Genomic DNA, 72,089 nt, shown 5'->3' on the forward strand with positions numbered 1-72,089 from the left:
TGTATCACAAGAGTGGGATGCCTCTGCAAAAGACCTAATAGCATCAAAGAACTTAAGAAGTTGTATGCCCAAAACCCTAGCTCATAATTAAATCACAAACCCAAAAATCCCTTCAAATAAACTAATCTTCTCTTAAAAACTTCAAACTCCACAGAGTCACGAATAGAAGATGAATATGTCTTAAAACGAAAATGGATAGAATCGAGCTCCTTTAAATATTAATGGAAGGAGCTTATAGAGGATTGACTTTCCAAATAGGTCATGGAGAAGACCTAAAAAAAATAAAAATGAATTTTCGAATTAAGTATTAGGACCCAAAACTTTACACGAGGTTGAATTTCCATTTTTAGGGAGGCAATAAAACAATTTTAAATTTGAATATTAGCCCCATACATGAGGCCAATTTGCATTGGAGAGAAAGGCACACTTTTGAAATTTTAAACTTCTAACTCAAATAATTAATTTAAATTTTCAACCTTTAATGCCATTCCACATCATCTTCTTTTGGGATAATTGACCACAAAAAGTGGCATTTGACTTTATAAAGGGCATATCTTGCAAACTATGAGGGATCTCGTGACGTGCCATATACCTTTGGAATCAACATGATGAGTATCATCCAATGGTGATGATCTCATGATTAAAATGACCATCCTCTATATCCAATTTCCTCAAACAATGCAGGACATCAAGGGAATTCATGAGCTTCTTGACATTCAAAGCTTCCATCTAATGCAATTTAGACAAATATGAATAGCGCTCATGAAACAACGTTGGTGTAAATGACAACAACATTCAACATCTAGAAGTTCAACATAACTATAAAGGCATATAAGTAAAGTAAATCACCATGAACATATAGAATTCTTAGCAACCTTCCATAGGTAGTGCTAATCCATACATTTACATTTCACATACCATATATTTGTCATCATCCATGGTGCAAATGAATATAATTAGATATATTTATCATTTTAACGTGGATGGTTGGAAAATTAAGGAGGGACTTCAACTCTCCACCCAACCATAGGCTAGCTACACAAGCTTTCTTTTAGATGACCACCCCAAACCTAGATTCAAAGTCTGAGTTATTTTCTCAAGGGTATTTCACACCAAGGTTCAATTAAAAAAACAAGACGATGAATCCATTGTCCAAGTGGTTAATCACCAACTCTTTGGAAGTAAGAACCATAATGACTCTCTGCCTCTATAATCAATCACAAGGATTCACCCAAGGCTCAACTAAAGCATTGTTCAATTCCATAAGATTGAATACACTATATAGGTGGCTTATGAGTTGTATTTTCAAGGAAAACACTACAAGAGTCTATATCCCACTGTCCAAGTGGTTTATCAACATACTTAGAAAGTACTAAGTGGTTTATTAACTTCCTTATCAAGCACTTAGTGGTTTATCATCCCTTTTAAGCAAGCACCCTAGTGGCTCATCTCACCTACCTAGTCATTTATCAGCCTTCCAACAAGCACCCACGTGGATTATTAGCCCATTCAGTAAGCAGTAAGTGATTTGTCAGCTTATCCAATAAGCACTTAGTGGTTTATCTCCTTACTCAGCAAGCACTAAGTGATTCAAATATCCAATATCCTTCATTGGAAACGAATAAAATGCACACGATAAAAGCCTCAATAAAATCATAGGGAATGTCTTCCCAACCACATAGCACTAGCTCAACAATATTTTTCTTGTTTTGTTGTTGTTTCCTAAGTGTCTTTTCCTTTGTGTTTTCTCCCACCTGCATCTTTCTTCTCTTGCACATTTTTCCTTTTTGTGTTTTCCCCCTTGCATTCTACTCTCTTATGTTCTACATGTTCTTCCTCTCCCTTCTCTTATCATCCCACCCTTTTTTTGTTGACATCTCTTCTCTGGTGAATGACCATCCTCTTTTCCTCACGTCTAATGAAGAAGGGGACAATATGGGCATCATCCTCCACTCTAGCGGCCCATACCAAAACTTCATTTCCTATTATTGAGGCCATGGAAATAAATGAGGTAGGTGTGGCTAGGTTTAAACACATCACAAGTGACTTCCCTTCCTCATATATTTGAATTTGTGTCCTCTCCTTTAGCTCAGTCATCAATTGTATTTTTACATGAATTACATAAAAAGATGTACATAGTGACATTTACATGAGGTGTAGCAAAAAGGGTTGTTACAAGAGGTGAGGATGGATATGGAGAATCCCCACATAAAAAGGATCTTAAAAGAAAAATATATATTGAATAGGGTGTTTCCCCTCCCAACAGAACTAAAATAAGAGATTCTATAGAGAGTAAGGGGAAGAGACTAGTATTTTGATAAATAAAGAAGATGATTAAGAGTAATATATTGTTAAAATTTCTCTCAAATGTAATAAGTCTTGAAATTCTCTACGAAGTATTATTGCTAAATTGAATGATGAACTAGTACATGAGTTTGTTAGCCTCTAATGAATAGTTATTCAAACAATTGATATTACTGAGTTTGATTCCACTATCTTTCTCTTGATGTAAATAAAAAAACTATACTTATACGAGAAAAATCAAGAGAGATAATATTAAAGCAATGTTCCAATACCTAACAAATTGTAAATTTCTTTGAATTGTTTCTTCTAGATTCAATTTGGTCACGAGGGCTTCACTTGGGGGGAAATACCATACCACGTGCATTCATATTGTGGGATATATATTGAGGAAAAAATGACATCATATATTGGGGGATATATAGGGGGTAATAAAGAGAATTAATAAAAATAAAACTTAAATTCAAGAGAGATAGAAACATGGTGGAAAAGGAATTAAGCCTCGATTGTATTGTGTATTACAAATAATGATACATAATTCACAAGATGAGACCTCATATTATAGAATTCATGTTCTCATAAAAAACAAACAATTTGGCTAATTGGTTAAACCTCCTCCACAAGTTTCTCCACAATATCTCCATAAATGTCTCTACAAATATCTAAGCTGATTTTGTCTAATTTCATCCTAACTTCTCTCATTATTATCATATTTATTCATACATAGACTTCTAGAGTAAGTCTACTTTCGTTATGAATAATTTCACATTTTCCTATGAATTATTCCTTCACGCACCCTTTAATAAATTCTTAATCAACATTTAATTTGGACTTAATGATTGTTAACATATGTATGAGGCTAACATTCTCCCACTCAATCATAATTCCAATGTAAGAATTCAATACTATCTCCAAGTCTTCATGTTGAAACTCCTGAGCTAATCCTCAATGAAGAACTGCCCGAAAAACTACCAAAAACTAGATGTCGAAAAACTCCAAATTGAAGAGAGAAAACCAAGAGAAGTGAATCCGCTGCAAGTGATCCGAATAGAAAAAGGCATCAACCCATGGTATTCATCCACTCATGTTATTCATCCACCCATAGAATTTACCCATGATATTGTAAGTGACATCCACCCATGGTATTCATTCACCCATGGAATTGGCCCGTGGTATTGTAACTAAAAAAGACTATAAGTAACAAGTCGCATTTTATAAAATGACAGTTTGTTTGCCACAATGTAGCTTTTACAGTTATTCTCCGTTTTAATAAAAAAAATCTTTGTGGTTTTCGTTATTGATCATTCTTCTCTTTTTCTTCTGCCATTTCAAATTTTCAAATCTTGGAGGCCTCCCCCCCAAGATCCATTTCAATTTTTTAGACCTTGGGGGTCTCCCCCCAAAATATAGATCAGTGGTATCAGAGCGAGTTATGATTCCATGGGAATGAGGGTTTGATGCATATTTCAGTTTCAAATTTTTTAGCAATATTCAAAAAGCTTCAGGCATGTGCTACGTCCTCCACAGAGAATTTTCTTGGGCCAAGAGGGAAGAATTTTTATTTTTTCATTTTTTTGCAGGAATGTTTTTTGGGCGGCAAGTTTGCAGATCAAATCTGAAATTTTTGGTGCAAAATTTACAAAAAAAATAACAGATCTAGATTCCTTGCGAAAAATACCCAAATTCAAAAAAACAATCGGCCGAATCGGAGTCTGAATGAGGGAGATATCGCTGATTTAAAATCAGCTATATTGCATAAATGTTTCTGACGGAAATTCGTGGACGACGGCTCTCCTATCCTTTTTTTTGCAATTTTGGTGCAGAATTTCAAAAGAGTGATTAAAGATATGGGCTCCTCTCGAAAAAATTTCCATTTAAAAAAAATGGGTCGAATCAGAGTTCGGATGTGGGAAATATCGCTGATTTAAAATCAGATATTTTTTTAGAACTTTTGAATATTGCTGCAAAATTCAAAACTAAAATATGCTTCAAACACTCATTCCCATGGATTCATAACCTGCTTTGATACCACTAATCCAAATCTTGGGGGAAGGCCCCAAGAAGAAAAAGAGAAGAATTCCCAATAAACAAAACCACAAAGAATTTTTTTATTAAAATGGAGAATAACTATAAAAGCTACATTGTGGCGGACAAACTGTCCTTTTACAAAATGTGTTTTGTTACTTATAGTTTTTTCAGTTACAATACCATGGGTAAATTCCATGGATGAATGAATACCATGGGCAGATGTCACAATATCACGGGTCAATTCCATGGGTGAATGAATACCATGGGTGGATGTCACAATATCACGGGTCAATTCCATGGGTGAATGAATACCATGGGTGGATGTCACAATACCATGGGAAAATACCATGGGTGAATGAATACCATGGGTGGATGTCACTTACAATACCATGGGTAAATTCCATGGGTGGATGAATAACATGAGTGTATGAATACTACGAGTTGATGCCATTTTCTATTCAAATCATTCCTCCCTCCTTAAGAAGCAATGGTCCCCATTGTGTAAAGTTCCCTCCTGCGAAGCCTTTGTTGAATATGAAGAGCCACTGAAGAGAAGGGTTTTATGTTGTTAACCCATAACCATGATGAACGCAGATCTGAGGATAGAGATACCCTGCAATGCTTGTGACCAACTGTGATACTGACAGTGTGCGACCTAGCAAATGGACTTTGATGAAGTGTGGGTTTGTGAATGACCTGTAACCATGATGAACGAAGATCCGAGGATAGAAATACCATGTAATGTTTGTGACCAACTGTGATACTGATAGTGTGCAGCCTAGAAAATGGACTTCGATGAAGTGTGGGTTTGTCGATGACCCATAACCATGACAAACGAAGATCTGAGGATAGAGATACCCTGTAATGCTTGTGACCAACAATGATGCTAACAGTGTGCAGCCTAGCAAATGGACTACGATGACAAGGATTTTGTGCAGTTGACCTATAATCGTGATGTTGGTTGTTGATGAAGTAGCAGGTGCCTACATATCCTAGGGTGGGAGAGCACGTCTCCAAAGAACCCAAGCCAAATGTTGTTGTGCTAAAACTGATGAATGTGAAGCAGGTGCCTACTAAAGCGGGGTGGAAGGTCACATCTCCAAATGGAACCCGCTCTGAATGTTGCTCCAGAATTAAAATGGACATAAATCGGTCAATATAACTCATAATATTTATTACAACCTTTTTTTGGAAACAGAAGAACCATTTTGCATCTTCCCACGTGTTGGAAATCCTTATCTGGACACTCTAGAATCTCATATTTGTGTTGTAACTTTTCTGTCGTCACAAAAGTTCTGAAAAATTAGTTGATTTTAAATCAGTGATATCTCCAACATCCGAACTCTGATTCGACCCATTTTTTATGAAATGGAGCAATTTTTCGAGAGGAGCTCAGATATTTAATCACTTTTCTGAAATTCTGCACCAAAATTTCAAAAAAAAACATAGGAGAGTTGTTGTCCACAAATTACCGTCAGAAACATTTCTGCAATATAGTTGATTTTAAATCAGCAATATCTCCCTCATCCGAACTCCAATTCGATTGATTGTTTTTTGAATTTGGGTATTTTTTCACAAGGAATCCAGACCTGTTATTTTTTTTGTAAATTTTGCACCAAAAAATTCAGATCTGATCTGCAAACTCGCCGCCCAAAAAACATTCCTGCAAAAAAATGAAAAAATTAAAATTCTTCCCGCTTGGCCCAAGAAAATGCTTTGGGGAGGACGTAGCACATGCCTGAAGTTTGTTGAATATTTCTGGATTTAAGACCTCTATGGTTTATTTCTTCTAACTTAGTTACCGGAGAATCCACAGTAAGAACCATTTTCTGCCAACGTTTCAAATCCCAACCGGGATCCATCATCAGGACCATTTGAATGCTTGATAGAAAAAGAGCTAATTTGAGAGATTAAATATTAATGAGGAGAGTAAATTAAGATGAATGTCGGTGTTGTTTTTTTTTTTGTATGTCGGCTATTTTTTTTATTTGAAAATAAATAAAATAGCCGACATATAAAAAGAAAAAAGAAAAAAAGAAACCGACATTCATCTTAATTTACTCTCCTCATTAATATTTAGTCTCTCAAATTAGCTCTTCTTCTATCAAGCATTCAAATGGTCCTGATGATGGATCCCGGTTGGGATTTGAAACGTTGGCAGAAAATGGTTCTTACTGTGGATTCTTGTTGAATATTACTGCAAAATTTGAAACTGAAATATGCATCAAACCTTCATTCCCATGGAATCATAACCTGCTTTGATACCATTGATCCAGATCTTGGGGGGAGGCCCCCAAGATCTAAAAGATTGAAATGGATCTTATGGGGAGGCCCCCAAGATCTGAAGAATTGTAATGCTAGAAAGAAAATGATAGAACACACAGTAAATAAAACCACACAGAAACTTTTTATTAAAACCGATAATAACTATAAAGTCTAATATGTCCTTTTACAAAATGCGACTTGTTACTTATAGTTTTCTTTAGTTACAATACCACAGGTCAATTCCATGGGTGTATGAATACCATGGGTGGATGTCACAATACCATGGGAAAATACCATGGGTGGATATCACTTACAATACCATGGGTAAATTCCATGGGTGGATGAATACCATGGGTTGATGCCATTTTCTATTCAAATGAGCAAGTCTGATACAACTCTGAAAATGCTTGAAAACTCAATCAAATGCCAAACTAAAATGCAAAGGATAGATAGATCATTTTACATTTTAGCTTGGCATTTGATTGAGTTGTCAAGCATTTTCAGAGTTGTATTAGACATGCAGTTGATTCACTTCTCTTGGTTCGCTCTCTTCATATTGGAATTTTTCGACATCTAGTTTTTGACAGTTTTTCAGGCAATTCTTCATTGAGGATCATCTCAGCAGTTTGAGGGGGGAATTTTAACCTCATACATATGTTAACAATCATTAAGTCCAAATTAAATGTTGATTAAGAATTTATTAAAGGGCGTGTGAAGGAATAATTCATAAGAAAATATGAAATTATTCATAATGAAAGTAGACTTACTCTAGAAGTCTATGTACCACTAAAGATGAGGATAATGAGAGAAGTTAGGGATGAAATCACACAAAATCAACTTAGATAATTGTGGAGATAGTTATGGAGGTATTGTGGAGAAACTTGTGGAGGAGATTCAACCAATTAGCCAAATTGGTTGTTTGTTATGAGAACTTCAATTCTTCACCCACTTCCACCTAAAGCTCTGATACCAATTAAAGAGAATTAATAAAAATAAAACTTAAATTCAAGAGAGACAAAAACATGGCGGGAAAGGCATTAAGCCTCAATTGTATTGTGTATTACAAATAATGATACATAATTCACAAGATGAGGCCTCGTATTATAGAATTAAGGTTCTCATAAAAAAATAACCAATTTGGCTAATTTGTTGAACCTCCTCCACAAGTTTCTCCACAATATCTCCATAAATGTGTCCACAAATATCTAAGCTGATTTTGTGTGATTTCATCCCTAACTTCTCTCATTATCCTCGTCTTTCGTCATAAGTAGAATTTTAGAGTAAGTCTACTTTCATTATGAATAATTTCATATTTTCATATGAATTTATCCTTCACAAACCCTTTAATAAATGCATAATCAACATTTAATTTGGACTTGATGATTGTTAACATATGTATGAGGCTAATAGGTAAAAGGGTTTTTATATTGGGAGGTATACAAAATGGAGCTCAAAGTTAACAAAAAAAGATAAAGTGGTATAAAAAATATTAATGAAAAAATGGATACCTACAATATCTACTGAAAGTAGGAGTTTTTTTAATTGGGGTGGTATATTGGGTTCATATTGGTAGGGGGTTAAATAATGTGATTTTTAGAGGTATTTTCCGTTATGTAGTCGAAGTAAGGGTATTGTTTAGTATGCCACGAACTCATGTGATATGTCAGAGGTTCATTGATAAAAGCCCTATGAATTTGGCTCATATAATATACTATACATTTATTATTGAATTGAAAGTTTAAAATAATAAATTAAAACGATTTTTTTGGGAAAGTATGAATCAATATATGAAAGACACATATAAATCTTATGATTCTACATGAATCTTCATTTAATGAATCCCCTTGTACTATTAAATACATGTCGTCTTTGTCTCTTAAAACCATTATTATTATCCCTACTGCAGGGCAGGTATTACGCGTTCAAAATCTCTTTGACTACCAATTAGTTTCATTTTGACTAAAAATTAAAACATATTTGTCAAAGTTAACATTTGAAAACTAATTTAATTTATTTTTTTTAAATAAATTATTTTAATTTCCCTGCATCTAATTGGCTATTGGACTCTCCCTCTTATTGAGTAATCATCATAAAATTGTATGGCTGACAGGAGGTTGTCCGGCTCACAGTCTGTATATTTATCTTTTGCAGTAATTTCATACCAGTGATAGGTTGCTCGAGACGAGGGATTATATTTTTTTTATTTTTTATTTGGTGCACAACAACTTGTTACATCAAGGTTAGGGTTACAGGGAAAACATTTGACTATGAGATTGACTCTTCCATAACGTTACATCGACCGACATAAACCATGTGATTTGCATCGAGACTAATTGATATTTGAGACGACCAGTAAATTTAATATGCGGAAGCCACCTACATGTTTCATTTGAAAAACAAAAAAATGAGAAGAGCATTGAATTCATTCCAAAAGTGTAAATACACATTAAAAAATAGATACGAGTAGTGAATTCCAAACGTGTTAATACACCTTATTTACTTCAATTAAATTTGTGACGAGAAGTGAATTTATGCGAAGGGACGTGCTTATATCTCGATGCTCAACTGTCAATTCCCGATATCGTGCATATTATTGTTCAAAAGGTGTAAGTATTCATTATTTATTTAAAAAGATTGAGGCAAGAAGTGAATTTATTGTTGAAGTGAACTCAGATTACCATTACTACTGAAGTGAACTCAGATCTAGATTTAGATTTTGTGAATAGACACAAATCATGGATGGATTATATTCATTTTGTGTCTATTTTAATCTATCATTCAAATTAGCTTTCCCAGATAACATTGGAATTTGAAATATTTAATGGAATTGAAGTACAACGAAACATGGATTAGAGAATAAAAAAAATTGAAAATTTTAATGAGGTTGAAGTACAATATAAGATAGCATTTGTCTGTCAAATTTTTCTTTACTCGTAATCTTCTGGCCAAGTCCGGTAGGATGCGATCTATTCGATTTGAGATTTCTTTTCTCATAAAACATTTATTGTTTCATTAAATGGACTTACAACGCTCCAACAAACTCTTCTTGGATGACTAATGTACGCATGTACAAATCATGAACAATCTCCAATATGCCCTGCCTGCACAATAAACTCAACGAACATTAGCAACAATAGTTAGACAAAATTAAATTTTATCCCAAAAATCTAAAATCAATTTAACTGAGAAATATGAAATCAATTTAACAGTGAAATCTTATTCGCAGAAATTTGGGGTCCTACTAGCAAGTGGTTGTCCTGCTTACTCCAGCTAGCAGAAGTACAAAGAGTTGAACAAAATTATTAAATAAATATTTAGATTTATTTATTTTATTTTTTATGAATTTAATTGGCTCCTCTCCGCATTATTAAATAAATATTTAGATTTATTTATTTTAATTTTTATAAATTTAATTGGCTCCTTTGTGCTTTAATAGTTCAACTTTTTTTTCATCAAAATTTTTTCTTTTTAATAATCCTCACACAATGAGTGAAATAAATTATATAGAATACAACCATTATTTTTTTATATAAATAAACTTTTACCCTAATTCAAAATTTAAGTAAATCAAAATTTAAAACTGATAAAACAAATCACCGAATTTTAAATTTTTTATGTATATATAAAAAATTATATATATATATATATATATATCTTAATTTATTACCCTAACCGCTTATCCTCTCCTGCATCACATATAACACTCTTAATTTATTACCCTAACAACTTATCCTCTCCCGCATCGCATAGGAGAGCTTTTCATTCCCATGTGGAGTGAAGCAATTGTAAATTCTACGTTCATCCCATTGAGACATACTTACGCTAAAGTCAATTTTCCTTATTAAAAAAACTTAACATCCTTGTTATATTTTATGTTAAATGCATGTGAACGGGTAGATAGGTTTACGTGGTGACAAAATGTGTATTTTCCTTAATTGTACATAGTATATAAATATACTTACGGTTTTGCCTTAATTGAACATAGTATTTAAGCGTATATATGGTTTTGTCCATCATTCTTAACATATTTTGGTGTGCAACGTGTGTTAAGTGGGCTCCACTTGCTACTGAGGTCAGAAAATCACATCTTGGCCTTGGCCAACCATATTGCCATTTGTATCCAATATACATGATTTTTCATGTGTTTTATGATGCAGATTTAAAGAAAGTAAATATTTTTTTGGAAATATTTTGTTAACCATGATTAATAAAATCAGTTTTATTTATTTTATGTATTAAAAGACATCTAATTTGCGAACTTTAAAATCCAATAATCAAAATAATCGACAAGACAAGAAACGCTAGCTATACAACCTTGTTATTTTTAATACTTTTGTTGTATCTTATTCTTTCTCATTGAAATGTTTCGTATAAACATCTTATCTCATATTCATCAAAAAGTATCATTCCACAGGGAAAAGGCTATGATAACAATTTGGTGTATTGTTCAAAGTTTTGAGAGATTGAGAAATTAACTTACCTAAGGGCATTTCATGTTGAATGAAGTTTAATAACATGTTAACTTTTTTACAACAACCAGGAACGTGGGTGGATATTACAATTCGTTATTCAATATTATTTTGTTTGAAGCTCACCATTCTCACGAAAGAGCATGTGAGGCCTAAATAATATGGGACGATTCAAGCCCTAAGTTTACTATTAATTCAGTTTCTAAAGAGACTCTGAATTTCTTATCATTTTCTCAGCGTAAATGTAAAATTTAATAGTTTAGTTTTATTCTTAATTGTTTTTAGTTTAGTTTGATCCTTCCTTTGATAAATGATGTCTTGGGGTTTAAGGCAAAATAAGAGTATTTTTTTTTAATATTTTGGGGCTTCTCTATTTTGAAATATTTTATTTTGAAATATTATATATCTTTAGTAAATTGATTTGGTATCTTTAAAAGTTTTATTTAAGAATCTTGTTACACTAATATTTGTATTTTATAAGAAAGGTGAGTGTTATAGTTATTTTATTTCATGTTTTTAGAAGTTACTTTTTGTATAACCTAACTTAATATAGTAAAATTAGTTCTAAATAATTGTTGTATGTAAGGATAAAAATGTGAGAGAAAATAATTAATAACAATAACATATTAATGATAAATGATGTGCATCAATCATGCACACATCTATCTATCTAAGACGTTCAACTGATCCTTCATCACTCACCTCCAGGCCCATTGCAATATAGTATCCCCAAGCTTTTTGAAGAATCATTACATGTAATCCATGAGTTCAATGTCACAGTCACCAATACCATGTGTCTGAAAGCACCATTGTTGACCTAACTCTTCGGCTCTTTTACCAATACCATGTGTCGAAAATAACCATTATTGGCCTAACTCTTATCCAAACATAATGAGTTGTTTTCTTTTTTTGGTAAGCTAATATTGTATTGCCTCACAAAATCATGATACCCAGTACATTAGTCATCCAACCATTTTAAGCATGTTTGTCAGAAGGTGGTCTCAATCTATGCAACGGGAAATCGCAGATATTTTACCACCTACTTATAGAATAATTTGTCCAAAACACCAAAAGTATTAACAACTTAAACATAATTAAAGCATGCACTGCATAATCAAAGAAAAAAAAATGTCAATAAACATTTTAGAAGCTAAGAATCAAAAGAGGTAACACGAATCAAATCCTTGGTACTAGATCCTGGAGTAGCTGACTTAGCAATAATACACGAAATATGGCACTCAATATGAGCAAGCCGAGCATCCATTCTCTTAAGACATATCTATTGGTTTCACTAGACACATTTAACATCCTTAAGGCTTGCAAATACATTATATGTTTTAGCTTGCTTCTTAGTAGGGACCTTGCCCAACAGGGTTTTCATTTGCCAAAATAGAGAAAAGGAATTGAAATATTGATTTTCCTTGTCAAGAACACATTGCCCAATTTCATCCATTATCTTCAAATCTGAGAAGTTTTGCCTACCTCTAGTTGTCAAGGTTTTTGAATTGCCAGATTTCATTATGGGTTTCTGGGGGGGGCTAAATGAGAGGTGTCAATGACCTCCTAGGCTTGGTTTTGGCCCTGTGGGCTATAGCCTCCCCCCGTAATACATTCTTCTCATACATTAGTGTTTCCTATAGTCAAATAGACGTATCCTTCTACTATCAACACAAAACTAGCCAAGAAAAAAAATTAGACTAAGAGGTAAGGAAGTGTCACAATCATCAACAAGACTAGGATGATGAAACCCAAAAGGAGCTAGACCCAACTCTAGAGAAGGAAGAGCTAGCAATAGATTTTAAAACAATACTGATACATGCAGGGCCTGGAAAAATTAAAAGGAAACCTACCACATTTCAAGGTTATAGTCTTGCTACCACAACTATGTAAATGAGACATCGACCAAGCCCATACGAGAAACCAACACCAGAAGCCAACACTAGAAGCAAACACCCAAAAGCAAGAAAACTGCTAGAAACTAAATTATAAACACAAAAAGGCTTAAGAATTACCCAAGATGCATTGACCTCTATGTGTTGAGGGAAGATGACTAGCGAGAAGATGACTAGTGAGGGTCCTTGCGTACCAATTACAATGAGAGCAACCGAAACACAATGGACTTTAGCCAAAAATATGGTTTAAACTCCCAATGGATTTCCTTTAAAGCCCCCCAACCACACAAAACGAGCACTCAAGTTTCCTTTACATAGCTTCATGTAAGAATTAGGGCGCCTGCTCGGGCAAGGGACGTTCACCAAGGTCTACCATGCCAGAAATTTCAAGGTCGGCGAGAGCGTGGCCATTAAAGCCATGGATAAGGAAAAGATCCTCAACGTCAAAATGATGGAGCAGATTAAACGGGAAATCTGGGTTATGAGATTGGTCTGGCACCCCAACATCGTTCGGTTCTATGAAGTCATGGCGACCAAATCGAAGATTTATATCGTGATGGATTACGTTAAGGGCGACGAGCTCTTCGATAGGGTTGTTTACAAGGGGAGACTGAAGGAAGAGGAAGCGCGGAAGTATTTTCAACAGCTGATAGGAGCAGTGAATTTCTGCCATTGTCGGGGTGTGTACCACTGGGACTTGAAGCTAGATAACATTTTATTAGATGTCAATTGGGACGTGAAGGTCTCTGACTTCGGGCTCAGTGCACTGCCTGAACAATTCATGCAAACCATTGCAGTCCATGTCCATCCTTACCACCAATTAAATTCAAGTGCAAAAAACTATAAAAGAAGTTCAACCACTGCTGAAGTTGCATGTTATGCTTTCAAACTATTCACCAACCTTGGAGACAAAACATCACAGAACATTTGACAGTATCTCTAGGTTAGTTATTTCAATTACATCATATTTTTCTTACAGTGCTATTTTCATTTCTCACAGTTTTTTATTTCAATTATTTTACTTTCATTTTCATGAAAATATATATTTTTTCTATTTTTCTATATTTTGAAAAAGAACAAAACCTATGTAGGAAATTGTGTTGAATATTTGAATGAAATGTTATGTCTTCCTCAAAAAAATTTGAAGTATTACAATTAGATTGAATTTGGTCAATTAATGTTCTCATCATTCCCTTCAATATGTTCTTAGGTTGGTTATGGTAACTCAGACCATTATTGTTGGCAGAGGCTAGAATATATGAAAACACCAAGACAAGCCTACAATACTGACACTAGCAATCCTGGATCAAATCTTGCAAGAGAAACTTCTACGCTAAGGCAGTTAGTCATCCCTCACACAAAATATTTTATATAGACTCTAGGAAACTAAGGTATCTAACGAAAGTCTTTTCCTTGTGTATATCCGCACTCCTTCAATCTCTGTCTTCGAACAACTCATCTTTGCAAGCCATTTCTCAGTCAATTGAAAATCATATATCCCCATCACATATTTGCAATAATCCACAATACCCATAGGATCTCTATCATCCACTTATGCACTAAAATCATCCTCATTAGAAGAAGCACTCAGGCCTCTCACTCTGACATCACACTGTTGGTGAAGACACTTGGTTGCCATAACTGAATCCTATGGATAGAAGCTCCCTTGGGAACTACAGGCTCTATTGAAAGTGAGATCGAGAGCTAGTCACTGTTACACCCATTGATGAGGATCCAATATAAAATCCAGATGCTGAAGCATTAGAAACATGTTGTTAATCAAAGCACTCTTATAACTGGCAATTAGAACTTCCTTGTAAACAAACCTAGTACAACTAGAGACCTGAGAAAATTGATTCAATTACATGGCAGGCATGATACAACGTTCTTACCTTTCTACCTTACTGATAGCCTTTGGGGACCCACTAAAACCCCACATTATTTTCATAAAAAAGCTCAAGAATGCCCCTAAATGAATAGGAACAACCCGTAAGGGATTGATAAAAAAATAGCCTAATCTTATGAAAATAAGTCATGCTTTGGCTTCATTTCTTCAAAAATCATAAGCATTCCCAAGACCAAACTCCTTGAGACATTAAATCAAATGTTGGGCATGAAAGCCAAAATCCTAATCAAGGATAAGTCCTGCTTTGGCTTCATTTCTTCAAAAATCATAATCATTCAAAGGACCAAGCTCCTTGAGACATTAAATCAAACACTGGGCATGAAAGCTGAAATCCTAATCAAGGAGAAGTCCTGTTTTGGCTTCATTTCTTAAAAAATCATAAGCATTCACAGGACCAAGCTCCTTGAGACATTAAATCAAATGTTGGGCATGAAAACTGAAATCCTAATCAAGGAGTTAGTAACAACAAAGAGTCTCTCTGTGTATTTTGTGAACCCACAAAGAGTCTTCTTGAAGATCAAAGAACGGACCTAGAAGGCATTATGCAAGTCCACTTGGTGAGACAGTGGGGGCCGAGAATGAATTCAATTGCGATAACAAATAGGAGTCTAAACAAATTAATTCAAACAACAGTAACTACCAGATCTTCTCATAGTACCAGAAGAAGGTGGAAACCGACAATAGTTTTCCAAGTATAAATACAATCATGGTATTTTAAGTGTAAAGACAAGTTATCAAAACAACAATCACTGATAATTTTGAATACATACAACAAAATGATTATGTATATTTGATTTTTCAAGGATACTAACATAGTAGAAGTTTCTTATTACTCAAAAGTTATTTTCAACTTGAAAGAAACATAAGGCAAACACTACTTGAACTACATGATCCTCCAACAATACAACTCTCAAATACATCCTACCAAACACATGAGCCCACTCCCATCAGTGCATCCTTGAGAATACCAAATGTTGACCTCATCTTAGAGTTCATTACTTTGTAGGAAAACAACCAATCCCTTCAATATGTTCTCAGGTTGGCTATGGTAACTCAGACCATTGCTGTTGGTAGAGGCTAGAATATATGAAAACACCAAGACAAGCCTACAATATTGACACTAGCAATCCTGGATCAAATCTTGCAAGAGAAAATTCTACTACAATGGAAGTTTCTTATTACTCAAAAGTTATTTTCAACTTGAAAGCAACATAAGGCAAACCCTACTTGAACTACATGATTGACAATGCAAGTCCACTTGGTGAGATAGCGGGGGCCATGAATGAATTCAATTGCGATAACAAACAGGAGTCTAAACAAATTAATTCAAACAACAGTAACTACGAGATCTTCTCATAGTACCAAAAGAAGGTGGAAACCGACAATAGTTTTCCAAGTACAAATACAGTGATGGTATTTTAAGTGTAAAGACAAGTTATCAAAACAACAATCATTGATAATTTTGAAGACATACAACAAAATGATTATGTATATTTGATTTTTCAAGGATACTAACATAGTAGAAGTTTCTTATTACTCAAAATTTATTTTCAACTTGAAAGCAACATAAGGCAAACACTACTTGAACTACATGATCCTCCAATAGTACAACTCTCAAATACATCCTACCAAACACATGAGCCCACTCCCATCAGTGCATCCTTGAGAATACCAAATGTTGACCTCATCTTAGAGTTCATTACTTTGTAGGCAAACAACCAATCCCTTCAATATGTTCTTAGGTTGGTTATGGTAACTCAAACCATTGTTGTTGGCAGAGGCTAGAATATATGAAAACACCAAGACAAGCCTGCAATATTGACACTAGCAATCCTGGATCAAATCTTGCAGGAGAAACTTCTACTATAATGGAAGTTTCTTATTACTCAAAAGTTCTTTTCAACTTGAAAGCAACATAAGGCAAACCCTACTTGAACTACATGATTGACAATGCAAGTCCACTTGGTGAGACAGTAGGGGCCATGAATGAATTCAATTGCGATAACAAACAAGAGTCTAAACAAATTAATTCAAACAACAGTAACTACCAGATCTTCTCATAGTACCAGAAGAAGGCGAAAACCAACAATAGTTTTCCAAGTAAAAATACAGTCATGGTACTTTAAGTGTAAAGACAATTTATCAAAACAACAATCACTGATAATTTTGAAGACATATAACAAAATGATTCTGCAGTTTTGATTTTTCAAGGATACTAACATAGTAGAAGTTTCTTATTACTCAAAAGTTCTTTTCAACTTGAAAGCAACATAAGGCAAACCCTACTTGAACTACATGATCGACAATGCAATTCCACTTGGTGAGACAGTGTGGGCCATGAATGAATTCAATTGCGATAACAAACGTGAGTCTAAACAAATTAATTCAAACAACAGTAACTACTAGATCTTCTCATAGTACCAGAAGAAGCCGGAAATCGACAGTAGTTTTCCAATTACAAATACAGTCATGGTATTTTAAGTGTAAATACAAGTTATCAAAATGACAATCATTGATAATTTTGAAGCCATATAACAAAATGATTATGCAATTTTGGTTTTTCAAGGATACTAACATACATGTTGATAATTTCCTGTAATAAAGCAGAAGTATTTTTCCTTGTATGAAAGCATAATTTACAAATATTATTAACTAAATGCATGCAATAATTCTACAGGTTGTTGCATCTATGGAAAAATTTAGTTATGTTGCTCGTATAAGGAGAAGTGGCAGGAGAGTGACAAGGGGTTCCCAGAAGCGATGCCCATCGTCAGATGAGGACAAGACAGGTGATGTCAATGTCAACAATGCCCCAAGGAATGTTGTCGAGGATGACCATGCGACTAAATCTATTGTTCTCACACCATCACCCACAGAACCAGCGTCAATAACAGTCTAAGGGGCAAGTTCAACTAAAAAGATCAGCACTATAAGAGGATGGAAAAAGGAAGAAATGTTAGCTGCAATTGACGACATAGAGTTTAATGTATACTCAGTTTGGGCATCTGCAAAAAAGCATGGTATTCCTCCCTCATCAATACATTATTGGATAAATGGAATAACTCAAACAAAACGTAGAGGGCCTCTTACAGTTATGACTAACGAGGAGGCCAAATCCACAGTTGCTCAAATTTGTCAAGGGAGGCCAAACCCATTCAAAGCTGGGTTTCCTGGTAAATCATGGTGGTTTGGGTTTAAAAAATTGCATCCAAACCTTGTATTGCGTACTGTTGAGGGCCTTGACAGAGACAGAGCATTAAATTTGTGCCCTGCAGTTGTGCATAAGTTCTATGACACTCTTTCTAGTGCTTACGATAAACATTCTTATGGAGCAGACCATATATGGAACTGTGATGAAACAGATTTACAAACAGGGAGGAATTGTGGCATGCGGGTAATTTCCAAGAGAGGGAGCCAAAATGTGCCAAATATTTTTCCTAAGAGTAGGGAGTGGATAACTATTTTATGTTGTGTCAATGCAATTGGTACTTCAATCCCAGGATTTTATCTATTCAAAGGTAAAAATCAACTAAACAACTATATACAAAACTGTGAACCAGGTGCATGCATGGCTGCACATCCCCATGCATGAATGACTAAAGAATTGTTTTTAAGTTGCCTTTTTCACTTTGTTGCATCGGTACCAGGTGGCGTCTCACCTAATAACAAACACCTATTGATATTAGATGGCCATGGGAGCCACATGGCTGTACAAACAATTGAGGAAGAAAACAATTTAGGCATCGACCTGTTGACATTGCCCACTCATACCACTCACAGATTGCAACCCCTTGATGTTAGTGTGTTTGGCCCTTTCAAGAGATATTTTAGGTCAGAGCGTGCTGCATGGATGGAAAAGAATCCAAGGGTTGAGGTGAAAAGGTTCGAGCTAGAAGAGCTTGCAAGTAAAGATTTTAAAAGGGCTCTGACACCATCAAATATCAAGGCTGGCTTTAGGAGGACAGGAATTTGGCCACTGAATTATGATGCTCTTATGCATGATACTGGTTGTAGCCAGGCATTTCATGTGGATGGTCGGGAAGAAGGGCATGTCCAAACAGGTGTTGAAGTGAAAGAAGTAGATGACCAAGATGATGTGGTTGCAGTTGGTAATATGATTTCCCTCTCTCAAGGACACTTATATGATGAAGATGATGAAATTGTATGTGAAACACAGTATAATCATGAAAAAATTCACAGTAACAAGGAGATCGTTTCACCAACTCAAGAACATGAAAATCCTGTTGTTGATATTGTTAATGACATTGTTGAACATGCAGTTGACAATGACCAATTGACATTTCCAAGCCAAGTAACCCCATCGTCATGGCTAGAAGAAGCAATGATTAATATGAATGAACATGGTGTCTCAACAACCAATGGACAAAGCATGAACATGCCCTCACAACCAGCAGAATTGAATAGTGAAATTGTTCATTTTCTTGTGGACAACAGATCAATGAAAAAAAAGATACTTGGTCGGTTCCTAAAGCTACAAGTAGAGAGTGTCAATGAAAAAAATAAAGGTAGTCTTCGTTTGGGCCGAAGTTCACAATTACTCACCTCAAAAGACTATATAAACCTATTAGTTGAGTCTGAAAAAAAAAGAAGTTTGAAATGCAAGAATTAAAACATAAAAGGAAGGATCTAGTCAAGGAGAAGAAGGCATCAAGGATTGTTGTAGCACAACGTCAAGTAGATGAAAGGCTTGAAAGAGATCAAGCAAGCAAAGTTAAGGACCAACAAAAACAAATGGCAAGATAGGAAAATGAATCAAGAAAGACACAACAAATTCTTGAAAAGGAACAAGGGATGATCAATATGGTTGACAATGATGCAAGCATAGCTGATGAAACTAGGATTATTTCAAACTCATTGGACAATATTGCAGATAATACACCATTATTCCAAGACCTCATAAACATTCAAGTGCCTCACTATCAAATTGAGGGTTTACCCACTTGCCTTATTCCTACCAGAGGAGGTGTCAATTCTATGTATGCTCATTACACACCTCCACTTAATGCAGGGGTTAGTAGTGAAAATGTGAGGTATGGGTACTCAATTCCTCCATGGTTGGAAGGTGAAAATTGGACTCAATCATATGGCAGAAATCAACCATTTCCTAATCAACCCTTTTTAGGTAGGCCAACCTACCTGGTTCAAGAAGGTAACTCGGGGAGTTTTGGCACTCAAGATACTGAGGGCCATAAAGAATAGGGGTGTCATATGTTTTTGGTTGTAACCACATTATGATGTGGATTTTGGATGGATTGTATCTTTTTCTTGTCACAAAAAGATTTTGGCTTACAACCTAGGTTGTTTTATTTCATATTGTTTGCAGCATTGTAACCAAAATCCATTTTAGAAGGAACATCTATAGTCTATTATAATGTAGAAATCTTACCTGAGAATGCAAATGGGATTTTCTGTTATGCCTCTACACACCAAATGATTTACAAAACATTTATAATGGAGTTGTAAATATGATGACAAACGAGTGAATAATGAAATCTTGAACAAGTCACTTATTTTAATATGAAAATTCCATAAAACAGTGAACCAGATTTCTATGAGCATCAGTTTACCTTTTTAAATCAATGCACTTCCAATTAAAACACAATACAAATGGGAAATGCACTCTGGGCATTGAATTTCCCTTATAAACCAACATTCAATACATCAACAAATATGGAGACAGTGCAATAAAGAATCTCCTCAAGATGGCAATTTACAAAAGGACAACTTAGATACATCTGATATCAACTCAATAAGACAATAGACTAAATCTGACCAAAACCAAAACCATTTCCAAAATGACATAAAATCCAGATTTCTCCACAAACCAGATGCCACAAAGGAATGAAACAACAATACACAAGTGAAACCTCTGAATGTGAAATCTCTGCAATGTGAAATCTTTGCATATTATCACAGACTCACACCTTGTAACAATGTATTATGCCTAGCGCTACAATTACATATAACATCATGCCCAACCATAAATACACAATGACAACATTTTTAGTTTACATTTCATCAGATTGTAGCAATACTTCATGATGAAACAACACATAATGCACAAAATACCTCCAATTAAAACATAATACAAATGGGTAATGCACTCTCGACATTGAATTTCCCTTATAACCCAATTTACTTCGAATCCAAACACAATGCAAAGTTGCTCTTACAAATCAATTTACCTCCAATTCTGCCAACTATGGACATTGAATGACTCTTATAAATGAATATACAATGCAAATGGGCTAGTAGGCCAGCCCACTATGAGCATCAGTTTACCTTTTTAAATCAATGCACTTCCAATTAAAACACAATACAAATGGGAAATGCACTCTGGGCATTGAATTTCCCTTATAAACCAACATTCAATACATCAACAAATATGGAGACAGTGCAATAAAGAAGCTCCTCAAGATGGCAATTTACAAAAGGACAACTTAGATCCATCTGATATCAACTCAATAAGACAACAGACTAAATCTGACCAGAACCAAAACCATTTCCAAAATGACATAAAATCCAGATTTCTCCACAAACCAGATGCCACAAAGGAATGAAACAACAATACACAAGTAAAACCTCTAAATGTGAAATCTATGCAATGTAAAATCTCTGTAATGTGAAATCTCTGCATATTATCACAGACTCACACCTTTTAACAATGTATTATGCCTAGCACTACAATTACATATAACATCATGCCCAACCATAAATACACAATGACAACATTTTTAGTTTACATTTCATTAGATTGTAGCAATACTTCATGATGAAACAACACATAATGCACATAATACCTCCAATTAAAACATAATACAAATGGGTAATGCACTCTCAACATTGAATTTCCCTTATAACCCAATTTACTTTGAATCCAAACACAATGCAAAGTTTCTCTTACAAATCAATTTACCTCCAATTCTGCCAACTATGGACATTGAATGACTCTTATAAATGAATATACAATGCAAATGGGTTGGTAGGCCAACCCACTATGAGCATCAGTTTACCTTTTTAAATCAATACACTTCCAATTAAAACACAATACAAATGGGCAATGCACTCTGGGCATTGAATTTCCCTTATAAACCAACATTCAATACATCAACAAATATGGAGACAGTGCAATAAATAAGCTCCTCAAGATGGAAATTTACAAAAGGACAACTTAGATCCATCTGATATCAACTCAATAAGACAACAGACTAAATCTGACTAGAACCAAAACCATTTCCAAAATGACATAAAATCCAGATTTCTCCACAAACCAGATGCCACAAAGGAATGAAACAACAATACACAAGTGAAACCTATGAATGTGAAATCTCTGCATATTATCATAGACTCACACCTTGTAACAATGTATTATGCCTAGCGCTACAATTACATATAACATCATGCCCAACCATAAATACATAATGAAAACATTTTTAGTTTACATTTCATTAGATTGTAGCAATACTTCATGATGAAACAACACATAATGCACAAAATACCTCCAATTAAAACATAATACAAATGGGTAATGCACTCTCGACATTGAATTTCCCTTATAACCTAATTTACTTCGAATCCAAACACAATGCAAAGTTTCTCTTACAAATAAAAATACCTCCAATTCTTCCAACTATGGACATTCAATGACTCTTATAAATGAATATACAATGCAAATGGGCTGGTAGGCCAGCCCACTATGAGCATCAATTTACCTTTTTAAATCAATTCACTTCTAATTAAAACACAATACAAATGGGAAATGCACTCTAGGCATTGAATTTCCCTTATAAACCAACATTCAAGACATCAACAAATATGGAGACAGTGCAATAAAGAAGCTCCTCAAGATGGAAATTTACAAAATGTCAACTTAGATCTATATGATATAAACTCAATAAGACAGCAGACTAAATGTGACCATAACCAAAACCATTTCCAAAATGACATAAAATCCAGATTTCTCCACAAACGAGACGCCACAAAGGAAGGAAACAACAATACACAAGTGAAACCTCTGAATGTGAAATATCTAGAATGTGTAGGCAACAAGCGCCCACAACAACTCGAGGATCTACACAAGAATTTGGATTTGCAATAGAAATTTCATCAACAAGTAAACACAATCATATTCCTCGTGGATGAACTCTAGTCTCTCAAAGCTAAGGCCAATTGTCAGGATGATGAAATTGATGCTTTGCGTAGGCAATTAACTAAGTTACAAATGCAGATGGAAGCAAATGAATATTAGAGTTCTACAACTAATGCACCCAACCAACCTCTCAGAAATCTATTGATTGATCTAAATCAACATACAACAATCACTGATATTATTTCATTGAACAAAAAGACAATTTTCCCCTAAATTCAAACAAACACAAACAAAATCACTCTCCATAAATTATGACCTAACAACATTAACACGACACTTGAAAAAACTATAAGAACTCTCCAACAAATAAAAAAAGGTTGAGCTGTAATAAAAATAAAAAATGATAGTTACCTGCAATAAAGATATTAAATGAGAAAACACATCCATCATTCTATCCTTGTCGATCAACTATAGACATAAGCTCTTGTTTTATGTGAAATGAAGTTTGCGTAATGAGATTTGAGATTGGTCCATTCTAATGTCTCACTCCTCCACTATGTACATTCTTATTACAAGTTTCTTTCCACATAACAAAACTTCAATGAAGGTTGTAGGAGGACGACACCAAGAATTCAATAATTTAATATTTCTGTATTAAGCCATAAATAATTTTGTCAATATTGTGACAACAAATGTTAGCAGAGAGAACAGGGAACAAGAAATGACAATGACTGATATTGTTGTATTTTAAAGACTGGAGTTAAGGTGCACTAATGGGCCAATGAAGAAAAGAAACCAGCCCTGAATTCAAACCTGTGAACTCATAAAAGTAGGAACTCTCTTGAAAGAGGAAACAGTGACCAATCTTTAATGAATGACTTGAAGACCATAAACTAAAAATAAATAAATCTAAACCTCGAAGGGAAAAGCTGAAAATAGAGGGATTCTACACCTATGAGACAAACGTTACTGTCAGTCCACGCAACCAGAAAAACAAGTAGAAATCTGTCCTTACCTATGGGAAAAATGGGGTAAATTAACTGTATAAACCCTGGAGCAAGAAAACAAAAAAAATAAAGGGAGGTAGAATAAACATATGGCTAAGCATGGGCACCAACCCGTGAGCTCATCTGGGAAAAGAGCTTGAAACCCTGGCAAAGATAGGGTTGGCAGTAGAACCTGCAAAACCCTCCAATGCAACAGGAAAAACAAGTAGAAATATGTCCTTACCTATGGGAAAAATGGGGTAAATTAACTGTATAAACCCTAGAGCAATAACACAAAAAAATAAAGGGAGGTAGAATAAACATATGGCTAAGCATGGGCACCAACCCGTGAGCTCATCTGGGAAAAGAGCTTGAAACCCTGGCAGAGATAGGGTTGGCAGCAGAACCTGCAAAACCCTCCAATGCAATAGGAGACTGACCGAATGAGCAACCCGGTGGAGTGGTGAAATCAAAATGAAGGAAAGGTGAAATGCCACTATGTAGACTTCAATTAGTTACAGAACAGTATAAATTAGTTATCTATTATATGTAATTACGCAATGCAACTGAAACTCCCAGCAGAATCAAGTGTTCAAAAACACAACAGTGCAGCAAGAGCAAAAATAACAAAAATCCCAACAGCAAGTTCAGGTGTTGAAAAACACAGTGGCAGTGGCTGGTAGGAAAATCCTACTGGATAGACGCAGAAGCCATGTCCAAATGTCCTCTAGACCTCACCAAACCTACAACCAAAACTTGTAAAACATGAAAAAATAGCAAATGGAAAAAATATACAAACACAATTCGAAAAAAACCATAAAAACCCATGTATTTGTAAATTTACCTTCGACCTCGAACTGGCTAGAATTTGGTACTGGATCCTTCCCAAACAACAGGCTACGAGAATGAAACAACGACCAAGGTATCTGTAAACCCTCGGCGGTGCAGAACGAACAACAACAATGACATATGTAAACCCCCGACCCTACAGAGCGTTTAACAACAGCAGCAGAGTTAAACCCCCCTCGAAACAGGTAAAGCAACAAAACCCTAAACCCTAAACAACACTGGCAAGCAGAATGAAACAACCACAACATAAACCCTATTCTGTTTACGAACCACTGCAAGCAAACTCGCCAGGTTAGCAGTTCAAGAATGGCGGAGCGCATCGCCCACACACCGGACCCGAACAAAACAACATAGGGCAGAACAAACATCGTAGAAAACAACTTGAAACAAACCCTAAGCAGCGATGAGTTGGGGATTTTAAATGTGACCACCCACCACAACACGTGGCAGGCTCGTTCGGACAGGTGTCGTACACCAGGGGCAGCTGTCCACGTGCCCAAAGTTGAGGTGGAGGGGAGGGCGCACAAGAAATTTTCATTTTCATACTTTTACTTAAATTTTTAACAGTCCATGAAATGCCTCAGGATGTTTGAGAGTGGTTTCGATCTCATTGGATTTCATATGGAGAAACTATAATTTTAGAGTTCAATCAAAATTCAACAGACTTAATGTTTTTCAGGATTTCATGGTTTGGGGGTTTAGAGTGTTTCCATTTGATTCTATCATGCATGAGTGTATGAGATTGGAATTTGATAAAGATCATTAATCCCTTTAAGCACCTTGATGTTGGTGGCATTGATTTTTGAACTTTGTTGATGTTGGTGGTGTTCATTCTTGAACTCCTCCACCATGGCCTTAATAAGAATGTACCCTTCACTCAAAGGAAAATAATTGATTAGGGATGCTAATATTTTTCTACCACATTATAAGGCTGAGGAGATGAACCCTTCACTCAAACCAAAATCACTAGTTATGCATGTTAAACTTTTTCAATTTCTATCATATTATAAGAATGAGAAATCCAAGTCTGAAGACTTTGAGTGAGATGATGTTTATGTGTCTCTTGCCAATGATCCCACTTTTAGTAGCGCTTAATCAAAATGAGTTTCATGAGTAATCATGTTGATCAGTGATTTGTAGTTTTGATGTCTATTTTTGTTGCTACTACTACCACTACAGCTAAGGTTGCAAAGGTGTTTTAGGAGTCCTCAAACACTCAGCCAAATTATTATGTAGTTCATGTTAATGATCCCTTGTCTAGTAGTGGTGATGAGTTTGATCCTAATGAGGAGTGATCATGTTGATCACTGATATGTAGAATTGTAGTAGGCTTGTGACCCCATAGCCTATAACATTTTTTTGGACTCTAGAGGCCATTTATAGCCTCATTAATTATGTATTTTGTTGCTAATATGTATTGCACTTGGTGCCAATTTGATATATTCACCTTTACCTGGTATATAAATGAGAAAACTTTGCATATTTTATCTCTATTGGTTTGGAATTATGGTTTTAAATCTTAAAAATAGTTTTTTTCATTAAAAACTAATTATTTCATGTATTTTTTAAAGACCAGTTCATTGAGATCTAACGAGTCCCGGTTTGATAAGTGGACCGATTCGATAACTGGTTCCAGTTTTTAAAACTATGGTATAAATAAATGAAGGGAAACTCGATTAAACACACCAACCGAAATCGAGCAAGAATTTCAAGGGCAAGTCGAACAAAGAAAAAATTGCAGAAAGAGACGAAGTGTAGGGCAAAGGGCAGAGTGGGGCTCGCCTAGTAAGCAGCATGACTGAGGGTTGTACAAGTCTTGTTTCTGAGCAAGAGAATTTGTGGTTTCTTATGAGGTCACAGACAACAAGGGATGTGAGCTATGTTCAGGCAAGGTTGCAAAAAGAACTTTGTTCACACAAGACTGCAGGTTGTTTTTGTACGCACCAGGTAGGGCGCGAGCTACACGAACAAGTATAGATGTGGGAAGGGTTACGTTCAGGCAGAGTTGTGGACAGGCCAAACGTTCAGGCATCTTCACAAGTAGACAAAAGCACAAGCAGATTGCACGATGAGCTACACAAAGTGGTAAGAGGTTGGGTAGGTTGCACGGTAGGTTGCACGAATTGGCAAACTAGTAGGTGAGTTGTTGGGAAATTGCCTCTGCATTGTAAAACTGTAACTTTGTACAATATTTGTAGAAGTTTGATTTTATAAGCATTATTGAATTGTCAAGAGTTGCCCCTCCCTTTATAATTGTGTGTACATTGCTATTATATGTGTTACAAAAGATAATTCAAGTAAAGTTAATTTTGTTGCATACATAAGAAAGAAGTGAACACTTAATCAAAAATAAACTAAGTGTTAGAGTAGACGTAGTCTGGACAAGAGTAATTTCAAAGTGAAATTGGGCTAGTGTCGCACGAGTGCCCATGATGAACGAAGTGTTGGAGCATGGGGGCGTGACATTGTCCAACGAGGGCTTTCATTTTCCAAAATAGTGATAAAGAATTGAAATATTGTTTTTCCTTGTCAAGAATCCACTGCCCATTTTCGTCCATTATCTTCAAATTTGAGAAGGCTTGCATATATCTAGTTGTCAAGGTTTCCAATTGCCATATTTCATTATGGGTTTCTAGGGGGATGACCAAATGGAAGGTTTCAATGGCCTCCTGGGCTTGATGTTGGGCTAGTTTTTGGCCCTGTGGGTCGTAGCCTCCCTCCCCTCCCCCCGTGCTTGCTTCTCATACATTGGCGTTGCATATAGTCAAACAGGCATATCCTTCTAGTATCAACACAAAACTGACCAAGAACAAAAATTAGACTACAGAGGTAAGGAAGTGTCACAATCATCGACAAGGCTAGGATGATGAAACCCAAAAGGAGCTAGACCCAACTCCAGAGAGGGAAGAGCTAACAACATATTTTAAAACAACATTGGTACATGCAGGGCTTGGAAAAAGTAAAAGGGAAGCTACCACAGTGCAGGTTTATAGTCTCGCTACCAAAGTTATGCAAACGAGACATCGGCCAAGCCCATACGAGAAAGCAACACCAAAGGCAAACACTAGAAGAAAACACCCAAAACCAAGCAAATTACTAGGAAGTAAATTATAAACACAAGAAGGCTTAAGAATTACCCAAGATGCATTGATCTCTATGTGTTGAGGGAAGATGACTAGCGAGGGTCCTCACATACCAATTACATAGAGAGAAACCGAAACACAATGACCTTTAGCCAGAAGATGGTTTAAACTCCTGGTAGATTTCCTTAGCCCCGAGCCACACAAATGAGCACTCAATTTTCATTTATACAACTTCACGTTGATATCATTGCCCTCAAAAGTCGTTCCTGAGGATGCCACGAAATTATACTCCCATATTATTATTAACCAGTGGCCTCCAACTAACCAAAATTTCATGTGAAAGGCAAGCCACACCCTTTTGGGAGCTTCAATATTTTTCCCTTTGATAATGGTTCTCAAACGAAACTGTGACCTCACTTTCCTCCTCCGAGTGCTACTTATAATAGTTGGCAAAATATGTTATACTCACATGCTCTTGCATGCATAAAAGACCCACATCACCCCTCCATTTAATGTAATTCTTTTCGCAAAATAATTAGCACAACCCAAAATCCAATAATCCCCTCAATTCACACCCCATTGGAAAAAAACATATTAAATTCTCAAATCATACTCTAAAACCAATATATTCATTAACTTTCCTCCCTCTCTCTATATTTATATATAAATTTAAATCTTTTCAACTTTCAATTTACTTCTGTATTATAAAAATAATTATCATACAATATAGAGATGTACTGATCAAATTTCCATTTTATTTTTTTTATTTATTATCGAAAAAGAACTAAACATAAATTGCTACAAACTTTGCCAAATCTCACATCACATCATATCTCGGATAAATCATCGAAATCATACCTCTAAAAGCATAACAACACACTCTAATATCGTCTGTACAACATATGGACAGCTCATTTGGTAAGGTGTTCGGTGGTTTTACTAGGTCTTAGGTAGGCACGCCCCCGTATTCTTGGAAGAATCCACAAATTTGATTTAGTTTTTTAACGGAGGGACGTTAGTATTTTAAAGCTGTCGTTTAAAATTCGATTTTAATGATTTGTGGAGGGACACTAATATTTGACTTTGCGTGCGGTAAAAGCAAAGACTCGATTCGGATAATGGAGTGGTACCGTAGAATTTCAGGCCGTAGTCTATTAACATTGTTTTTTTCTGGAAAATCATGAAAATTTAGATAATATTTTGATAAATTTAGATAGGTTTTTTTTAAATGCGAGTTAAAGTTATTAAATTTCAAGTTTTTAGATGCTTCAGAAATTTGATTTTGGGTGTTTCAGAAATTTCTAATAGTACTAAATTTATTATTACTTTCAAAAACATAATATTTTTTTTGATGATGCTAAATTTATTATTGCTTTCAAAAACATGATTTAAGCATTGCTTTCCCAAAATTTGTTAAAATATTTGTACTCAGATTTATCCAAATTTCAGTTACTTCACTTCGAAGGAAATGTAGAAATTTACTCCGATTGGTGGAGGTTGAAACTCCATGAAGCAGCAATGTCCTTTTTTTTCAATATTTAAAACTTCCAGAGTTCTAATTCCAAAGAAATACTAATTGATTCAATATTGTGGATTTTATAATTCAAAGCGAAAATGAGGAAATTCATTCGAGTCCTAAATAGCTTTTTATACAAGAGAAAATAATTGTCTTCGAAAATTGAAATAAACTAAAAGTAAAAGGTATAAAGAAAAGACAAATGAAATAAACTAAAAGTATAATGAAAAGACAAATGAAGAAAGAAGGGAGTCTGTCACGATTTGAATGGAAAGAAATGACAAAAGTCGTTGAGTTATCGGAGGGAAAGTTTGAGAGGGTTGCTTGGCTGTTCGAGGGAAAGTTAAAATATTCTTTTTGGCGTAATGAACATTAAGCCATGTGAAGTAAAAATAACATATTTTTTAATTAGATTAGTTATATAGTTACATCAACATATTAATTTATTAATTTTTGTGTTTAGCCCAGTGATATAAAAAAGTTGTGCCTCCATAGTTTTGACTACAAGCGTTTACCATAAATCTGCACTTTCTCTTCGGATTAATGCTCAGACGCCCTGAAGTTTAGACCAAAGCTGGTAGTGGAGAGGGTTCCCATGCCGCAGAGACCAGTCCATTAAAATCAGTGGAGGAGACAATTTTATGAGCATTTCTCAGCTTGGTAGATAAGATGAAACTCAATATTCTGATGGAGAGATACGAATTAGGGCGCCTGCTCGGACAAGGGACGTTTGCCAAGGTCTACCATGCCAGAAATTTCAAGACCGGCGAGAGCGTGGTCATTAAAGCCATGGATAAAGAAACGATCCTCTACGTCGAAATGATGGAGCAGATTAAACGAGAAATCTGGGTTATGAGATTGGTCCTCCACCCCAACATCGTTCGGCTGTACGAAGTCATGGCGACCAAATCGAAGATTTATATAGTGATGGAGTACATTAAGGGCGGCGAGCTTTTCGACAGGGTAAGGGGACACTGAAGGAAGAGGAAGCTCGGAAGTATTTTCAACAACTGATAAGAGCGGTGGATTTCTGCCACAGCCGGGGTGTGTACCACGGGGACTTGAAGCCGGAGAACATTTTATTAGACGACAACGGGGACGTGAAAGTCTCAGACTTTGGGCTCAGTGGGCTGCCTGAACAATTCATGCAAGACGGCCTTCTGCACAGGGCATGTGGCATGGCAACCAATAAATCCCATGCTATCGGGTTTTAAATGAACATCGGCACCGTTCGATTTTGCTAGGGCCGAAATCGAACGGTGAGAATATACAGCCGTCGTTCATTTAAAGCCCGATAGCATGGGAAATATGGCTCGCCATGTGACAAGCTGGCATATGTCGTGCCGGAGGTCATTACCAAAAAGGGCTATGATGGTGCCATGGCAGACGTCTTGTTGTGGGGGGTCATATTGTTTGTGCTAATGGCGGGCTACCTTCCATTCCAACACACAAATGTGATAATTATGTATAACAAAATTTGCAAGGGAGACTTGAAGTGCCCGCCCTGGTTTTCCTCCAAAGCCCGAACGCTCATCCTTCAGTTATTAGACCCCAACCTGCAGACTAGGATCACCGTTGCGCAGTTGATGGAGGTCGCGTGGTTCCCTTGGGGCTTGAAGCCTCTGCAAGACAACAAAAATGTCAATGTCACCTTGGTCTTCCTCATCCCCAAGCCGAGTTATCTCAACGCATTCGACATAATTTATGTCATGCCCCTACCGTGACGGTACTCTTCCAACTGCGTTAAGGGGTGCAGGGTGCGGCACTACCATTTGTTTTTTTTTTAACAATACTCACAAGTATGGATTACGTGTAATTTTCTATACTTAGTTTATTTTTCATTTTTTTAGGTATAACATTTACATATACAGCGGAAACATTCAATTATTCATTTTTCATCATTATTACCATTTACACATTTTCACAACGGATAATTAACGGGAGGGGCAACTCCTTGAATATGAGTCTGCCCGTATGATAATAACAATCTTTCATAAAATACAATTACAGTCTTTGTAAGAGAACCCCAACTTCTCTTCAACAATTTCTGTCAAAATGTACAACTCGGCCTGCACCATGCAGCCTTGCCTAAACCACCATTCGAAACGCCCACCAGTCCTACCGCCCGCCACACGTTCAACAAACCTGTTCACAAACCCATTTAGAAATCCATCGTGAAGGACTTCATTTAGGAGTCTGTTCAGAAACTCGTGAAGAACTTCGTTCAAGAATCTCGTGCAGAACCTCGTTCAGGAATCCCGTGCAGAAACTCGTTCAAGGATCTTGTGCAGAACTTCGTTCAGGAATCCCGTGCAGAATCTCGTTTAGGAATCTCGGGCAGAACCTCGTTCAGAATGTCCACCGGTCCTACCGCCCATCGCATGTTTGGTAAACCCATTCACAAACTCGTTCAAAAATCCTTCGTTCAGGAGTCCGTTCAGAAACCCGTGCAGAACCTCGTTCAAGAATCCCGTGCAAAACCTCGTTTAGGAATCCCGTGTAGAACCTCGTTCAGGAATTCTGTGGAGAACTTCATTTAGGAAACCTTTGCAGAACTTCATTTAGTCGCACCCATTCAAAAATTCATTCAAGACTTCGTTCAGAAAGTCGTTCCGACTCCGTTCAAAGACTCGTTCGAACTCCCGTTCAGAAACTCATTCGAAAACTCGTTCGACCAGTCGTTCACCCAACCGTTCAACCCCCTGTTTTTTTCAACTTCGTTTCCTTTATTCGGTGCTGCGATCAAGAGCCGCACGCACCTTCTCCACATCCACCCTTGGCTCGCCCTCCTCTTGAGAATGCACTTATGAACTTAAGGACTTGTTGTTTTGTTCATCCAAACGTCCACCTATATATATGCCCCGTCGTGGATAGTTCATGAGTCCGCTTTCCCAAGCCGACTGTAACACTTTCCAGGTTAAATGTGCATATAAACAACATAACAGGAACATAAATACAATAAACAGATCATCCATCAAAATCCATATATACATCAATACTTTTTCACATGAAAATCAAGGGAATAAATTTTTTCGTTAATAAATGCAATGAACCAACCGGAGATGGGACTACCACGTTCCACCCGACCATAGATTGGTTGAGTCAAATCTCTCTTTAGCCAATCACCCCCGTGCCATATTCCAAGCATAAATATGGGATCTCATAGAACACATCAATCAAAACTCATCCAGGGCTTCCAGAGGCCACCCACTTCAAACCATCAAACAGTGATTCCACCTCATGGTCAAACATCACTAAAAAACATCATTAGATTGGTCTCCATCCAAGCCTTCCAAGGCTTCCAAAGTGTTTGTCCAACCAAGGCTTCCAAAACTAGTAACTCAACCCACAGCTTATACAGGGCTTCCAGAGCGTTTGTACAAGCAAGGCTTCTAGAACTAGTAACTCAACCCACAAATTATACAGGGATTCGAGAACATTTGTCCAACCAAGGCTTCCAAGACTAGTAACTCAACCCACCAAGGGCTTCCTAAGTGTTTGTCCAGCCAGGGCTTTCAGGACAAGTAACTCAACCCAAGATGTTACAGGGCTTCCAGAATGTTTGTTCAACCTGGGCTTCCAGGACTAATAACTCAACCCAAGCTAAAGAAACATGAGAACCAACAAAAGAAAAACAATGAAAGTAAACCCACAATCACCATGGCTATCCAAGAAATGGCAAGGCTAGGCAATTCACTATCGATCCAGGAAATCCTCCATGCCAATGATAGATCACAACCAAGAAACCACATGCATGTGTCATGCATGCTAAACTAGTAAATAAATCATACATGCAACTCGATACCTGCAAGCAAATCTAATGTAGCTGTTGATGTTGATGCCTTCTTGCTCTTTCATGTTCTTCCTTTGCCTTCTTGCTCCAAGAATCCAAGTATGCCACACCCTCCAAGAGTGCTCCAAGAAAACTCTAAATCTCCAAGAGTATGAGAGAGAGAGAGAGAGAATAATGAGAAAGCACAAAAAATGCACTGAAAAAGCACCAACTGATCATCATAAGCCTTTTTATGAATGAGGCCTCTATTTCCTTCATTTTTCATTATTTTCCTTCATTTTCCTCGTCACATTCAACCTGTGACCTTTCACCTTCTTTTTCTCCTAATTTACATTATTTTAATAAATAAATCTGCCAAAATGCTTTTTAATGCCTTAGTCATTGCCTTTGCCAATTTCTTTAGCCATAAACAATCAAATGAATACCCCCTAGGATGTCTTGCCCAACATTTAGCTTGGAATATGTGTCCCATCATCCGTGGTTATTTTTTTTAACACTTATTACATGGAATTTTCACCATGGTTGTTATAGAACCCTCCCCCTTGGGGGAACAACGTCTCTGGTGTTCAATCACACATATACCTTAGCAGCCTGCTAAATGAAGACATACTGTTCATGGAGCTTTATAACCCAGCTCGATGGAGTATTTACAATGAAAGATTTGCTCAATACATAACATCATAATGACATGATAATATACCGCATAGTGGAGCTTTATAACATAGCTCATTACGGTATTTACAATGATCATTTTGCTTAAGAAAACTCATATGACATCATAACATCATGATAACATAACCACATGATAGCATAATAGCATTACACCCATATCGCATAGTGCAGCTTTGTAACATAGCTCGTTACGGTATTTACATCCATACACAAGTGTTCATATAACAACATCATCAAAATATATATACGAAAACATATGCCAAATCATATACCAAACATATATCAATCATACACTAATCATCATATAGCATATATCAAAACATCAATAAAGCGTATATCAAAACATCATATAGCATGTATCAACCAACATAAAGCACATATTAAATGATCATAAAAATATATCAACCATCATAAAGCGTATATCAATCACCATAAAGCATATACTAAACCAACATAAATAAAATACTAAACCATCATAAAGCAACTACCAAACCACTATAAGCAACCACTAAACCACCATATCAAGTTGCTAATTCTTGTAGTTGATTTCAACTACTCAATCGGGCATGTTCATGATTCTTGTACCACGCACATAGCTTCCATTAGTTTTAAAATAAATTCACCTCATATCTCATTGGTAGCTCGTCAATACGGTACATTTGCAATCATGTTCGCTTCTTGTCAGAACAAGTCAAACTAGCATATTTGACCAAGTCAACATGTATAAAAATATCACATCAGGTTAGCTCAAACATAACCATCAAAATCATAAATGACATGTAACCATCATAAATCAAAATCATAGATCACATGTAATCATCATGGGCCAGAATCATAAATCACATGCATACTAAAACTGAAATACAACACTGATACTTATCCTTCATCGATCCTTACTTCTACCTTGGTTCTTTCTGTAACACATTGGATTGGTTGCCACACCCGACAAACATCCAGTGCCTTCTCCTCAACCATGTGCACATACGCATAGTGTGCATCACACACATATGACCACATACAACATGCAACTCCATGCAACACATGCATCTACACTTGACATACAACACATATACCTACACCCAGTGTACAACACAGTGCATCCATCTATACCCGATGTGAAAATGTACCTACACAGAGTACCACACAACGAGTACACACGTCGCAATACCATGACTACATGATGCATATACATAATACCGCATGCCCATAACACAATATCGACGACATGCACACAATACCACACGTACACCAGTACCATATGTACAACATGTACACAGTACCACCTATACACTGCACCACCTACACAACATGTTCACAACATCACATGTACACAACGCCACCTGCACAACGTGTACACAACGCTACATGTACACTACACCATTGTACACCGTGTACACAATACCACATGTCCATAATACCACACGCATGATGTGTACGCTACACCATATGTACATAATATCACATGCATGACATGTACACAACACCGCATGCTCATAGCATCCTATGTACAACATGTACACAGAACCACATGCTCACAACACCACTTGTATAATCATGCACACAACACCATATGTACATAGCACCATATATACAACATGCACGCAACACCAAGTGCACATAGCACTGCATATCCAACATGTACATCGCATCATCCATACACAACATTGCATATCCAACATGCGCATAGCACCATATGCACATAACACTGCATATTCATCATGCACACAGTACAATATGTACACAATACTGCATATCCAACATGTACATAGCACTATATGCACACACATCGCATATACGTAATGAAGACATTACAATATGTATACAACACAATCATATTTGGTGCACAATTCTAGGAGTATCCAGAAAGCTCGATTTACACCGGTCATATCTCCTAAAATATAGCGAATAAATGTCTGAAATTTTTATCACAATATAAGTGGGATTTCATATCATTGTGGAAACAATTTTAGCTTCTGAGAGTGCCCAAAATAAAAGTTATAACAAAAATGTCAGTGTGACCTGTTTGAGACCTGATTTTAGGAGCATTCATAAGGCTCGACTCCCTCTGCTCATATCTCCTAAAATATTGTGACCCAATATCTACAGTTTCTACCTGATCTGGAATTGATCTGAGAAAATTATTTAAGGTATTATAGACTCATGTGCATGGATTTGTCTATGTTATTTTATGCAACGGATCGATAAGATTGCGAAATACATAGGCACTGAAACAGTGAGAGAAAACATAATAGGCAAACATGTAAACACAATAAGTTTAATAAGGAGTTCACTCAATAGTCCTGGGCTACGACTCCTGGTCGAGCCTTGAGTGGTGGCCTTTCTATTATGTTTTCAAGCAAAGTTTTTACAACAGTGAGCTCAGTTTGAGTCTCACACAATAGACATAAATCAGTAGGACCGTACTTGGATCCCCCAAGTCTCTGGAGTACACAGAATCTCCTTACTGAAACTCGACCTCTGTTGGTCATAGTAGTATGAGCCCAATCTGAGACTCATACATGACAGGCATATACAAAGGAGTTTGCTTGAACCTCTCAAACTTTCTCTAGAGTACACAGACCCTTTCCGACTCTCTCTACCTCTATCTGGCTCGATGTTGCCTTTTATTTCTGCAGGTCAGCTCATGTTGTAGATCTAACCCGGAAGTCGGAACACTTCTTTTGGTTAAGTAATCCCCACCATGTGGCTGCCTCATCTTTAAAATTAAACACCATAAAAGTTCTCCAATGAGGTGTCCATAATAACTTGTGTGTTTTTATGCATTCTTCAATAGTAGGACCATTTTCTTTTCCTGTAAAACATAGAGCCTCCATGAAGAGGGTTTGAGAAAAATTCACTTACTTGGCGAAAATTTGAAATTGTCACAATTTTGTCAATATTGCTCAGAATCCTTATTATGACCTGTTTTCAGAAATGGAACAATCATTCTGCATCTGCCCATGTGATGGAAATCCTGATCCAGGCACTAGAATTTTAGATCTGCGCTGCTACTCTCCCGCCGTCACCAAAATTTCTGCAAAAAAGAGCTGATTTTAAATCAGCGATATCTCCCTCATCCGGACTCCGATTCGACTGATTTTTTTTTTGAATTTGGGTATTTTTTCACAAAAAATCCAGATCTACAATTAGATTTTTCAGATCTTCCACCAGGACGTCCAGATCTGCGCCGCAAACTCGCTGCCCTGAAAAATTGTCTGCAACCCCACTGATTTTAAATCAGCGATATCTCCTTCATCCGGACTCCGATTCGACCGATTTTTTTTTTGAAATCGAGTATTTTTTCACATAGAATCCAGATATGTAATTAGAATTTATAGATATTGCACCAAAACTTACATATCTGATCTGCAAACTCGCCGCCCTCGAAACCTTGCAAAAAATAAAAAAAAAAAATCTCCAAGGCTTGCCCAAGAAAGTGCTCTGATACCACTTGTTATAGCTCTGATATCAATTGTTGTAGCTTCGATACCAATTGTTATAGCTCTGATACCACTTATTGTATATCTGATCCAAAAATATAAGATAATGTAAATATACCCAGAAACAATAAGATAGACATAGATAGAAATGCTTCTTTTTATAGATCTCAAACCCTTAAGGTAGGGCAACACCATACATTCACTCCTTAAGGAAGGAGAACACTCCACAAGACATATGTCTGTTCATACAATAATCCTTCACTATGTTCCTTGACATGGAGTCTCTAGCCTCTATATAGGCCTCATACATACAATACCATGGGTCATTACCATGGTTCCCTCATACCATCAACTAATACCATGGGCCCATTACATTATTATTAACTACTTGTGGTCCCTTACATGACATGGGTTAACCACCTTATTTATTACTATGGCCCATCCCATTATTACATTATTACCTTGGGTGCCTCCCTTGGTGCCTTGTATTATCCCCCCTAGGTATATAACAACTCAGCTCCTTCTTTCTGCTCTTAGCTTTCTACGTCTGACTAAATCTTCTGACTTGCTTGTTCTGTCTCTGTCAGTTCGTGGCTTTTAAGCCAATCTGCTTGCCAATTGTTCGTTTCCGCTTCCCGGATTTCTGGTTCCCCTACCTCTGTCCGTTTGAATTCCTCTATTCTGCGTCATCATTAGTGTATAACGCCTCACAGGGAGGTGCCACCTGTTTCATAACGAACTGAGTGTCAGTTCTCTTGGAAATGTTTCAACGGCCGTTATTTCCGTTTGCTCCAAGATTGCTCATGAAACACGAATCTCTGCCAACGCATCGTCCACGTTCGTACTTCAAATCTTATACAACTTTGCCTGTTTACCCCATTGAATCCGGTCATCCATCGAATTGCTTCTTGATCGTCGATCTAGAGCCTCCAGATCCTATGGTCATCGTTCATATTAGGCGGGTAAGTAACACGACGTTTACCTGTCCGATGTGATCGGTTTTCTCTCTCTTCCGCCAGACGCGTGGCACCCAGTGTGTGGCATCGAGCGGGACTCAATTGAAACTACTTATCGCTCGAAGCCCTTTCGATATTCCATTGGTTTTTGTGGGATCCCACCTCTGATGGAATCAGCGCAATATCTATTATGTTTTATAGCTTTTCGAGTCCGGGTCGCTGAGGGCTTTTCCTTCTCTAAGGGGACTTGTCGCTAATCGCATATCAGAAACCACCCCCGTTTCTCAAAAAGACCTCTCGTTTTTCCAATTCGTGACAACGCACGTTACCATGGGCCAACAGTCTATGCGCTTGACCGAGGGTCCTCATTGCTCCACATTGTTCACAAATTACAACTATTTCGAGGATATTTCTGATAAGCTCATTCTTTGTAAGACTTTGAAACTTTGGCATGAATTTTACAAAGTTCATGAAAACTTAGAATGTTTTAGGATCCAATTCGAATCACGACCCAATCAAGTGAGGGTATAGATTCCTCACTTGCCCAATTTCTATCCATTTTTCACTGCTTGATTTTGAACGTTTGAGCCCAATCCTAAGGTACTCAACATCCCCTCTGCGCGTGGTTCTCACCTTCCTGTCCAGAACTGTATCTTCCTGCAACTCATTGAGATATTCAGACAACAGATCATCAATAGAAGGTAATTGACTCAGCTCTTCAGGATCTTCAATCAATGAAGGTTCAAATAGTCTCAAGTTGTCTGAATTAACAATTGAGTAGATGTGCATGTAAGCTGGTAAATCAAGGCGAAAAGAATTCTCACCAATTTTCTCAAGTATTTTGAAAGGTCCATACCTTATTGGCTTCAGCTTCTTACCTTCACCTTGCATCCTGTCTTTGCTGATATACAGCCAGACTTGATCACCAACTTGGAAACTATGCTTAATCTGATGCTTATCATGCCTCGCCTTGTACCTGGCTTGGCTCTTTTCCAGCTATTCCTATACTGCCTAGTGAATCTCTTAGATTTGTTCAATGAACTTGGTTGCCTTGTCCACATCACTGTGTCCATCAACCGCTATGTCTTTACCAAAGACGAAATCCAATGGAGACTTTGGTGTGAAACCAAAACAAGGCTCAAAAGGAGATCTTTGTGTAGAAGAATGTCTAGCATGGTTGTAAGCATGCTGCACATAACATAAAGTTTCATCCCAAAGCTTGGGATGCTTGCAGCAATAGCCTCTAAGCAACTGGATCACTGTCCTGTTGACTACCTCTGTTTGGCCATCGATTTGCGGATGAAAAGTTGTGCTTTTCTTCAGTCTGGTGTCCATCAATTCCCACAAATTCAACCAAAATTTCCCAATAAATCGAGAGTCTCGATCAAATATAATGGAAGTGGGTAATCCAAAATAAACCAATACATGTTGAAAGAAAAACTTTGCAATTTGTTCAGCTGTAATCTGTTTGTTACAAGGTATTAAAATACACATTTTGCTGAACCTATCCACAACAACATATAAATAATCATGACATTTTCTAGATTTAGGTAGTCCCCCAACAAAGTCCATGGAAACACTTTCCCAAGGATAAGAAGGAACTGGTAGTGGAGTGTACAAGCCTAGTTTTCTATTGCTGGGCTTGCTTTTAGAACACATGGTACACCCTCTTACATATCTAGAAATTGTCTCATTCGTTTTTTGCCAATAACAAAATTTTTGTAGCTGTGCAACTGTTTTACTTACACCAAAGTGACCTGATATTAGAAAAGTGTTTTCTTCTCGAATTATCTTTACTCTTTCAGTTTGTGGAATGCATAACTTTCCAAAATTATACAAGAGTTGGTCCTTAACATGATAATCCAATTCTTCTACCTATTTGCCATGACTTAAAGTTGCATATACATCTTTAAAATCTATATCTTGAGCATACTATTCAATGTAGCTTTCATGCAATACTAAATTATGCTTAAGTATAGTAGATGCATTTATAATTGGTCTGGACAACATATCTGCAACTTTATTGTGTATGCCTTTTTATATCTGATGACAAGATGAAACTGTTGTAGAAAACCTATCCACCTATAGTGTCTTGATTGTTGCAACTCAGTTTGTGAGTGTAAATATTTAAGTGGTTGATGATCAATATGTATAACTGTCTCTTTTCCCATTAGATAATGTTTCCACTTTTTCACACTCTGTACTAATGCATACAATTCTTTATCATATGCGGGATAGTTAACTACTACAGAATTAAATGTCTCAGAATGATAACATATGGGTTTACCATGTTGCATCAACACTACTTCCATGGCATAGTCACTGGCATCTGTTTCAATCTCAAATGGTCTTTGAAGATCGGGCAGTGCTAGTGCTGGTGTTGTACTAATCTTTTTTTTTAAGGTGTCGAAGGCTTTCTGCTGTTTGCTTCCCCAATGAAACACCTTGTTCAATCCTGTTAAAGCATGTAAGGGAGCTGCAATCAAGGAAAAGTTAGAAATAAACTTTCTCCAATACTGTGTTTCTCCTAGGAAGCTTCTAACTTCTGTAGCGAATTTGGGTTTAGACCAGTTTACAATCACTGCAACCTTAGAGGGATCTATCTTCAATTCACCACCCCCTACAATATGACCCAAATAATTGAAAGATGTTTTTCCAAATTCACATTTTGAAAGCTTAACATAGAGATTTTATCTTTTCAAAACATCTAGAGTCTGCTTTACATGCTTCAAATGTTCTTCCCATGTTTTACTAAATATAATAATGTCAACTAAATATACAATGACAAGATCATTAATAAAAGGTCTAAGTATATCATTCCTTACTTTCATGAAAGTAGCAGGAACATTAGTTAAGCCAAAAGGCATAACCAACCACTCATACAATCCCTGCTTTGTTTTGAAAGCAGTCTTCGATGCATCTTGCTCTGCAACTCTGACCTGATGATAGCCACTATGCAAGTCCAACTTAGAAAAATAAAAAACTTCTTTCAACTGATCTAATAGATCATCTATGCGAGGAAGGGGATAATTATTTTTTATCGTTATCTTATTCAGTGCTCGGTAATTAATGCACATTCTCCATGAGCCATCTTTCTTTCTCACCAAGACAATTGGAGACCCACATGGCAATGTGCTAGGTCTCATGAACCCTTTCTCAAGCAGATCCTATACCTGCTTCTTGATTTTTGCATTCTCTAAAGTGGTCAACCTGTACATTCCGATTTTAGGCAATGAAGCACCCTGCTGCAAATTAATATCATGTACTATTTTATTTTTAGGTGGCAGACCTTTAGGTTCTTGATCATATTCTGAAACAACTTTTTCTAAATCAGCTTGTTGTTTATCATTACAGCCCTCAAATACATTGGTTTTATCAGGTTTCTTTTCCTTTACAACCATTAGTAAAAAACAATTGCATGAATTTACAATTCTTTTCACCTGCCCTAAGTTTATGAGAGTACAATTATTTTTGAGTTTATGAGCTCTTACAATATATTCAGTTCCATATTTAACAAGTTGATACTTGTTTTCTGCTCTATAGAAAATTTTCTATCATACAAGTAAGGACTTCCTAAAACAATTCTACATATATCCAAGGGAACAATATCTAACTCAGCTTCATCTACAAATGCTAATCCAAAAGAAAACCTAAGTTTACATTGTCTAGTCACTTGTAGTTTTGCTTTATCACATAACCAACCTAATGGATATGGCTTCTTGTGAGGTGTGGTTAGTAATCCCAACTTCTTTACAATTGCTTCAAAAATTAAATTTACTTGTGAGCCACTATCAAACAAAGTATCAATATTTTGATGCTTGGAAATAACTCTAATATGAAAAAGCTCATGTCTTTTCCTCTCATTTTCTTCATTATTAGTAGATTGTGCAGAATTACTAGTAGATGCTTCAGAATTTTTACCTTTTATACCTGTGGCTGCAATCGTTGTTTCATCTCTTGAGTCTGACCCCAAATCTTTTTGAATAGTTGTAACAGTCTTCTTCTTTTGGCCATTGTACTTCTTGGGTTTCAACTTCAGATGCAGAATCCAACAGTGTTCGTCATCATGCGTATCCTTCTTATAGTGAGTGCATGAAGATTTGGTCTTTGTGCAGCATTTGTCTTCCTCTCTTTCCATTTCTCTTTTCTGTTTTCCTTATTCTTGCTTGCAGTGGGTTTTGATGATCCCCCAATTTCTGGGTTCACATTCTTGCCTCTAGCCTCTAGATGTGTAGCCTGAACAGATACCTCATCTATGCTAGTGGGATTAAACATGAGAATGGTATGCTTTAAATAGTTGTGTAGACCACCTATATACTTCAGCAAAGTTTCAAGTGAGTCTAAAGAAATTCATAGAATCAAAACTCTTTTCCTAAATTCTTGGGTGTAGCCTTGTACACTTTGCCGTTTTAATTAGCAAAGAATTTGCCAGCTCATCATGGCTTGCTGCATATAGGCTAGTGTATAGAATTTCCTTTTAATTGCAGAAACAAATTCACTCCAGACAGAAAGAGTTTTACCATGCTTCTTCATGTCAACTTGTGTCTTGCCTTTCCACCATACCAAGGTAGTGCCTCCAAGGTGTAGGCTGACCAGCTGAATCTTACTCTTGTCTGAATCGATGCTCTGCACCCTGCAATATACATCAATATGTCTAATCCAATTATCCATCTTTTCTGCATTTAACTCTCCATCATATATCGGCAAATCAAATTTAACATCTAGTTTAATCAAAGATGTTTTCTTTTTATTTTCAGGGCTACTAGGAGGTGTGGGAAGTTTTTCTTCTTTCCCTTTTCCTTTAGAATGGTCATGGAGGAGAGATTCTTCTACTCCTTTATCTTGTTTGGAGTTTGATGAATCTTCATCTCTACCCTTCTTAAATTCTTTATACATTTCCTCCACCATGGCTCTCATGGTCATAAAACTATCCATGAACTAGGAGTCTAATTCCAAGGGACTTTCTTTTGACATTTTCCTCTTAAGATAAACTCTTCCAATTTTTGGGTTAGTTTCAACCAACTCTCCTTCTCCTAATTTAATCTTTGATCTAGTTAGCATTCAACAACAAAATCAAGCACAAGGTTGTCTAACCTTAACAACCTAAAGCTCTGATACCACTTGATCTGGAATTGATACAAGACAATTATTTAAGGTATTATAGACTCAAGTGCATGGATGTGCCTATGTTATTTTATGCAACGGATCGATAATATTGAGAAATACATAGGCGCTAAAACAGTTAGAGAAAACATAACAGGCAAACATGTAAACACAACAAGTTTAATAAGGAGTTCACCCAACACTCCTGGGCTACGTCTCCTGGTCCAGCCTTCAATGGTGGCCTCTCTATTATGTTTTCAAGCAAAGTTTTTACAACAGTGAGCTCAGTTTGAGTCTCACACAATAGACATAAATCAATAGGACTTTACTTGGATCCCCCAAGTCTCTGGAGTACATAGACTCTCATTACTGAAACTCAACCTCTATTGGTCATAGTAGTATGAGCCCAATCTGAGACTCATACATGACAGGCATATACAGAGGAGTTCGCTTGAACCTCTCAAGCTTTCTCTGGAGTACACAGACTCTCTCTGACTCTCTCTGGCTCTGTCTGGCTCGATGTTGCCTTTTGCTTCTGCAGGTCAACTCGGCTCCTTCTTTCTGCTCTTAGCTTTCTGCATCTAACTAACTCTTCTAACTTTCTTGTTCTGTCTTTGTCAGTTCGTGTCTTTTAAGCCAATCTGCTTTCCAATTGTCCGTTTCCTCTTCTCGGCTTTCTGGTTCCCCTGCCTCTGTCTGTTTGAATTCCTTTATTCTGCGTCATCATCATTGTATAACGCCTCATAGGGAGGTGGCCACCTATTTCATAATGAACTGAGTGTTAGTTCTCTTAGAAATGTTTGAACGTCCGTTATTTCTGTTTGCTCCAAGATTGCCCACGAAACACGAATCTCTACCAAACCCATCGTCCACGTTCGTACTTCAAATCTTATACAACTCTCCCTGTTTACCCCATTGAATCCGGTAATCCATCGGATTGCGTCTCCGTTGTCGATCTGGAGCCTCCAGATCCTACAGTCATCGTTATTATCGGGCGGGTAAGTAACACGACGTTTACCTGTCCGATGTGAGTGGTTTTCTCTCTCTTCCGCCAAATGCATGGCACCCAGTGTGTGGTATCGGGCGGGACTCGGTTGAAACCGCTTATCGCTCGAAGCCCTTTTGATATTTCACTGGTTTTTGTGGGACCCGGCCTCTGACAGAATCAGCGCGATATCTGTTATGTTTTATAGCTTTTCGGGTTCGGGTCGCTCGGGGCTTTTCCTTCTCTGAGGGGACTTGTCACTAATCGCATATCAGAAACCACCCCCGTTTCTCAAAAAGACCTCCTGTTTTGCCAATTCATGACAGCGCGCGTTACCATGGGCCAACAGTCTGCGCGCTTGACCGAGGGTCCTTGTTGCTCCACATTGTTCACAAATTACAATTGTTTTGAGGATATTCCTTATAAGCTCGTTCTTTGTAAGACTTTGAAACTTTGGCATGAATTTTACAGAGTTCATGAAAACCTAGAGAGTGTTTTAGGATCCAATTCGGATCACTACCACATAATCATTGGTATTTCACCTCAATGTGGACGTTTTTTCAACTTTTGAAAGCCTACAGAAGAAAAGTTATTGCAAAAATTCCAACGTGACCTGTTTAAAAGTGCATTAAGGAAGGTCATCTTCCTTAGATCATAATTCCTAAAGTATTGTGAACCAATATCTGAAATTCTTACCACATTATCAGTCGGATTTACCTTCAGTATGGACAAATTTTCGACTTCTAATATTACACAGAAGAAAAGTTATAATAGATATGACAGAAAGATCTAAAATTTAACCTTTGTTCTTCATTTTACTTATGATAGAGCCCATCGAGTCCAAATGTTTGAACCATGCTCTAATACCACTCTATAACACCCTCCAAGGTAAATGTGCATATAAAAAACATAATAAGAACAGAAATACAATAAACAGATCAGCTATCAAAATTCATATATACATCAGTGCTTTTGCACATGAAAATCAAGGGAATGAATTTTTTCATTAATAAATACAATGAACCAACTGGAGAAGGGACTACCATGTTCCATCCGACCATAGATTGGCTGAGCCAATTCTCTTTTTATCCAATCACCCCCATGCCATATTGCAAGCATGAATGTGGGATCTCATAGAACACATCAACCAAAACTCATCCAAGGCTTACAGAGGCCACCCACCTCAACCCATCAAACAGTGATTCCACCTCACGGTCGGACATCACCAAAAACCATCATCAGATTGGTCTCCATCCAAGCCTTCTAGGGCTTCCAGAGTGTTTGTCCAACAAAATCTTCCAGAGCTAGTAACTCAACCCACAGCTTATACAGAGCTTCTAGAGTATTTGTGCAACCAAGGCTTCCAGAAATAGTAACTCAACCCACAAATTATACAGGGCTTCCAGAGCATTTGTTCAACCAAGGCTTCTAGGACTAGTAACTCAAACCACCAAGGGATTCCAGAGCGTTTTTCCAACCAGGGCTTCCAGGACTAGTAACTCAACCCAGACTATTACAGGGCTTCTAGAGCATTTGTTCAACCAGGGCTTCCAGGACTAGTAACTCAACGCAAGTTGTTACAGGGCTTCTAGAGCGTTTGTTTAACCAGGGCTTCCAGGACTAATAACTCAACCCAAGCTAAGGAAACATGAGAACCAAAAAAAACAAAGCAACAAAAGTAAACCCAAAATCACCATGGCTATCCAGGAAATGGCAAGGCTAGGCAATCCACTATCGATCCAAGTAGTCTTCCATGCCAATAATATATCACAACCAAGAAACCGCATGCATGTGCCATGCATGCCAAAACTAGTGAATAAATCATACATGCAACTCGATACCTGCAAGCAAATTTGATGTAGTTGTTGATGTCAGTGCCTTCTTTCTCTTTCCTGTTCTTCCTTTGCCTTCTTGCTCCAAGAATCCAAGTATGCCACACCCTCCAAGAGTGCTACAAGAAAACTCCAAGTCTCCAAGAGTATGAGAGAGAGAGAGAGAATAATGAGAGAACTCCAAAATTGAACTGAAAAAGCTTACCAACTGATCCTCATAAGCCTTTTTATGAATGAGGCCTCTATTTTCTTCATTTTCCATTATTTTCCTTCATTTTCCTCCTCACATGTAACTTGTGACCTTTCACATTATTTTTCTCCTAATTTACATTATTTTAATAAACAAATGTGACAAAATGCCTTTTAATGCTTTAGCCATTGCCTTTGCCAATTTCCTTAGCCATAAACAATCAAATGAACACCCCCTAGGATGTCTTGCCCAATATTCAGCTTGGAATATGTGTCCCATCATCTGTGGTTTTTGACATTTATTACATGGAATTTTCACCAGGGTTGTTACACTAACCTCCCAGTTCACCCAAACGTGCCCCCAAATTCTGTCAGCTCACCCATGTCGTCGCCCCGCCAGGTCCACATGTGCGATATAAGTTTGCCTTCACCAAGTTCGCACAGTTAGCCGAATTTCGGTTTTTCGACCTCTATTGGCTTTTTGGGCTCATGCCCTGGGCGCCTTTAACTGACTGCCCCATCTCGTTGCACTTCACCAACTTGTCCCATCATCACAACCGACTCGCCTGCTCACCAACGCATCGCACCACTGATTCATCGCACGCCCAGCTCATCGCACATAATTGGGAGCGCACCCACCCAACTCATTGCACGCCAACTGCCGACTCGTGGGCTTGCCAATCTCACTCTTACCAGCGTTCAATATTTCAGGGTTGTTCAAGGACATGGTTGTTAAGGAGGAGGAGGAGTCGAGGTTCTCGTTGATTCAACCGGCGTCGAGCATAATATCGAAGTTGGAAGAGATCGCCAAGCTGTTCTGATTCAGCTTCAGGAAGTCATAGGACTATAAGTTGAAGTTACATGGCTCCAAGCAGGGGCAAAAGGGGCTTTTGTCTATTGATGTCGAGATTTTCGAAGTCACGCCATCGCTCTTACTAGTGGAACTTCGTAAGACAAAAGGCGATACGCTGGAATATAGTAAATTCTGTAGCCAGAATCTTAGGGCGAGTCTCAAAGACATAGTGTGGAGTCTGGACATGGTACGGTGAGCTGAAGAAATAGTTGAGACAAAGTGGTTTGGTATATCCATTGAATATGTATGCATCAATTACATACAAAGGTGATCTAAGTGATTAAAAAGCAATATGATAATAGGTTCCGGATTATTCGCATATTGCAATTATGACAAAGGCGATATAAGTGATTAAAAAGCACTATGATAATAGTTTCCGGATTATTCGCATATTTGAAAATGATGAAGGGCTCGAAAACACAAAAACACATAATGGCAATATAAAAAACTTTCATGTTTTTTGTTCTTAATTTCATAATCAAAATATAAATTAGTATATTCGTCGATGGGAGATTGGAAGAGGGATCAACTTTTAAGGGTGGGTTTATGTTTTACATTGGAGGATTAGATTTATTTTAACTTTTTCCTAGCTTGACAATTTTAAATAAATTATATTTCATATTAAATTTGAAAGTAATATGAAATTTTTTTGTTGATAATTTTAAATAAATTATATTTTTAAGTATGAAATTTGAAAATAATATGAAATTTCTATGTTGATAATTTTAAACCAATTTTATTTTTAATATGGAATTTGAAAATATTTTTTAAAGTGATTATTTTATAACTTTTTAATTAAAAAAAATAAAAATAAAATTATATCATTTTCTAAATATAATTTTTTTTTTATTATATTAAATTTAAATAATTAAAAACAACTTTAATTATTATTAATTAAATAGATATAAAATTAGTCAACCATATTAGTAAAGTGGTTGATATATGTTAATAGGCATCATTTTCCACTTATAAAGATGGTAGTCCATGTTTTCCATGTTGACCATGAATGTTACGGGTTTGACCATGGTTGACTATGTTGTCCATGCCTAACTATGGTTGAATATGGTTGTGCATGGATGAACATGGTTAAACAACGTTGATTATGGTTGAACTACATGACCATGGTTAAGCCACAAGGTCTCCACCTAGTCAGTGTATGTCATAGTGTCCGCTTTCATGGAATATTTAAGGATACCCTAATCTCACTAGATATTGATAAAAATTTCGCATTTTTTAAAATGCCCTCTTAATACAACTTTAAATGCCCTCTTTTATTTTTTTAAATGCCCTCTTAATACTCAGCTCTTCAAGATGTCTTTGGAGTTTGCAGTGTTGCTGGGATTGGTGAAGGGTGTATCCATCGTGTTCACCGGCTATGGCAAGTAATACATATCTTGAAAGTCCTTTGCCCTGAAGGTAGCAAGTTTTGTTACATTGACACTTCTCAACACCATTGTCTCTGGATTAGTATGCGGTACAATCTAGTGGATCATGTTTGCGCATGGAAACGTGGGATACCTACATGCAACCTAGTACAAGCCTAACTTGTGTATGTTGACATAGACTCTGCAATCCTCTAGATTCTCCTCGAAGGTGCTTGAAAATATGTCATTGATGTCCTGCCATTTGATCTTGATCTCCTTGTCTATGAACAACTTAGTGTCTTCAAAGATAGGCAAGCTCAAAAATAGTTGCTCGACCACATCTCCAGTTGCGCGCTCAATGGTGTCCTTTGACCCTGCTCTCTTGGAAGCCATTATACTTGTACTAATGAGAGACTAATGAACACCTGTGATACCTGGACATAGAGAGACACTCATGGCAATAAAATTGTCAGTTGAAAACCAAAAGTAACTTGAGGACTGACATGCAACACACCTAGGTCACTAATTGGGAAATTTACACAATTTTCACTGGGAGGCTGGGAGACTGACTGGTAGAACTACATAGAGCAAAATCCGGACTTGCAGTGAGATGATTGACTGCTAAAATTGTGCATATTATAATCCAATTGGGCCTGCTAAGGACTAAAATTGCGCAATACGCAGTTTCAATCAGCATGACTATAACTTGAGAAAAAAATTGCATTGAGAAATTTTGGGGGCCAACTGAGGCACTACCTCTCAGAATTGGATAGAGAAAATCCTAGGAGGCCAGTGTGAGGTAGACTCTGCACAATTTCTGGGAGCAACACAAGGCCTTCGATCCCATAAATGCGTAGTGCAATTCAGGCAAGGCAAGGTCTGGGCCAACGCAGCTCAGACCCGCCAACGGGCGATTGAAAACAGTACGGACCGAATGCATGTGTGAAGTTGGGTGTAGACATGATTGAATGAACATGCATGCAAGCAGTAAGTGAAAGATTTAGTATAACAGGAAAACAATGAAGTGTGTGAATCAACTCACTGCAACGACAACCATCAATGTAGAAATAGTGTCATGCATGCAACAACGAGGAGATGCAAGGGAAAACTTGAAACAACGATTCTACAATCTAACATGCATTAAAACTATAGCGAGCGTTCAACAAAACCAATCAAACAGCACTCATATAAGCTGAAGTACAAAAACCGACACAAAAGAAGAAAAAGACATGAAAAGGAGACTTACCCAGAAAATGTTGTGCTGAGTGTATCAAAGGTTCCTAGATGCGATGAGAATTCCAAATCTCCAAGATCGAAGTGAAGAATGAGCCCTAAAGTGTCAAATAAATAGTTTTGATAAAGAGTGAGGCTTATGATGCGCATGCCATAAATCTAGGAAAAAACGACACTTAGTGGGAGGTTTTCAAAACAACTTTTGCATGTAACCCTAAGTTGCTAAAAATAGATCCCTAAAATCTAGGGATGCTTTTTGCTTTTTTCTTTTTGCTTTCTGATTTTTTAGGAAAAAATTGCCATGCATGCTAGGCAAGATTGCACAGTCCTCGAGGGAACCGGTCAAATTTTGAGCACATGCAATGGACAACAAGCCTCAAGATGACTTCTGTGCAGTTTCTAGGTTGAGTGGCTATGGCTACCCCTCAATCTCTATGGAATTTCTAGACTTAATCCAAGGATGACATCTAGAACTACGTAAATTCTGAGAGCAAGCTCAGTGATGGGCTACTTTCAAATTTTCAAGGGGAAGGCAGCCTACATGCTCTACGCAATTTTGGAGAGTAGTTGACTGCCTTGATGCTTTACGCAATTCTGGAGAGCAAGGCTAGTTTCCCTTCAATTCTACACAATTCTCCAAGGTAGCATAAGAACTATTTCAAAACCAAGTCATGGGAGGTCATCTTGCGGGTGAAAGGAAAACAAGTTAGTGAACACAAGCTGATAAGCCAAAGAAACTCAACTGAAAGCATAAGTACCTGGGCAGTGCAAGACATGTTGCTAAGGATGGTTGGTAGGGAGACTCCAAAATGAATCTAAGGAAAAATTTTGGAGGATGGTTGTAGTCGCTACAAGTGCCTTAGGTAAACCTTTAATGCCATGACACATCATCTTATTTTGGGATAATTGACCACAATAGGTGGGATTTGACCTTCTAAAGGGCATATCTTGCAAACTATGAGGGATCTCGTGACATGCCATGTATCATTGGAATCAACATGATGAGACCATCCAATGCTGATGATCTCATGATTAAAATTACCATCCTCTACATCCATTTTCCTCAAACAATGCAGGACATCAAGGGAATTCACGAGCTTCTTGACATTCGAAGCTTCCATCTGATGCAATTTAGACAAATATGAAGAGGCTTCATGAAACAACATTGGCATCAATTAAAACACCATTCAACATATAGAAGTTCAAAATAACTATAAAGGCATATAAATAAAGGAAATCACCATGAACATATAAAATTCTTAACAACCTTCTATAGGTAGTGCTAATCCATACATTTACATTTCACATACCATATATTTTTTCATCATCCATGGTACAAATGAATATAAGTAAATATACTAATATTTTTAACTTGGATGGTTCACAAATTAAGGAGGAACTTTAACTCTCCACCCAACCATAGGATAGCTACACTACAAGATTTGTTGCAGCTGACCACCCCAAACCAAGATGCAAAGTCCGAGTTATTTTCTCAAGGGTATTTCACACCAAGGTTCAGTCAAACAAACAAGAGGATGAATCCATTGTCCAAGTGGTTAATCAACAACTCTTTGGAAGTAAGCACCACAGTGACTCTCTACCTCTATAATCAATCACAAGGATTCACCCAAGGCTCAACTAAAGCACTGCTCAATTCCATAAGATTGAATACACTATATAGGTGGTTTATCAACTTCATTTTCAAGGAAAGCAGTGCATGAGTCTATATCCCACTGTCAAAGTGGTTTATCAACTTACATAGAAAGCACTAAGTTGTTTATTAACTTCCTTAGCAAGCACTTAGTGGTTTATCGTCCCTTTTAAGCAAGCACCCTAGTGGCTCAACTCACCTACCTAGTCATTTATCAACCTTCCAACAAGCACCCATGCAGATTATTAGCCAATTCAGTAAGCAGTAAGTGGTTTATCAACTTATCCGGTAAGCAATTAGTGGTTTATTTGCTTACTCAACGAGCACTAAGTGATTCAAATCTCTAAGATCCTTCATTAGAAACAAAAAAAAGGCACACAATAAAGACCTCAATAAAATTGTAGGGAATGTCTTCCCAACCACATAGCACTAGCTCAAGAATATTTTAATTGTTTTGTCGTTGTTTCGTAAGTATCTTTTCCTTTATGTTTTCTCCCACCTGCATCTTTATTCTCTTGCACGTTTTTCCTTTTTTTGTGTTTTCCCATTGCATTCTACTCTCTTATGTGTTCTTCCTCTCCCTTCTCTTATCGCCCCCCCTCCCCCTTTTTTATTGACATCTCTTCTCTATTGGATGGTCATCATCTTTTCCTCATGTCTAATGAGGAAGGGGACAGTATGGGCATTGTCCTCCACTGTAGAGGCCCATACCAAAACTTCATTGCATATTATGCAAGCCATTTATTTCATTAGTGAGATAGGTAAAATGGAAATAAATGAGGCATGTGTAGCTAGGTTTAAACACATCACAAGTGACTTCTCCTCCTCATATATTTGAATTTATGTCCTCTCCTTTAGCTCAGTCATCAATTTCATTTTTACATGAATTACATAAATAGATGTACATAGTGACATTTACATGGGGTGTAGCAAAAAGGGTTGTTACAAGAGGTGAGGATGGATATGGAGAGTCCCCACATAAAAAGGATCCTAAAAGAAAAATATCTAATGAATAGGGTGTGTCCCCTCCCAATAGAAATAAAATAGGAGGTGCTATAGAGAGTAAGGGGAAGAGACCAATATTTTGATAAATAAAAGAGATGATTAAGAGCAATCTATTGTCAAAATTTCTATTAAAATTTCTCTCAATTGCAATATTTCTTGAAATTCTCTACAAAGTATTATTGCTAAATTAATTGATGAATTGGTATATGAATTTTTTAGCCTCTGACGAATAGTTATTCAAACAACTGATATTATTGAGTTTAATTCCATTATGTTTCTCTTTATGTAAATAAGAAAACTAAACTTATACGAGAAAAATCAAGATAAAGATAATATGAAAATGATGTTCCAATACCTAACAATTTGAAAATTTCTTTGAATTGTTTGTTCTAGATTCAATTTCATGATGAGGGCTTCACTGGGGGGGGATACCATACCACGTGCATTCATATTGTGGGATATATATTGAGGAAAAAACGACATAATATATTGGGGGATATATAGGGGTAATAAAGAGAATTAATAAAAATAAAACTTAAATTCAAGAGAGACAGAAACATGGCGGAAAAGGCATTAAGCCTCAATTGTATTGTGTATTACAAATAATGATACATAATTCACAAGATGAGACCTCATATTATAGAATTGAGGTTCTCATAACAAACAACTAATTTGGCTAATTGGTTGAACCTCCTCCACAAGTTTCTCCACAATTTCTCCATAAATGTCTCCACAAATATCTAAGCTGATTTTGTCTAATTTCATCCCTAACTTCTCTCATTATCCTCATCTTTAGTCATATGTAGATTTCTAAAGTAAGTCTACTTTCATTATGAATAATTTCATATTTTCTTATGAATTATTCCTTCACACACCCTTTAATAAATGCTTAATCAACATTTAATTTGGACTTAATGGTTGTTAGCATATGTATGAGGCTAACATTCCCCCGCTCAATCAAAAGTCCAAAGTAAGAACCTGGTACTATCTCCAAGTCTTCATGTTGAAACTGCTGAGTTGATCATCAATGAAGAACTGCGTGAAAAAACTGCCAAAAACTGGATGTCGGAAAACTCCAAAATGAAGAGATCAAATCAAGAGAAGTGAATCAACTACAAGTCTAATACAACTCTAAAAATGCTTAAAAACTCAATCAAATGCCAATCTAAAATGCAAAGGATAGATAGATCCTTTTACATTTTAGCTTGGCATTTGATTGATTTGTCAAGCATTTTCAAAGTTGTATTAGACTTGCAGTTGATTCACTTCTCTTGGTTCGCTCTCTTCATATTGGATTTTTTTTGCATCTAGTTTTTGGTGGCTTTCCAGGAAATACTTCATTGAGGATCAACTCAACAGTTTTAGTATGAAGACTTCGAGATGGTGCCAGGTTCTTACTTTGGACTTATGATTGCGGGGGGGGGGAATGTTAGACTCATATATATATTAACAATCATTAAGTCCAAATTAAATGTTGATTAAGCATTTATTAAAGGGTGTGTGAAGGAATAATTCATAAGAAAATATGAAATTATTCATAATGAAAGTAGACTTACTCTAAAATTCTATGTATAACTAAAGATGAGGATAATGAGAGAAGTTAGGGATGAAATCACACAAAGTCAGCTTAGATATTTATGGAGGTATTTATGGAGAAACTTGTGGAGGAACTTGTGGAGGAGGTTCAACCAATTAGCCAAATTGGTTTTTTGTTATGAGAACCTCAATTCTTCACCCGCTTCCACCTAAAGCTTTGATACCAATTAAAGAGAATAAATAAAAATAAAACTTAAATTCAAGAGATAGAAACATGGCAAAAAAGGCATTAAGCCTCAAATGTATTGTGTATTACAAATAATGATACATAATTAAAAAGATGAGGCCTCGTATTATAGAATTGAAATTCTCATTAAAAAAAAAACAATTTGGCTAATTGGTTGAACCTCCTCCACAAGTTTCTCCACAATATCTCCATAAATGTCTCCACAAATATCCACAATATCTAATTATAGAATTGAGATTCTCATAAGAAAACCAATTTGGCTAACTGGTTGAACCTCCTCCACAAGTTTCTCCACAATATCTCCATAAATGTCTCCACAATGTCTCAAGCTGATTTTGTGTGATTTCATCCCTAACTTCTCTCATTATCCTCATATTTAGTCATACCTAGACTTCTAGAGTAAGTCTACTTTCATTCTGAATAATTTCATATTTTCTTATGAATCATTCCTTCACAAACACTTTAATAAATGCTTAATCAAAATTTATTTTGGACTTGACGATTGTTAACATATGTATGAGGCTAATAGGTAAATGGTTTTTATATTGGCAGGTATAAAAAATGGAGCTTAAAGTTAATGAAAAAATATAAAGGGGTATAAAAGATGTTAATGAAAAAATGGAGACCTACGATATTTGATGAAAGTAGTGAGTTTTTTAATTGGGAAAGTGTATTGGGTTCGTATTGGTAGGGGGGTAAATAATGTGACTTTTAGAGGTATTTTCCAATATATAGTCAAATCATAAGTATTATTTAGTATGCCACAAACACACGTGATATATCAGAGGTTTATTGAAAAAACCTGTAAATTTGGTTCATATAATCTACTATAAATTTATTATTGAATTAAAAATTAAAAATAATAAATTAGAATGAATTTTTTTTGGAAAAATTTTAATCAAGATGTAAAAGACACCTATAAACCTTATGATTCTACATTTAATGAATCTCCTTGTACTATTAAATGCATGTCGTCTTTATCTCTTAAAACCATTATTATTATTTTTAATACTTTTGTTTTACCTTATGCCTTCTAATTGAAATGTTTCCTATAGACATCCTATCTCATTAGCATCAAAAGATATCATTCCATAGGGAAAAGGCTATGATAACAATTTGGTGTATTGTTTCAAAGTTTCAATACATTAGAAATTAACTTACCTAAGTGCATTTCATGTTGAATGACGTCTAATAACATGTTAACTTTTTGACGACAACAATGAACGTCGGTGAATATTACAATTCATTATTCAATATTATTAGTCCCTGCCGTAGGGACTATAGCGATCAGTTGTCATTGAATTCGTATTAATTTGCTTTGACCAACTTTTGTTACTAATATTTAACCAAACTTTTTGGGTATCAATTTGGTTGCACCGAAATTTAACCAAAGTTTTCAATTACACTTCTTATTGGGAACTTCACGTGGATCGAGGCAAAGTTACATTGGATATCCAAAGTTGGTGCTGCAAAAGCCTATTCATATTTTCATAACTTGACTAATGCTAGCATTAGTCTTCTCACATTAAATGTTAGTATAATTTAATCTCATGAGTGATGTATATTCTAGTTTGATAGTCCATAGCCCCCACAACTTGGCTAGTTGTTTTGCTGCCACTTCTTTGCTGAAAAGATTTAAAATTTTCCTCTGTTTCCAGATGGCTACCCACTGCTAGGCTCCCCATCGTTGTTTTGTTGACACCTCTCCACTAAAAAGCTTCTCCTCTATTCCCAAACAGCTCCCCATCGTTTATTTGCATGTTGCTTACTTCCCACCCGCTTATTTGCTTGCTTGACTGCTCCCATCGTTCACGCTTATTTGCTTGCTTGCAAGATGACTACCAGGATGTGTTAGAAGCATAACATAAAAGCAATTCATTGTGAAGTCTGTATTAGTTCACATATTTATAAACAAATAAATGAATGGATATGCAAAGATGTTGAGCAGAACTCTGTATTAGTTCACGTATTTATTTATTTATAAATAAATGAATGGATATGCAAAGATGTTGAGAATAAACGAATGGATATGCAAAGATGTTGAGCAAAGGAGAAGAGAATCTAGATGGATGTTGAGCAACTATAGAAGAATCCATGAACAAGCCATTAACACCTGGATTAAAGGTAATAAAAATGCCTGGATTAAAAGTAATATTCCTATTACCAGTACTTTTGTTATAATTGGTAAAATGAAATACCAAAACATTACCTGTTTATATTTTCTCTGAAGTAGAAATTCAATTCTTTTAATCCTTTTACTTTTCTTATTACTAGTAATTTGTTATAATTGCAAAAAAAACAATAGCAATGTCTGTTTATATTTTCTACATTTTATTGTCTGTTTATATTTTTTTACGTTTTATTACCTGTTTATACCTGCAAATCTGAAGTAGAAATTCAATTCTTTTAATCATTTTACTTTTCCTATTAACAATAATTTTTTATAATTGCAAAAAAAACAATATCAATACCTGTTTATATTTTCTACCTTTTATTGCCTGTTTATAATTGCAAATCAATTCACTAGATCTATTGAATGGATTATTCCATTGTGTTATTATGGCTGATTAGCATAACATTGTGCACTTGCAAACCATCCCTAATTTATATTTTCTACGTTTTATTACCGGTTTATACTTGCAAATCAATTCGCTAGATCTATTGAATGGATTATTCCATTGTGCTATTATGGCCGATTAGCATAACATTGTGCACTTGCAAACCATCCCTGTTGAAACACAAAGCATGTATTACTTGTAAATGTGTTAGAAAACCTGCACAGATGAATCTAGCTAGTAAAGGTTGAACACACAGCTTTGCAGAGCAAAAACACTAAAAGAATCAAAAGAACAAAAAGAATGATTTATTCAGAAAATAGGTTACAATGCTCATGATATAGCATTACTGGGTGAAGATCCCAAGGTAATGCGCCATAGTGGTGATCAATGAGAGGACTCAACACCTACAACAAGTTCTGGAGAGAACTAGCCAGTTGCAGAGTGAAAGGAGGAGCAAATCAGGGAGTAAATCATGCAGAAAGGATCTTGCATGTAGTCCCATGCTCTAACTAAGTGTCTGCATGTGCCAGTAATGAAGGTCCTAGGTGTGTAGTATCTCCAACACCCCCCCTGAACACCACTATGGGGAAAAATAGAAAATGGGCCCTCGCAACTAAGGCCAAAGGTCACCCAAAATATAATGCAACTTGTACTAAAATTGAGGAAAGAGGGAAAACCTCGTGGGAAAACCCCCCCCTTAAAATATAATGTAATCAAAAGAAAAGAGAAAGAAAAGACAGTTGCTAAACAACTGTGTCCTTCACTCCAAGACGATCACGCAGAGAGTGAAACTTCTGCTCAGTGAATGTCTTGGTGAATATGTCTACAGTTTGTTCTGCTAAAGGACAGAACTACAAATCAATGGCCCAATCATGTACTAAGTCTCTGATGTAGTGCATATGGATATCTATGTGCTTTGTCCGTTGTCGTTGTACTGGATCCCTACAAAATTTGAGAGTACTCTGGTTGTCACACCAGATGACAATGGGTTGGTGGAACTGGATGCCCAACTCAATGCGGAAGTGTTGTAGCCATAGAGCTTGAATGGTGATGTTGACTACTCCTCTGTACTCGGCCTCAGTTAAAGAAAGAGCAATAGTAACCTGCTTCTTGCTTGACCAACAAATAGGGCCAGACCCTAGACTGAGTGAATATCCAGAGGTGGACTTGTGATCAATGTTGTCGCTCACCTAATCAGAATCCGTGAAGCCAAGGAGATTCAATGTAGTGCCTGCTGTATAGTGAATCCCAAAGGTGATGGTGCCCTGCACATATCGGAGGATGCACTTGGCAACATTCCACTGTAGCTCATGCAGCTCCTGCATGTATCTGGAAGCTGCCCCTACTGCATATGAGAGATCTAGTCTGGAGTGGGTGAGGTACAATAAGCTCCCCACTAGCTGTCGGTAGAGAGTATTGTCAACTAATGGAGTGTCACCTCCATCCTCAAGGCGGACCCCAGACAGAAAAGGAGTCGATGCTGGCTTGCAGTCAGTCATGTGAAATCTCTCGAGGAGATCCCGTGCATACTTAGCCTGAGAGAGTTTGATGCCTGTGGCATCCTACCTAATCTGAAGACCAAGAAAGAAGTGTAATGGACCCATGTCCGTCATCAAGAACCTATCATGCAAGGCCCTCTTGACTGCAGCAATGGCTAAAGCCGAGCTGCCAGTGATCAGGAGATCATCCACATACAAAACTAAGATAAGAAGAGAATCATGTGTCCTGAGCATGTAAACATTCGGATCAGACTTACATCTTTTGAAGTTTTGTGATAAGAGAAAAGAATCCATCTTCGCATACCAAGCTCTCAAGGTCTGCTTAAGGCCGTAGAGAGATTTCTTTAGTCTGCAGACCAAAGATGAATCCTGAATGAAACCGTGTGGCTGCTCCATGTAGATCTCCTCAGATAGGTCTCCGTGAAGAAAGGCATTCTTCACATCCATCTGATGTACTTCCCACCCCTGGGAAACTGCAATTGCAAGTGCAAGGTGTATGGAATCCATCTTTGCTACTAGAGTAAAGGTCTCATCATAATCAATGCCATGCACTTGCTAGAAGCCTTTGGCTACTAGCATGGCTTTCTATCTGGTGATTTGCTCATCTACAACACTCTTGGTCCTGTAGACCCATTTGCATCGAACAATTTTCCTTCCTGAAGGAAGGGGGACCAGATCCCAGGTCTAGTTCTTGAGGAGGGAGTTATACTCCTCCATGGCGGACTCCCAAGAGGGATGCCCAGTAGCCTTAGCATAAGACTGCGGATTAGAAGACTGGACCAAATGACAATGCCAGGATGGCGTTGGTTCAGTGGTAGTGAGGGCAAGAGGAGGTTCAATAAACTCTGAGCTAGTCCTCCGTGGATCAAAATTGTCCCCCACAATACCATTTCTAGCAGCTGGGTGGTCTTGTGCATATATCTCACTTAAGCTCCTTGTTCTCTGATTTATGATAGGGGAAGTTGATTCACTGCTGGAAGCCTGATCTTAGCTTGGATGTGGATCATCATATGCATGCACTGGATTTGTATCTAAAGACTCTATCTCTGCATTAGCATGCTCTACCTCGGCATCTGCATGCTCTATATCTGCATTTGAGTGTACTAAGTCATCATCTCGAACATGAGGTAGATAAAAGTTGTCTGCATGCGGCAATTGAGGTGCATGCGAGAGACTTTCCTCAAATTTGACACTTTGCTCAATGATGAGCTTGTTCGTAGAGGAAATCAGGAGCTAGTATCCCTTCACACCATCAGGGTATCCAACAAAGATGCACTCAATGCTCTGTGGATCAAGAGCTTTCCTCTTTTCAGAGGGGATCCTGGCCCATGCTCGAGAGCCGAAAACACGGAAGTGGGTGACCTCCAGTTTAGTGCCGCTCCAAGCCTCAAAGGGGGTCCAATCCTTGACAGACCTATGAGGAGATTTGTTCTGGATGTAGTTAGCACAATTAAGTGCTTCAGCCCATAGCTTATGAGGTAGTGACTTAGCATGCAGCATGCAGGAAGCCATCTCTTTGAGAGATCGGTTCTTTCTCTCAGCAACTCCGTTCTGCTGCGAAGTGTATGGAACTGTGTGTTGCAACTATATGCTAGACTCAAGGCAAAGGTTCTGAAATGTTGTGTTAACATATTCCCCACCATTTTTTGTACGAAGGGCTTTCATCTTTCTCTCTGACTGTGTCTCAACTAGTGCTTTGAAATCTTCAAAGTGCACCAAAAATTCAGATTTGGCCCTGAAAAGATACACGCAAGTATACTATGAGAAATCCTCAATAAATGTAAGCACATACCTTGCTTTGTTGATGGAAGGATGAGGAAAAGGCCCCATGATATCACTATGTATCAGATCTAGAGGAGAGGATGCTCTATGAGTCTTGCTGGTGTCAAACTTTTCTCTAGGATGTTTTCCAAGGACACACCCTTCACAAACTCCTTTGGAGAAACTAATATTTGGCAAGCCTTCCACCATCTCATGTTTGCTTAGTTGCTGCATATACCTGTAATTTAAGTGACCAAACTTCTCATGCCAAAGCCTACTACTATCATCAGCATGTGTAAGCAATAAGGAGGATTCAAATTCAATAAATTCAGAAAATGTATAGAGTCTAGCTCCATTGTTTTCCTTACCGGTTGCAATTTTGGAGCTGCTATGTAGGTCATATATGTTCACTGCATCTGGAGTGAATTCCACTCTCTTTCCGGTGCCAGAATGAGTGATCTGGTAAACTGAAAGTAGGTTTACCAAAAGTTTTGGAACATGAAGCACATCTTCAAAGCTTTCGTGTAAAAGTTCCACTCTACCTTTTCCAGTGACCTCAATAGGTGAGTCATCTCCCATGAGGATGGGAGGTCCTTTTCATGCATCCAAAGAGGAATAGACTTCCTTTGTAGTAGCCATATGATGTGATGCACCAGAATCTATAATCCATGCATCAGGGGAAGAGTTAATTGCAACTAAAGTATGAAAATTGTTACCTTTCTCGTGTGGCAGATCCTCAGTTTTCTTCTTGGCACCCAGAGGGATGTGGTTCCCAAGGTTGTGCTTCTGAAGGATTTCTACCATTTGGTCAATTTGTTTCTTCATGCAGGATGATTCCGGATGGAATCCTCAGTGACAGTAGGTGCATTTGTCTCCTTTATTCCCTTTCTCATTTCTGGAGCCAGAGGAGTCATTGGAGGGCTTGGTCTACCCTTCCTTCTTTGGATGGGAATGCACTTTTCCTTTGTCTTTTTGCTGCTAATTTTTATGATTTGAATCAGATTTGTGATTTTTATTGTAGCTGCCATCATGCACAACAAGTGCATGCGCTTTTGGAGGTTTGATTTTCCCCATGCCAATGAGTTTATCTTTCTCAAAAGTAAGGGACTCCATGAACTCTTTGAGAGAAGGCATAGTGTAGGATTTACCTGTTGCGAGCCTTATTGAATGAAATGTAGACACAAACATGGAGTATTCTGATTCGAGCTTTGACATAATAGAGAGAACTTGGCGACTCTCCTCCTTGGATTTGTCAATTCCACAACCCTTGAGTTGTAGCAATAGATCATTATATTTGGTGAAGAAGTCTTTAATTTTGTCATAGTTCCATGGATCCAATGAGAGCAGCTCCACTTCAAGCAGATGTCCTTTCATCTTATCCTATTTCATGTAGAGTTATTCAACCTTTTTCGAAATCTCATTGGGAGTATTGCAGGCAGATAGATGAAACTACAACTCTGGGGAGATGCACATGCATATGGATCCGTGGGCCTCATCCATGTGGTTGAGGTACTTGGATTTCTCTATAGCTGAAGTGGGTTCCACTTCTGCAGCCATGGTAATCCTGTACAACCCTTTCTGACGAAGGTATTGAGCCATTTGGTCCTTCCATTCGTGATAGTTGTACAGTGTTCGGATCGATGCTTTGGGAAACTCCATATTTCTGTCCATCTTCGATCTCCAAGCTGTAATACCTGAAAAATAAAGTACTGATGCACCTTTTATCTAGCAACCTGTAGGCTCCGATACCATGAAGAGGTTTTCCATTGTAGCAAAACCCGCAAGTGGTGGTAAACGTTCCAAACCAGTAACTAGGATCTCTAGGGTGGATATTACGGATTCATAGAGGTGGGGTGATTCTTCCAACACCCCCCCCCCCCCTCAAATGCAACTTGGAGGAATCAAACCTAGTTCCAGGCTCTGATACCATGTAAATATGTTAGAAAATCTGCACAGATGAATCTAGCTAGTAAAGGTTGAACACGCGGCTTTGTAGAGCAAAAACACTAAAAGGATCGAAAGAACAAAAAGAATGATTTATTCATAAAATAGGTTACAATGTTCATGATATAGCATTACTGGGTGAAGATCCCAAGGTAATGTGCCATAGTGGTGATCAATGAGAGGACTCAACACCTACAGCAAGTTCCAGAGAGAACTAGTCAATTGCAGAGTGAAAGGAAGAGCAAATCAGGGAGTAAATCATGTAGAAGAACTAGCCAGTTGCGGAGTGAAAGGAGGAGAAAATCAAGGAGTAAATCATGCAGAGGAATTAGCCAATTGTGGAGTGAAAGGAGGATCAAATTAGGGAGTAAATCATGCAGAAAGGATCTTTCATGTAGTCCCATGCTCTAACTAAGTGTCTGCATGTGCCAGTAATGAAGGTCCTAGGTGTGTAGTATCTCCAACATTAATTATGGAGAGGTGCAACAAAAGATGTCATATCTATGACCAAATGTGATTATGGCCGATTAGCATAACATTGTGCACTTGCAAACCATCCCTAATTGCACAACCATCCTTGTTGAAGCACAAATCGTGTATTACTTATGGAGAGGTGCAACAAAAGATGTCATATCTATGACCAGATGTAATAATAATAAAAAATTGATAGAATATGTAGCCAATTTGAGTAGCATCACTATGGGCTGACTTGCTTAGTTTGATACCTTGGAAGAAAAGATTGAAACCCTTTGAATATGCAAAAATGTACAGAAGGAGAATGACCACCGCCCACAATAAGCATGTTTGGGATTTGGTATTACTTAATAATTTAAACAATGCAGAGAATATAGGGAATTTTTAGCCTATTTTGATTGGACCCTTTCTAGTTATTAAGGACTTAAAGAATAGATCTTATAAAATTGAGGACTTGAAGGACAAGTAAATAAAATCATTACTAGAAAACAATTCCAATGTCTGTGTTTTTGTTTTGATGCTTTCACAATGGAACAAAGAGGAAAAATGCGGCCTCAATCATAGGTACAGATCAAAGTTGTAATTTAAATTTGCATAAAGGAATAAGCATTTTTCTTGTTCAGAAAAAATAAATTTGTAATTTAAATTTGCGGAAAGGAATAAGAATTTTACCTCCATCCTCATCTGATCTTTCAGCATTTCGAAATGTTGGTAATGCATACCTCTATCGTTATTTGCAGGGCTAGAATCTTCCCGGTTGGCATTATTTGCAGGGCTAGACTCTTCCCAGTTGGCATAATGATGTTGTAAGTTCACAATGCTATATATGATATGAGGTTATTGTCCCTACAACAACTATCAAAATATGTGTACTCATGCAGCGTGTCATTTAAAGGCTCTTTAATCCACATGCAACTGTAGGTCGAAAGAGGTCTGGCTGGCTTTCTGTCTTGACTGGCTTTGTCTAGCTGGTCTACCTGCTCCTCTTTCTTCTTTTGTAAGCTTCGAGACATATGCATGCCTACTCCAGACAGATTATCATTGGCCACCATCTCTTGCAGTCTTCCAAAGACAATCTTCTCTACCTCATGCTTTCACATAAGTCACCGCGTTTTCTGGCTCCACATGAGCAGGCACAGTCTTGCAGCGCTTTTCACTAGGGTATTCATCCATTTTACAGTCTTTGCAACTGGCACGTCACTTGCAGACATGATCTCCGTAGTATGGACTTTTATTACAACATTTCTTTTTCCCTACCCTAGCACCATTCCTAAACCGGGAGGAAAGCGACGAACGTAGGAAAGCGATGAACGCTACCCCAAGAAGCAGCGCGAAGCAGATCTCAACCAACCCAACATCCCAGGCACATCCAGTAAGTGAGGGACACCTTGGGAATTTTGTAAAACAAACCACGTGCACGAGTATGGAACATCCCGCCTGAGACTGAGACGACATCTTTGTTGAAATTATACTTTCAACTGTCGTGCAGCAACGTTAAAACAGCAACCGTAAAACTACTCCAGAAAACTGTTGAGCCTTATCGCACCGCCTTTCACGAGTTAGTGGTTTTCCTTCGAGGGCCTCCGATACTGTACACATTTCGATGCATGTCCACAGTACTTTTTCCAAAACCACTTTTCATCGAGACGTATTGTTCGTTTGGTTTGGGCAAGCGATATTCGTCTGATTGCAAGGATGGATGATGACCGTTGATTAAAGTCAAAGCTGCGTACAGGCTTGCAGCAAACACATTGCGTGAAGTTTTTGTTTTGACTGCTAGTATTCTCCGTAAAAGTAATAAATGAAATTTATTGTGATGGGTAGAACATAGGTAAAAAAATTTAATTTTATTATTTTCTATCAACGGGAGTATGGGCACAAGTAAATGTTGGTAGAATTTTAAATTTTAATTTTTTTTTTTTTATGCACGGAAGTATGGGCATATGTAATTGTATTTGTTATGTTTTCTTGTTGTTGTTGTGTATTGGATATGCAAGAAAAATCCACGCAGCAGAGGGTGAGTAAAAAATGAAATGAAGAATTTACACAACAGTGTAAAATGAAGGGGAATGCGCAGTAGCGCAACTGTAATAATTCTTGGATGTTGCATATGAAATGAAAAGGGAGAAAATTGTTGTAGAAAATGTAAAGAAATTTTTATTCCCGCAGTGAATGTAATATTCTTGTCTTTTACACAGCAGTAAAAAAAAAAAAGTTGCGAGTAAAGACAATGTGTTATTTTTCTGGAGAGACAGAGCAAATTTTTGTTTTGTGTATCTGAAGTGTTCTTGTGTAAATCCCTCTGAGAGAGGAAGAAGTCTGTAATAGGCAGTCTTTATTAATCAATGCAAAGTGTTTTTATGTGTGAGAAAATCTCTGTCTTCTGGAAACAATTTTTTTATGCTTCCCTGTGTTAAGATCCTGAGAAACAGAGCATCATTCTCTGTTCAGTCTTTTGTTTTGGAATTTACCAGAAAATTCCCAACAATGGTATCAGAGCTGGTCCAGGCTCTTTGAAGGTGTCAAAGAAGCTAAAAGGATTTTCTTGCTACAGCAGCTTCTCCAGCAGAGTGAAGACTCAGTCAAGAAAGGATCCAAGTATTTCTCAAAGTTTTTTTTGTGTGTTGCTATTGAGAACAGTCAGTGATTTTTAAATACACAGTGATAGTTTAGAGTGCAAGAATCGCTGCCTCTAGCACCAACACTAGCATGGGTATGTTTAACACTCAGCTCCCACAGTTTAATGGGAAAAACTATGACTATTGGGCAATAACCATGAGAGCCCTGTTTGCCTCACAAGATTTATGGGAGCTTGTTGAATATGGGTTTGAAGAACCAGGAGATGAAGATGAGTTCAATAGGTTAACTCAGGTAGGGAAAGATCTATTGAAGAGCAATAAGAAGAAGGATTCCAAAGCCCTCATATTTTTATATCAAGCAGTGCATGAGAGTGTGTTTCCAAGGATAGCAGCAGCAAAGACATCCAAAGAAGCATCAAGACAGCCTATCAAGGCATGGAGAAAGTGAAGACAACAAAATTACAGTTGCTGAGGAGAGATTTTGAGAATCTGTACATGAAGGAGTCAGACAATATTGACTCATTCTTCACACAAGTGATTGGTCTAGTTACACAGATAAGGTCTCATGGAGAGATTCTTGAAGAAAGGAGGATTGTGGAGAAACTATTGAGGATCCTACCCTCAAAGTGTGATGTGATTGTCACCACCATAGAAGAGACAAAGGATCTCACAAACTTTTCAGTTGATGAACTTCATGCATCATTGATAACACATGAGCAAAGGTTAAGTAGAAATGAAAACTCATCTCTAGAGCAAGCCTTCAAGACCCAGATGTCCTTTGGAAGAGGAAGAGGTCAAGGCAGAGGAAACAAGAGAGGAAGAGACAGAAGCCAGAACAGAGGTGGAAGAAACTGTCCAACAAATGTTCAAAGAAGAGGCAGCAATCCAAATCAGAACCAAGGCCAAGGCAGCAGCCAATAAAGTGGACAACATCATGCTCAAGGACAAAGGTATGAAAAATCCAATGTCCAATGTTATTATTGTAAAAAATATGGGCATTATGCCAATGAATGTAGGAAGAAGCAGCATGATATGAATAATAGATCTAGTGCAAATATCACTAGAGAAAATATTAGCCAAGATAATGTGCTTTTAGCTTGTAACATGGCTGAAACAAACAGTGATGATATATGGTTTCTAGACTCTAGTTGCAGCAACCATATTACAGGAAACATAGCCCTGTTTTCTACTTTAGATCAAAATGTGAGATCACAAGTCACACTTGGGACTGATAGTAAAATTTCAGTTATGGGAAAAGGAGAAGTAAAAATATTTACAAAGAAAGGTGAAAAGAAAACCATAGCAAATGTCTATTATGTTCCTGGAATGAAGTGTAACCTCTTAAGTATTGGATAGCTTGTTCAAAAGGGGTACAATGTTTTCTTTGAGAATGATGTATGCACCATCATGGATAGAGCACCCAGTAAACGATGTATTGCTGAAGTGAAGATGACGAGGAACAGGATGTTCCCTCTCAGAATAAAGGCAGATTTGAAAAACAAAGAAGTAATTGCAGCAGTTACCCAAGAGGCTTTCCAAAGCGTACCAAAAGATGAAAATTGGTTGTGGCATTTGAGATTTGGGCATCTCAACTTTGGAGGTCTTAATTTGTTGAGTAGAAAAGGAATGGTAAGAGGATTACCATTGATAGAGAAACCGGACAGCCTTTGTGAAGGATGTATCTTGGGGAAACAACACAGAGAAAGTTTTCCATCAGGGAAAAGAATCAGGGCAAAAGCACCATTAGAAATTGTCCACTCAAATTTATGTGGACCAATGCAAACTCCATCACTAGCAGGCAGCCAATATTTTCTAACGTTCATTGATGATTTTACTAGAAAAACTTGGGCTTATTTCCTAAAGAACAAAAGTGAAGTGTTTGAAAATTTTCGAAATTTCAAAGCACTTGTAGAAAACCAAAGCGGGCTACATATCAAAGTTTTAAGAACTGACAGAGGAGGTGAATATATCTCCAAAGAATTTCTGCGTTTTTGTAGAGAAAATGGAATTCATAAGCAATTTACAGCTAGGTACACCCCACAGCAAAATGGAGTAGCTGAAAGGAAGAATAGGACCATCATGGATATGGCAAGGAGTATGCTAAAGGCAAAGCATTTGCCAAATGATTATTGGGCTGAAGCTGTACACTGTGCAGTATATATTTTGAATAGGTGTCCTACAAAAGCAGTGATGAACAAAGTGCCGGAAGAAGCATGGAGTGGGAGAAAGCAAGGAGTCACCCACATGAAAGTTTTTGGATGTGTGGCTTATGCACACATTCCAGATCAGCTAAGGAAAAAGTTGGACAACAAAGGGGAGAAATGTATTTTCATTGGATACAGTGAGGAATCCAAAGCTTACAGGTTGTATATCCCATCTACCAAGAAGTTTTTTGTGAGTAGATATGTTCAGTTCATTGAGGAGGAAGCTTGGGATGGAAGCATAGAGAAAACAGTGAATGTTAAAAACTGTTTGTCTCATGATGAAGATGATGAGGAGATGGTTGAAATACATCCCCAAACAGCAGCGCCAACACAAGGACAGCAAGGGACACCCTTGAGGAGAAATGAAAGTACTTCTCCAAGCACATCACAAGGAGGAAATTCAAGTGCTTCTTCAAGCACTTGCACACCAAATGAAAGAGGTAAGAAGTTCAGAAATTTAAGTGACATTTATGATGAAGGTATGAATTCTTTGTTTGCTTTATATTGTCATGTTGATGACCCTGTTCATTTCGAAGATGTAATTAAGGATAGGAAATGGATAGAAGCTATGGATGAGGAGATCAATGCCATAGAGAGAAACAAGACATGGGATTTAGTTGAACTACCAAAAGGAAAAGAAGTCATTGGAGTTAAATGGGTTTACAAGACCAAGAGTAATGCTGAAGGCAAAATAGAAAGACACAAGGCAAGACTTGTAGTCAAAGGATATAAGCAGCAGTATGGGAGAGACTATGAGGAGACTTTCACACCAGTTGCTAGAATGGAAACCGTAAGAGCAGTGTTGTCCATAGCAGCACAAAATAAATGGAAAGTTTACCAAAAGGACGTGAAGTCAACATTCCTAAATGGAGTGTTAATGGAAGAGGTTTACATTGAACAACCTCCAGGCTATGAAAAGAAAGGCCAAGAGCACAAAGTATGCAGATTGAAGAAAGCTCTTTATGGGTTGAAGCAAGCACCAAGAGCATGGTACAGTAGGATAGATTCCTATCTACTGGAAAAAGGATTTGAAAGTGTGAGGGAGAACCCACCCTCTACATCAAAGAAAAGGATGGTAAAATACTAATTGTTGTGTTATATGTTGATGATGTTATTTTCATAGGTAATGATGACTACCTTATTGAAAACTTCAAAACAGTCATGAAAGAAGAATTTGAGATGACTGACATGGGTTTGCTGAGATACTTCTTAGGAATAGAAGTAGATCAAAATGAAAATGGAATTTTTATTTTACAAGAAAAATATGTTAATGAAGTATTGGAAAGATTTAACATGCAGGATAGCAAAGCTGCAATCACTCCCACAATGATAGGATTAAAACTCAGCAAAGAGGACAACAGTAAGGATTTTGATCCCAGCTTGTACAAAAGCATAGTTGGCAGCCTCATGTATTTGACTGCAACTAGGCCAGACATAATGTTTGCTGTTTAATTTCCAGATTCATGGAGAGGCCAAAAGAAACACATTGGCAGGCAGCAAAAAGAATTCTGAGGTATGTTAAAGGTACGAAAAGGTTTGGCATTTTATATACTGTCTCAGAATGTTCAGATTTAGTTGGATACACTGATAGTGATTGGGTTGGAAGTGTAGATGATCGGAAAATCACATCCGGTTATGTTTTTCACATGGGTTCAGGAGCCATTTCATGGGCTTCTAAAAAACAGCCTATTGTAGCATTGTCTACAGCAGAGGCAGAATATGTGGCAGCTACAGCAGCAACATGTCAAGCAGTTTGGATGAGAAGAATGTTAAGGAGCTTAGGCCAAGAGCAGGCAAAAGGAACGGTGATTTTTTGTGACAATAGCTCAGCTATTGCATTATCCAAGAATTCTGTGTTTCATAAGAGAACGAAGCACATTGATACAAGGTTTCACTACATTAGGGAATTGGTAAGCAATGGAGAAATTGTTTTAAAACATTGCAGGACTCAAGAGCAGGTTGCAGACATTCTGACCAAGCCATTGGAATAGAAAAGCTTCGAATTTTTGAGGAAGTGTTTGGGTATGACTGATAACCCAGCAGTTGAAATTAAAGGGGAGTGTTGAAATTATACTTTCAACTGCCGTGCAGCAGCATTAAAACAGTGACCGTAAAACTACTCCAGAAAACTGTTGAGCCTTATCGCACCGCCTTTCATGAGTTAGTGGTTTTCCTCCGAGGGGCTCCGATACTGTACACCTTTCGACGCGTGTCCACAGTACTTTTTCCAAAACCCCTTTTCATCGGGACGTATTGTTCGTTTGGTTTGGGCAAGCGATATTCGTCCGATTGCAAGGATGGATGATGACCGTTGATTAAAGTCAAAGCTGCGTACAGGCCTGCAGCAAACACATTGCATGAAGTTTTTGTTTTGACCAGTAGTATTCTCCGTAAAAGTAATAAATTAAATTTATTGTGATGGGTAGAACGTAGGTAAAAAATTTAATTTTATTATTTTCTATCAGCGGGAGTATGGGCACAAGTAAATGTTGGTAGAATTTTAAATTTTAATGTTTTTTTTATGCACAGAAGTATGGGCATATGTAATTGTATTTGTTATGTTTTTTTGTTGTTGTTGTGTATTGGATATGCAAGAAAAATCCACGCAGCAGAGGGTGAGTAAAAAATGAAATGAAGAATTTACACAGCAGTGTGAAATGAAGGGGAATGTGCAATAGCGCAACTGTAATAATTCTTGGATGTTGCATATGAAATGAAAAGGGAGAAAATTTCCGCAGCAAATGTAAAGAAATTTTTATTCTAGTAGTGAATGTAATATTTCAGCAATGAATGTAAGATTCTTGTCTTTTACACAGCAGTTAAAAAAAAAAAAAAAGTTGCGAGCTAAGACAGTGTGTTATTTTTCTGGAGAGACAGAGCAAATTTTTGTTTTGTGTATCTGAAGTGTTCTTGTGTAAATCCCTCTGAGAGAGGAAGAAGACTGTAATAGGCAGTATTTATTAATCAATGCAAAGTGTTTTTATGTGTGAGAAAATCTCTGTCTTCTGGAAACAATTTTTTTATGCTTCCCTGTGTTAAGATCCTGAGAAACAGAGCATCATTCTCTATTCAGTCTTTTGTTTTAGAATTTACCAGAAAATTCCCGACAATCTTGGGAATTTTATAAATCAAACCAGATGCACAGGTATGGAACATCTTGATGCCTGAGACTGAGAACACCAACCAACTGATACGACCCCTATTTACTCAATCCCATAGCCTTCAACAGATAAAGGTACTCAATCCAAAATGGTAAAGTATTAGAGAGATTTGGGACAGATCTGAACCCCAGAATTAAACCACGTCCAGTGTGCCAAAATCCAAAACCTTACATGTGATCCAAACTCTGGAATGGAGATAGAAATTCTAGAAATTTCTAGTGCTCCTAATCTATCGGCCCCTCAAGAGGATGTTTATCTGAGAGCGCTCGTGTCTTCCTAGATGCACTCTTCCAGAGATAGCAAATACGAAGGTAGCGGTTTCAGTTTACCCAGAACAACCACCATAAGCAGGGGGAAGCCAGTTTCAACTGACATTCTAACATTACCCATTCCCACGCATACCCACCATTCCCTATTAACACATTGCAGTACAGTCAATCTGCATTACCGTTCAATATGCATCCCCGCTTTCTGCTCAACACGCAACAACCAACCGCAGTATTACTCACTTACCAACAACCCTAGTTTCACATCATCGCCTAGCGAGAGCAAGGGTTCGAAGGAGAAAGACAAGTGATAGCTAGGTGTGGTCTCCTGCCTGGTCCAATGGTTGTCATCTTTCATCTGCTAGTTGTCTAAAGTAGGTGGTCTCGTGTCCAACACGCAAGCAATCCTGGTTAAGATTATACTCCTAATTTTGCATGGCCAAAATGCAGTCAGAGGAAATCTCCATGGCTAAAATACAACCTGAGCACCTTTGGAAATCAGGAAAAAAACCAAATCAATATGCAAATGGTTTGGCAGTTTGATTCTGTCATGGGAATTAGAGTCGACTGCCACTTACAAATGCGAGCTCTGATCCTCACTTGAGGATGCCACCAGGTTTCTGGTCAGAACAACTTGTAAAAATTACATGGAAAATTGAAAATAATGAATGGCGGTGCCAACAGATCTCAGAACTTCCGTGGAAATGTTATTTACATTTGTCCCTTTTTATTATATTACCATGCATGTTGAGATATGGTTTTGATTGAGGAGTCCGTGGGAGTTAATTGGTGGACCAATAAACTATTCTAACTCTCTGTGTAATTGCACTATTTTTTCAACAAAAAAAAATACATACAACTCAGCGAAACCTCCATTTCCAGTGCCTTTAATGCCTACCCCATGGATTAGGATCAATGCTTAAATCAATTTCATCATCTAGTGTTTCTCCAAAAATCATGTTTAAAAGGATCGTTCGTTATTCAAACTAGATCAGGTAAATTGAAACTCCCGGCAGCTTGCCGTCCTTGTTTTGTTTGAAGCTCACCATTCTCACGAAAGAGGATTTGAGTCCTAAATTATATTGAACGTTTCAAGCCCTAAGTTTTATTATTAATTCATTTTCTAAAGAGACTTTGAATTTCTTATTATTTTCTCATCATCAAATGTAAAATTTAATAGTTTAGTTTTATTCTTAATTGTTTTTAGTTTAGTTTTATCCTGGCTTTGATAAAAGAATCTCGTTATACACTAATATTTGTATTTTATAAGGAAGTTGATTGATATGGTTATTTTCAGTCATATTTTTAATAGTCATCTCTTGTATAACCTAACATAATATAGTAAGACTAGTGTTAAATAATTGCTATATGTAAGTATA

General features: G+C 37.1%; 1 pseudogene; it reads left to right on the forward strand.

The window, feature by feature from the left end:
* The first annotated feature begins 30,071 nt into the window (after positions 1 to 30,071).
* On the forward strand, positions 30,072 to 47,424 carry LOC149243286 (CBL-interacting protein kinase 5-like; annotated as a pseudogene).
* Positions 47,425 to 72,089: the final 24,665 nt, after the last annotated feature.

Source organism: Pinus tabuliformis, chromosome 8 (genome assembly GCF_031772625.1).
Source record: "Pinus tabuliformis cultivar Carrire ecotype Pingquan chromosome 8, CPIR1, whole genome shotgun sequence".
Lineage (NCBI taxonomy): Eukaryota > Viridiplantae > Streptophyta > Pinopsida > Pinales > Pinaceae > Pinus > Pinus tabuliformis.